Source organism: Cricetulus griseus, chromosome 8, assembly GCF_003668045.3.
Source record: "Cricetulus griseus strain 17A/GY chromosome 8, alternate assembly CriGri-PICRH-1.0, whole genome shotgun sequence".
Taxonomy (NCBI): Eukaryota; Metazoa; Chordata; class Mammalia; order Rodentia; family Cricetidae; genus Cricetulus; species Cricetulus griseus.
In genome coordinates, this window is record NC_048601.1 from 48,681,848 (window position 1) to 48,753,936 (window position 72,089).

Here is a 72,089-nt window from a genome sequence, read left to right on the forward strand (position 1 = left end):
AGTAAAAATCAAATGACTGACATGCATGCATGCATGCATACATACAAACATACATACATACATACATACATACATACATATGCATGAGAAATTCCACATACATTGTTTTTTAAAAAACAGATGAATGTTTTCAATGTATGGTTAGTTTTTGTTTGTTTTGCTCTTCAAAAACCGTGCTCAACATGCAGCAGTGAGAAACAATGCACAAAATTAAAGAGTAATATATATTGGGACAGATAAGATATGAAAAGCTAAGGGTGAGACCTGGGGGTAGCCCTCTCTAGAAGAGCACTTAGCATGTGCAAGGGCCTGGCTCTGGCACTGGCTTTAATCTCTAGCAGAGAAAGAAAGAAAGAAAGAAAGAAAGAAAGAAAGAAAGAAAGAAAGAAAGAAAGAAAGAAAGAAAGAAAGAAGAAAGGAAGGAAGGAAGAAAGAAAGAAAAAAAGAAAGAAAGAAAGAAAGAAAGAAAGAAAGAAAGAAAGAAAGAAAGGAAGAAAGAAAGAACTCACAGTTTTGGTGACATACACCCTTAACCCCAGCACCCAGAAGACAGTCTCCAAAGACCAGCCTGCTTTACCCAAGGAGCTTCAAACCAGCCAGGCCTACATAGTGAGACATCACAGCAGCAAAGCAATAACAAAATCAATAAGTAAATTCAGTATTATCTCCATTCCTTAAAATCCAGTGGCACTTTCAAGATATTATTACACTTTAAGTAGTGTACCATATTTTCTTCATTAAATTTGAAGAAAAATGAGTTTTACATGAAAGCCAATTTATTAACTTAACAGATAGAGATGTGTGATTTTATGAAACATGAAAGTACCACTTATAAGACATTTCAGTTTTTTTATATAAAATCGGATTGATAAAAATTAACTACTAATAAAAATAATTTAGAGTAAATATCTCAGAACCATTAAATCCAGGCTTCTATTTATAATGTGATTACTATGTGCTGAGCAATTTTAAAATCTTATACATATTAACTTATCCTTTCACAGCTCAGTAAGTTCAGTGCTTTTATTCCTTTATTACAAACAACATGGAGACACTGGCAATTCAGACGATTTGCCGAAGAGTACAAAAGTCAGTAAGTAGGAGAGTTAGACTCAAATTCAGGAAACTTTTGTGTTAGCTTTGTTTAGTTTATATGATTAATTCATACATTCTCTTAATGTTAAAAGGTCAATACAATAGCAGACATTAAAAATAAAAGTTACTGGAAAAAAATTACTCAGAAGTGTATCTGATGAAGGCTGGTGGAGAGCTCTGTGGGGCAGTGTTTGTCTGGCATAGGTGATGCTTTGCATTCAACCCTCCTGGAGGTGGGAGGTAGCAGTGGAGGGGACAGGGGAGGAGGCAGGGTGGTGATCAAAGGAAACAGCACCTTGAGCAATTCTCTGTGTTAGTCCCTAGAAGTAAATACCGTGACTGTTTAGCTTATAGGTAGACATACAGACAAGGTGTACATGTTCACATAGTGCAGTTTTACAAATCCTAATATACGCTAACGTAGTGCAAAGGTGCCAGTTGTCAGGCTTGGTGGCACATGATTGTCATCCCAGCACTCATGAGGCTGAGACAAAAATGTTTCTGTCTAAAAAAAGGGACACACACGGACACACACACTAGTTTTCTTTAATTTCTGAAATATATATTTCTGTATCTTTAAAACACACCCAGGGGCTGGAAAATGACTCAGCAGTTTAAGAAAACTGGCTGTTTGTGCTGAGGACCAGAGTTCAGTTCCCAGCACCCACATGGTGGCTCACAACCATCTCTAACTCCAGTTTCAGGGAATCAGGTGCCTTCTTCTGGCCTCCATAGACACTGCATGCACATGTTATACAGACATACATGCAGGTAAACACACACATACACATAAAATAAGATCATATCGTGCCCAACAGTGTTGGTGAATGCCTTTAATACCAGCACTTGGGAGGCAGAGGCAAGTGGATTCCCTGTTTGAGGGTATCTTGGTCTACACAGTGTTCTTGGACAGTTAGGACTAAATAGAGAAACCATGTCTCCGGGGAAAAGAAATGGAGGAGGAAGAGGAAGGAAGGAAGAAAGAAAGGAAGGAAGGAAGGAAGGAAGGAAGGAAGGGAGAAAGAAAGAAAAAGAAAGAAAGAAAGAAGGAAAGAAAGAAAGAAAGAAAGAAAGAAAAGAAAGAAGGAAAGAAAGAAAGAAAGAAGGAAGGAAGGAAGGAAGGAAAGAAAGAAAGAAAGAAAGAAAGAAAGAAAGAAAGAAAGAAAGAAAGAAAGAAAGAAAGAAAGAAAGACAGAAAGACTAGGGCTAGAGAGACAGCTCTGCCGTTAAAGAGCACTTGCTACCCTTGTGGGGGACCTGGTTACAGAACCCAGTTCCCACTTGTTGACTCACGACCATCTGTAATTCTAGTTCAAGGGTTACATTGCCTTCTTCTGTAAAACAAGTACACACAGTGTTCAGACCATGTAATCAAAACACCCATACACATAAAATGAATATTTTAAAAAAACCTTTTTACATACAAATAGCACAACAATCATTAATCTCTACATGCTCTCTAGCTAACTGCTGCTTAGCCTATGACTTTTTGATTTCTGACGGTCTGAGAGCCATGCAGCTCCAGTTTCTACTTAGTTGGAATTTTGAAACTTGAACTGTTCTGAGGCTCCCATTGTGCCCTTTAGCCAGTGATGCCATCTCCAGAGCAAACAAGCCCCTCTTTACCACAGGCTCTGCTGTGACATTCTGCAGGTCATTTGCTTCAGAAGCATTTCAACTTATGTTGTCTTCAACCAGCAGTAGGTTTGTTAGGTCTCTGCCCATGGTGAGTCTGGGAACAACCGAGCAGATTAATGTTTTTACATATGTTAATTTTCTCTAGAAGAAATAAAAACTTGTTTCCCTAAAGGATGCTTTAATTTATTAATTATCACTTTGAGTGTAACTTTAAAAGTAGGTTATTTAAAAGTCATCTCAAAAGTCTTGCTTGAACACTCCAGTGTCTGATCCTTCCGTTAACAATCTTCTGCCTCCTGCAGCCTCCTTGGTTCACTGAGCTGTGTTGATTACAGTTATCCTTTTCTGTTCAATTCCCTTAGACTTCTTAGGAGGCAGGACAATCATTTACAAACCATCTTATCTCATTTTCCTTTCCTAAACAATCTATTGTCATTTTTACCTTCTTGTCTGATTTTGCAATGGTTAGCAAGAACTGGGCACTGGGCCAGCCCTTCTTCTGATTTCCAAAGGAATACGTATGTATCATATGTATGGGCAGTTTTCACGAAAGCAAATTTATTTGTCTTCCTAATTTCCTATTTTTGCTTATTTTGCGGTTGAATTTTAGATAGTGAAGACAGCTTTCTTTTGTTCTGTGTGATTTTATAAGTCCTTTTCCATTTCTGTCCCCTCTTGCCAGCTGCATTTTCTCCTATATTTATTATCTGGTATTTTCTACAATGGTTCCAGTAGTTCCCTCATCCTCGGGGAAGCCCTACAGGCATGTCACCCACCTGCTTTCTTGTCTTCTTCCCACTTGTCAGATTTCTTCTTTCCTACATGGTATGTGCTTCAGCTAATGAGACTACAAATGAATAGATCCCTGGTTTTTTGTTTGCTGAAGTAGTTTTTCTATCACACTTTCATTATCTGAAAGTCACCCACCTCTTTCCCTACCTCCATCTTGTCTTCTCTCTGTCATCAGGGCACTGACCCCAAGGATCTTCTCCTCTGATTGTTACTCTGTCAACCTGGATGTATCCTGACCATTGATGTGAACAGCAGAATATGGATGGATGGGAGAGGTACTATCTTCCAGTAGCTATGACTTAAAAAATTTTGCTTTTAGTTTTTTTTTCTTTCTCATTAAATCATTTGCATCTTTTGACCTGAAGAGAACCTCATGCTTTGGCTTTTAGCACTCATCAGTGTGACATAAGCTTGAGATTAGAGTCATTTCCTATGTCACGAACCTTCCGTGACTCCATGTTTGCTGACTGCAAAGCTCATGGATGCTCTTTTCTCCCTCCTATTCTGGGGAACTCTTATGTGCCTGTCCTCCTAGAAAAAGCATCTAGTTTAGAGTAAATACAGCTGTGAGAACATTTACTCTCTTTTGTGTTCTCATTCCACTCTGCTCTGCAGTGGAACCCCAGGGTGGTATTCTTCTCATGGTCTACCATAGTCCCTGCATGTCATCATTCAAATTACTTCTATAGTTACCTTCAAGGTATATCCCCTTACTTTGGAAGGAAATGCAGACATTTGGAAGGAAATAGACCTAGCAGAGAGTCATCTCTCTCTGTGTTGTGTGTACCTGAATGTTTTCTTGGGTGCATCTATGTATGGGTGCATGTATACAGATATGCACACATGTGTGGAAGCCAGGTCAACCTCCAATATTGTCCCATTTACCTTGATTACTGGTTTTTATTTGAGATGGTGTTTTCATTGTCCTGGAGCTACCCGGGTGAGCTGAGCTACCGGGGTGAGCTAAGCTGGCTGGCCCGTGGGTGGGCCAGCCCCAGCTCCAGAGCTGGGAATACAAGCTTGCACCACCACTTGTGGATTTTCATGTGAGTTCTTGAGATTGACTCAGGTCCTCGGGTCCTTGTGTTTGTATAGTGAATGCTCCCCCAGAACTATCTCCCGAGTCCAGAGAGTCATTTCCTTAATTTCACTTTTTCACATTTATCTGGGAACCACAGGAAATGAGACAGGATATTAATAGTGCCTCCACCACATCAAGTCACTCTTACCACTATAGTAAAACACAGAAGAAAATTCATGTATAAAGAGAAACGGTTTCTCCTGGTGCACCATTGGCCCCAGTATTTGGGCCTGTGGTAAGGCCACATGCCAAAGTGTTAGTGCAGGACAGAGCAAGGCCTCTTCAGGTGTTACTAAAGAGAGAGTGGAAAGGGGTTGGCTGTAGTCCCACCCCACTCCCCAGTGACCTGAAGCTCTCTCATGAAGCCTCCATTCCTGAACACTCTGCATCTTTCCTGTGTACTATCCAGAGGATCCCCGGTTCTCAGGGGTCAGATCTTCCAGGCTCTTTAAATTCTTCTAGGGGAACTCCTCAAATTTCAGGCCACTTCGTTAAGACATTAGATTAATATGCAACTAGTAAGTCTTTAAGGTAGACTACAGCTTTTTTGTTTGTATCCAGTGTATTGCCCCAAACAGCTGAGCCCCACAGTAGAAAGACAGCCAGACCCCTAGATGACCCTCTGGAGCTTTGCTTTCCCTGCTGAGTCTCTAAGGAAAACACATACCTGTGGGTGGTGAAAGTATATTACGCTAGTCCTGCTATGATTTTTTGGTTCATGCTGAGGTCATGAGATCCTAGTACCCATCCTATCACCCCACCCCAAGGCTATCCTTGCTGTGTTTAATTTCTATAATAAAATTAAAATCTGTATATTTTAGAGGCAATAATTGCTCATTCACAAAGGAATAAGAATGAAATGGGCACCAGTCACACAGTAAATGATAGAAGATAATAGAGGAATATTCAAAGTTCTAAGAGTGAAGGACCACCAGGACCCTGACAACTGACAGTCAGGCAAAAGAATGAAATAAGTTTTAAACGAGGAGCTGGGGTGCGGCTCTGTGACAGAGTACTTGCTTACTAAGCCCAAGGCTCTAGGTTCTATTCCTAGCACATATACACAAAAGATTGGAATTGACAATGAAAATATTCCAGAAGGAGAGGTGAGAGGTGAGAGGGAGAGAGAAAACATGAGAGCGAGCCCTAGGAATAGATGAGTTTAAGAAACATAATATCTGACTAGTGGGAATTAGGAATTTCAGAAGAAAGCAAGCTAAAAACACAGAAAATTACCTAATAAATGACACAGAAAAACTCCCTAAACTGACAGTGTGTCGGATGAAAGCATAGCCATGCAATTAAGCATATGTTACGAGATTTCACAACCCATGGACAAGGAAAGGATTCCAAAAGCTTTCAGAAAAAGACAGAGAGGTCATCTGCAAAGCTTAGTAAGTGGGAATGACCTGCAGCTTATTAGTCATGGCTCGGGGTGGTAGGGAACAAGGGATGGGGAGCTGCAGAGTTGGTTCAGCAGTTAAGAGCACTGTAGCTTCTCAGCAGATGGAAATTCAGTTCCCAGCACTCACAGGGCGGGAGCTCACAACTGCCTGTAACTCCACACAAACAGGCACAGAAATAGAAGTCAAATAAACTATAATTTTTAAGGCATGAATTGGTGGCTTCAATATATAGTAACAAGATGAGAAAAGGGAAAGGGAAGAAATAAATATGTTTTAATCACTTGTGGGAGCCTGTCTGTGAGTCTACGTCACCCAAGTCTGGCACAAAGTGATTGCAAAATATTAATATTATAACTCAGGAATATAGGAAGAATATTCCCTGTCAAGGAAACCCCTGGTCTCCAGTTATTAATGAAATGCCCATTTCACCTAGTAGGTTTAACTCTCCTCACCTCCTCTCCCCTTTCTCCCATCTCTATTTTTTTTTATTATTCTTTGTCCTTTCCTTCCACCAATAAAACATGATAAAATAGAATCAGTGTAAATAGTCATTATTTGAGTGCAAGTGAAATCTAATTTTTCCAGAGATGTTTAATATGCCTTTAGGAAAAGTCCATGGAAACTCAACACCAACAAAATAATCCACATCTACCTGAAGGTTCAGTCAGGGGAAGGTAAATTCCACCCCAGTGCTCATGGTCTCTCAAACAAAAGACAAAACTCTTCCTAATACATGGTCAAACAACCCAGTGAAGTTCAGTCACCATGATCCCACCCTGGAAAGAGCGCATGTGGGGAAAGGAGCAGCCATCCCAGCCATCCATCTGTCCATCTTTATCTGCAGCTAATTGATTTCACAACCCTTCCGGATTTGAGATGCCAAACCCCCACAGAAGAATGCTTGCCAATTGCCCCTGAGCCTGAAAATGTATCTTTGAAACAATAGGGAACATGAAGTCAGGGTCCTAGGAAGGACAAGAACCCTGTGCTGTTTAGCAGAGGGACTTGCATGAAGCTGAGGGACTCCTGGGATTCCAGGAGCAGCCTGATCTGTGCTCAGCTCATACTTAGGCTCAAGGGATCATCAGGTCAGGCCCTCAGCGGGCCTTCAGGCCAAGCAGAGGAGGATCAGTGTGCTGTGTGAAGGTACAAACTCGAGGATGAGATGGTAAGTAACAGTTTCTCTGGCCAGAAAATGCCACACTCTGCACTGAAAATATGGCCATTCTATAAAGAAACAATTGTCAGACTTTAAGACCACCACTTAACAGCAAGGATTTCATGAACCAGGCTTAACAGGAGTCTCAGGATTCACTATTGTTAAATTACTCCTCTTCTTGACATGTAACCTTCATCCTCTCTGTGCTATGTTCTTGGTTGTCTCCCACCATGCCTGTTGGGACCTTTGAAAGGCTGTCTTCCTTTTCTGTGGCCTCTCCTGGGCCTCCCATTCTTGTCTTGTGCTGGGCCTTTTCTCTCTCCCTCTCTCTCTCCCTCTCCCCCCCTCTCTCCCTCTCTCTCTGGATTGCTGACCAGTGTTAAAGTGACTGCCAGATCCACACTGACCCCTGCCCTATATCACCTTTCTTTGGTGTCCTGTTTCCACCCTGGCTGCAGCACTGTATCTATACATAGTTATTTGTCCTGTCACTGGAAACTTAGCTCTTCCAAACTTGAGCTCACTCCCTTTACATCCCACACTGGCTTCCTGGCCAGTTGCCCAGGCCTCTGACACTTCCATCATCTGGTGTTGAATATGCCCATTCAGGCCCATCTTCCTGTGTCCCTACTCACTGCAAAGGAGCTAACAGGTCAGGTTTTGTTGACAGTTTGATCCTGTGAGTTTAGCGATTCTTCTCCCTTGTGTGTGTTTTCTCAAACACTGTGTGACAGATGGCTCCAGGACCATTAGCAGGGTCCAAGATGACAACACACACTGAAGAGTTCTTGCCAGAATAAGATGTTGACCAATGGCCCCTAATTGGTAAAACAGTTTTCACCTGGCAAGGTACTATCACACATGTGATTGATAAATACAGAATTTGTCGTGCTGAACAGCAAATCAGACTTGTATAATGAAGTGTAAATACTGTTTTATTCTTTGGAACTGTGAAATGTAGGGTTAAGGAAAAAATTGTAACTTATCTTTTAGAAACTGTCACGATCTTTTCATCTTGTGTGTGTGTACGCCCACTTGTGCCTGTGCACACGTGTATACGCAGGACAGAGGCTAATGACAGATGTCTTCCTTAATCACACTCCATCTTATTTTTTGAGGCAGAGTCTCTCACTGAATGCAGGCAGAGTTTTACCACGTAGGGTGGGCAGGCTGGCCAGCTGGAGAGTTCTAAGGATCCTCCTCTCTCTGCCTCCTCAGTGTTAAGATTACAAATGTGTGATGCCACACCAGGCTTTTTACATGGGTGCTGGGAATTTGAACTCAGGTCCTTATGCTTGCACACATTTTATTATATTTCACATTTATACATAAATATAAAATTCTAGCCAGGTGCTGGTGGTGCACGCCTTTAATCCCAACACTTGGGAGGCAGAGGCAGGCGGATCTCTGTGAATTCGAGGCCAGCCTGGTCTCCAGAGTGAGTGCCAGGATAGGCTCCAAAGCTACACAGAGAAACCCTGTCTCGAAAAACCAAATATATATATATATATATATATATATATTATATATAAATATAATATACATATATTATACAGGTATAAATATATATATGTATATTTCTTTTTGGTGTCTCACCTTTTACAGAGGAGAGTAAGATGCACTTTTATAAACTGTTGGCCAATCCTATGACATATACTGCATAACCTGAAATCCATGAAACTCCCTACTCTACGGAGCTGGCTTTTGGGTGATAGGTCCTGTCTCTCTGGCCTCTTTGCCACACAAATCCTCCAAGAAAGAACGCTGTGTTCTCCCTGAACTTCATGAGTGCATACTCTTATTAATCCATTTCTCTGCCTATAACTCCTGCCATCACTACACACAGTAAATGTTTTAGAAGACTGTGGATATTGGAAGACTTATCACAAACCAGATGTATCAGGTCAAGGGTGAGAACTGGATTTTGTTTGGAGCCAAATTAACAAAATGCTAAAAGTATTGCTACCATTTGCATTCTCACCCAGACATATCTCCTTGGGTCAGGATTTTCTCTTTTCTTACACTGCTGTTCCCAGGGGTCTATCTTTCATCAGTACTGTATTTACGTTTCCTACAGTTTTCACTTTGTAAGGAATCAGAGATACTAGAGAATCCCTGAACTGGGAATGTTGTAGAAATGAGATGGGCTAAAAAAAAAATTTGCATGAATACTTTCATTTTCCATCTTCATTGGAAAAGTATGAATGTTCTTTGTCATAGTTAGAGTTTCTATTGCTGTGAAGAGACACCATGACCATGGCAACTCTTATAAAGGAATAGTTTTAATTGGGGTGGCTGACAGTTTCAGAGGTTTAGTCCATTATCATGGTAGCAGGGAGCATGGCAGCTTGTAGGTAGACAAGCTGCTGGAGAAGGAACTGCCACATGTTGACTCAAAGACAACAGGAAGGAGTCTGAGTGTCACACTGAATGAAGCTTGAGCAAAAGAGACTTCAAAGCCCACCCCCACAGTGGCACACTTCCTCCAGAAACCTACTTCTACAAGGCCACACCTCCTAATAGTGCCCTCCCTTTGGGCCATTTTCTCTCAAACCACCATACTCTTATACTTCTATTTTTCCTTTTCAAATATTGTTTTATTTTTCTTGTGGTGCTAAGGACTGAATTTAGGATCTTGCACAAGCAAGGCAAAAGATCTCCCACTGAGCTGGATTCTCAGCCCCAATTCTTTTTTAACATAATTTTCCTTAATCTCCACATCTCAGTCTCTCTACCAGGTAGAGTACCTACACCCTAGCCCACTCTCACCTCACCTATGCCTCTATTCACTTTGATTTCTGCCCTTTCTCACTTCTGATCTTTAAGAGTTCAGTTCTTTAGTGTGCACTTTCTTTATTCTTTTTTAGATCCAGTTCTTAGAATTCTCTGGGTAAAACCCCTGCTTTGTGGGTCTCCTCCATTAAATCTTCAACTACTACCCTCCACACTTTTAACTGCATTTCTTAAGAAATCTTAGGAAGTCTGCTACTTTCTGATTACACTGTGTCTTTGAGGCAACTCATTCATTCAATCAAACGCAACTGAAACTGTCTCTATTAATGTTTGGTTGCTAACTTCGAGCATAGGAACAGTGAGATTTCTGCCACATCTGGTTCTCACTGATGACAGAAAACTACCACACTGGGCTGTGCAGCTTCTCTTGCACAGGCTCAACAATCTTTGGTTGTACTCTAAGCACAGTTGCAAGGAACTATGACATCTCTTTTCACTGTTAAGGACCTGTGGAGTCATGTTTCAAGAACTAAACAGTGACCTGAACATCATCAAGTAATGGTATGGACTAGGTGTTTACTTCCCTGTCCCCTACCCTAACTCTTATGTTGGAATCCTAACCCCAGTATAGTGGCATTATGAGGTGGAGCTAAATCAGGTCATGGCCAAGTCTACATGGTGGGATGTGTATTCTTAAAAAAAAGCACCAGAAAGAGCTGTGGTAGAGATGGGTGGTAGAATGCACTCCAAGCCTGTGCAAATTTGTTTTCCAGCATGGCAAAGCTGCAGAGCTTGCTTTCTGCCCCTATTTTCTACCCCAAGAAGATCTGATATGAAGGTGCCTACATACTTGGATAGAATAAGCCAGGAGGCAGGCCCTTTCAGTACCTAAAAATGGACAAGCAAAACTGTCTTATTTTTATTTTAGAGACAGCAGTTACAAACCTTGTATAAATGTGCTTTAAATACCATCTGTTTAATTTAAATCCTTTCAAAATGCACAGTCCAGAAATGATAGTGAGAACTGTGTGACTGTAGAGCTGTGAAAATTGTTTTCATGCCTGGCTTATGGGTGCAACCAGAGCCCAAACCGTTAAAGCTCTCGTCAGCATACACTTTGTATTTGCTATTACAGATAGACCCAGCTGTTAAGTGTATCTAAAAGAGAGCACCGTTATGAACAAGACAATGAAACATCTAAATACTCACTGTGGAGGAGTCGCTGTGAGAAATGTTTAAATGCCTATTTCCCACAAAAGCCTCCTAAGGTGGGATTATATTAGCCTACTTTACACATGGGGAAAAAGAATCTCAGAAAGGTGAGTGATTTGCCCATGATCACCAAAGACACTGCAATTTGTGTTCATAACAAAGCCCATAAAATAGTTAAACATTATAGAATTTCTATGTGTTAATATTTCTTGTGGTACTTTGAATGTCAAATCACAGCTATGTATTTTTGGAATAGAAAGAAAGAAAGGGGTGGGTTAAATCTCTTATTTTTCTAACACCCCAGCCAATAGAAAAATTATATTAATATAATTTCAATGCTGACACTGTAATTTTAATTTAAAGTCTTCATGACTGATGACTTTAATTAAATTGTATCATATGATTTCAGTTTGGTCCTAAAGAACTGAGTTATTGGTTGTAAGGGAGTCTACATTCATTGAGCTGTATCTGACTCTGGTCTATCTCGCCATCAAGTAGCTTGTAGCACACTGCCCATAACCTTTTTTGTCTGTATGAGTAAAAGCTAAATCTGCCATGTAGCATGCTGTGAGGCTTGGAGACAGCCTCTGTGTTACCATGGAAGAATCCGCCATGCTGTGCTCAAAATGTAGTTAAATGTATATTGAGCTGGGCAGTGGTGGTGCACACGTTTAATCTCAGCACTTGGGAGGCAGAGGCAGATGGATCTCTGAGTTTGAAGCCAGCCTGGTCTAAAGAGTGAGTTCCAGGACAGCTGGGGCTGTTACACAGAGAAACACACTCAAAAAAAAAAAAAAAAAAACAACCCAAATATATACTATACTACACCTAAAGTGTTGTGGTCCCATTTAAACAGGACCTGAGATTAGATTAAAAACCAAGAATGAAAATCTAAGGTAACACCCTGGGGGTGGGTAAAATACAATTGCTTGGCTAAAATGAGATATAGTAATATAAAATGCTCAGTTAAAACTAAAGGTGTGAAAGTAGTGAAAAATGAACCACAAGGAAAGCAGAAACAGTAACAAACATATCAATTACTACTTTAAATGTAAAATGTATAAAAACACCAATTTAAAAAAAGAAATTTCCATGATCCATATGAAAGTACCACCTGTAAGGGACCTTGAGGAAATTTTGCATATACTCAAAATTAAAAGAAAGATGAAAACAAACTACATTAAATCCACAAGCTTAACTTTAGCCAGGGAAGACTTCAGAACAAGAAAGATTATTTGAAAAAGGCAGATATGGTGGTACAAGACTGTGAACAAGTCCATGCCACACATTAATGATGTGAAATGGACGAATACAAGGAGAAATATATGAATGGAATAGTCTCATACATTAGAGAAATTTGGGCAACCTTCAAACAGAGCTTCAAGTCAGTGGTTTCACTTGTAAATTGTACACTGAAGGCAAAAAGTGTATCAGTCTCCCATAATCCCTTCCAGAAACTTGTATGAGGGGCAGAACTTATATAGAACAGAGAAGCAGAGAGGTTAACTGAGAGGTTCTGCTTTGATGCTATTTATAAGTTATATTAGGTATTTAACATAGTGTTGGGAATACAGAACCCATTAAAAGTAAAAATCCAGAGTATTTATATACTTACATGACCTTCCCCAGTTCAACTGGTCCTTGTGTTTCTGAAACAGCAGAGCTAGCACTTCTCAGTGGGTGTTAACGATGAATCGAACTCAAGTCTGTCTACATAATTGAATGCCAACTATGTGCCATCAATTAAAGCCCAGGAGTAGTAACTGGAGAAATCAATTGGTGGTTAAGAATGTTTGCTGCTCTTTCATTGGTTCCCAGCACCCATGTCAGGTGGCTCACAACCTCTTCTAACTCCAGCTCCCAATCTGATGTTCTTCTGGCCTCCATAGGCACCTCCACCCATGTGGCCTACTCAGATACACACATGCAAGTATGTAAATCATTTTTTAAAAACTTAAAAGAACTGCAGCAGTAAGACAAAATCCGTGACTTCATGACATTTAATAAGGGGAAAGAAGTGTGAAAAATAGAATAGGCAGAATGAGAGTGAAGGACCTAGAAAATAGAATGATGAAAAGTTTCTCTAGGAAGTTGATATTTCTAATTTATTTTTATTTTATGTGCACTGGTGTTTTGCCATGGGCGTTGGGTTCCCTGGAACTGGAATTACAGTTGTGAGCCACCATGTGGGTGCTGGGAATTGAACCCAGGTCCTCTGGAAGAGCAGTCAGTGCTCTTAACCACTGAGCCATCTCTCCAGTCCGGAAGTTGATTTTAAACTTAAAAAAAAAAAAATCTCGTTCTCCTGCATGTATATCTTTGCACTATGTGTGTTCAACACATGCACTTGGTGCCCCAGGAGGCCAGAACACCTAGAACTGTGGTTGCACAAGTTGTGAGCTGCCATGTGGGTGCTAGGAATTGAACCGAGATCCTTTTTAATAACTAAAGCTTTTTCCAGCCCAGGAAAGTGTTGTATTTAATACAGGCTGAAGTATAAGGCCTTCTCTGATTGGATGACATGGCAAGGGCAAAGGCCCTGATGTTGGAGATCTTTGCCATGTCTAAGAAAGAGCATGGTTAATGTGGCTGGAATCCAGTGAGCTCAAGAAATTACAATGTGGTTCGAGAGATAGTACTGGGTTGTAGATAATATTGGTAAAGACCTTAGTTCCTATAGGGAGTTGGGATGCCATTGGATCTGAGAAGATGGACACAACCCTGACTTCATAACTACTCAGACAACTGTCTGGAGAAAACAAAAGGAATCAGGGGTGTTAAGTAGAAAGAAATCCTTTGCAGTGGCAACTGCACACAGGCAGAAGGACAGGCTTAGACTAGGGCAATCTAGTCAAAGTGGTAAGAGTATGGGATGCTCCAGAGGAAGCAACAGAATCTCTGGATGGGATATTAAGTATATGAAATACACACTGAGGACATTTTAGGCTAGAACAATCAGACGAAGAGTTATTGGTAATAATAACCAGTGCATTTTATGCCACAAGACAAATATTTAACAGGTTAAAATATTTCATTCTCCCATGACATAAGTTTATGATTCTCACCAAATTTTAATATTTCAAAATTTTCTTCAGGTCAGTTTACAACACTGGCAGTTTTCAATCAGAAAAGGTTTTATTACAAGAAACAATGACATCAGGTAAAAATGCAAAAAATTGTGCAATTACGGCAAAATGTTTAAAAATATCTACACATTTGCCCCATGGGACTACAGTACTTACTTCATACCTGAGCACTGAATATTGAATGCCATTTTAAACTCCTTTACATGGGACTGTTTCCTTACAGATCACATCCACTTTTCCTCATGCACCAATGAAATCAACTTAACGCTTACACATCAACTTTGCAGGATAACAAGAAACACAGACGAACATAAATAATTTCTTCTTTCCTACAACATAGTTACACCTAGCCCAGTTTTCATTGTGTAAAAACTACATAGGAAAAGTGCTACGTACATTCTTCAAATGCAGAAACATAGTTAAAGTGGAATTGGCATTTGTTAGATCTTTTAATCCTGTAGTAGCCATTGTGCCTTTTAGTAATATTCTCATACTATGAAAATGTACCTTAAGTATCTACACATAAACCCACACATATCACTAATATGTTTCCTAGGACCTTTTCTGAAATCATTTTAAAAGTGGCAAAATATCCCAGCTATGTAATGTAAACAAATAGTTCTTCATACAAAATCCAATATATATTCTACTCCCATAGCAAATTCTAAACCTTGGCTTTGACTCACTAAGATGATACCCTCAATATACACTGGTAGATAACAAAAAGACCAACTGTTGTACAGATCAACAGAATAAACCTAGTGTAGTATTTGCCACAGTGTATTGTTCTTTTACATATCATATGAACACATACATTGTTAACTCAATGTTCTATGTCTTGTTTTCAAGTAATACATTTCCCTAAATACAGAGATTGTCAAAGTGGCAGGAAATCTTATACTCACCAAAGCTTTCAAAAATAAATTACATGGATATCTCTTGTAAAAATTATTTTTCCCTCTCATTAACAATGCAAAACTATAATATATAATTCAAAAAATTCACAGAAATAAGCCTAAAACAGCATGAAGCAAAAGAAAACACAAAACAAACTAGAGAGGTAAAAAAAATATTGGTTGACAAAGTTTAGGAAGAGATTAGGAGAAAACACATCTCTCTGCGGAGGACACAAACATGGTCATTCTACAAATGCTGTGCACTTGGGTTCCTGCTTCAGAGAACCATCTCTACATGTAGGGCCTTTGAAAAGCAATCTACAAAGTTTTTGGAAAAGGAGGTATGTGATGCAAGAGGCAATGTTTACAATTTGTTTCACAGTATCACCTTACAATTTGTGCAAGACTTTTTTTTTCCCCCCAATACAATCTATGCCAGTTTTCTTCAAGAGAATCAAACTGTTCTGAGGACAGACTCTGGCCTTATGTGTATATTATTTATCAATAATAGTAAGTATAATAATCAATCTAAATGCCTGCTGCAGGCACAAAAGGACGGTTTGTTCTTCATGTTACTATTCCTAACTATTTGAGAAACTTACCAGTTAAATATGAACTGCTCCTACAGTACAAAGTTATGATTCTGTTCACTCACTCATCCTTCCTTCTACATTACCTTCAGCTAGAACAAGTGTTACAACAGAAAGATATTCACCACCACTGAATGCAAGAAATAGAGGTTGTAACTGTAATATGAATCTTAAAAGCCACTGAATTATTAGATCGTTGCAAGACTCTTGTTTCTAGAAAACAGAATTTTAAAAGTAGGTGTAAAACTTCACATTGTAAGTTAACTTTCACCGTACCAACAACAACTGGACAGATAGAGGATGGAAAAGAGGTTGGGCAAAAAAACAGCCCATGTTAGTGCAAACTTGGAATTGTAAAACTGAATCCAGTTAGACCATTGGCCATATCCTATCACACAAAAAGCAGACCTCGTGGAGTCACAAGAAAAAGTGCCATGGTCATGGAACTAGCATGTTAATCTGATAAACATAGACTCAAACCATTTAAATCGATCTAGCTAGACGTGAATTAACTTATACACATGAATTAACTTATTATACGAGCACCAGTCACCTGCAAATCTGAGCCCTTTCTGAGATTTTAAGAAATGAGACAGTGTTAGCACTTGAAAAAGTTACAGACAGAAAACTGCCACTTCAAAGTTTGAACTTAAAAGTTACATGAGAATATGAAACAATCTGACTAAAAGTTCTTTCTGAGACTGAGTTTTCCTTCAGTTTGACAGAGCACATTAAATTTCGTACACTTGAAAACAGTACACAAAAATAGATATGTAAATACATATAAATAGTAAGAATGAGGATCTAAGTTAGTGCTTCTCTGTGTTAGAGAGATCACAGCTAAATAAATGATATTGCCTCATATTGTTACCCGTATTTAAAATAAAAAGTCACATGAACTAGTTTGGATGTCTCTACCCAGGAATACTCAAACTGCTTTAAGAGTGCATAGTTGTCTTGATTCACCTGGTTTCTCAGGGACTATTTATCAAAGTTCTAGAATGATACTTTTATGCCAGGGGTGGAAAAATGCTGATAATTGCACTTTGTTACCTTTCCTTACTGAAATGAAAATATGAAGGTAAAAGCAAATCCCTCCCCACACCACAACCTTTACAAGCACCCATTTCTGTATACAAAACTCTCAGCTTTCTTCAATGTTGACAGCATTTCCCAAACAAGGTTCCTTAGTATGAGATGCCAATGATGTTCTGAGGCCTGCTACTTGTTAGAGCACTTTCTGAAGACACTGAGGATACAGTTTAGCCACAGCACACTCAAAATGGCGGCCAAGGTCCCACAGCCGATCTGGGGTCTCGTACACTTTCATCCACTGGTCAGCAACGTCATCATATTGGTAAAGAGAATTTTTCCTGCTGGTTCTGAAAATATGTTCTTCAACAGTCACTTGAGTTGCTCGGACAAATAAATGGAGTTTATTCTGGAAAAGTACTAGCTTAAGGTATGGATTTATAGACTGATCACATGGAAAGTCCTTCTTCCGAGTCCATTTATTCAGCTCTATATCATAGGCTTCTACAGTAAACACACGCTGATGATTTCCACAGGTTCCAGCTATGTAGTAGATGGAGTCCTTGTACACAGCTGCCAAGCCCTGGATTCTAGGCACAGTCATGGGGGTTAAAAATCCCCAATAGTCTCTTTGAGGCTCATAGAAGAGGAAAAATTCTCCTAAAAAAAAGAAAAAAATACATAAATTTTCATGTTTGGTTGCATCTTTAATTCCAACCTCTGAAGATTAAAGCACATATGTTTTCCAAATATTTGCCTCCTAAAATATACAGTAATATATATTAATACTTAACAGTAATATTATAGTCAACCTACGTTGGTATGTAAGACCTGGGAGGAATAAGGCAGGCAACATGCACACATACAACTTAACCATAAAAACCCATGACATATGTGTGTGCTATTTGGTTAGAAAATAGTACATGGAATTGTTTAGATTTGTGCTTGTCAGTCACTGATGTGTTTACATGAATGTTGTTATAAAGTAAAGATAAATTTTAAAACAATTTATAGAACTGACATTGAGTCAGTTACTATTCCAAACTGGTAATAAAAAGGTGGGGTGAGTCAGACTGCCAATAGGAACATTTAAGAATTAAAATGAGTATTTACAAGATCTTGCTAATGATACATTGCTTGTTTGGTTTTTTGTTGTTGTTGGTTTTGAGATAAAGTCTCCATCCGGGGCTGGAGAGATGGCTCAGAGGTTAAGAACACTGACTGCTCTGTCCTGAGTTCAATTCCCAGCAACCACATGGTGGCTCACAACCATCCGTTATGAAATCTGGTGCCCTCTTCTGGTGTGCAGATATACATGGAAATAGAATGTTATATACATAATAAATAAATAAAATCTTAAAAAAAGTCTCCATCCTGAGCTCAGGCTGGCCTTAAGATACCTTGCTCAACCTTGATATGGGGGAGGGGCTTGGTTCTGCTTCAACTTGGTATGCCAGACTTTGTTGACTCCCCAAGGAAGGCCTTACCCTCCCCCTAAGGAGTAGATGGGGGGGTGTGAATCGGGGAAGGAGAAAGGGACGGAGGGGGAACTGGGGTTGGTATGTAAAATGAAAAAAATTTATATAAAAAAAAGGGGGAAAAGAATATGTTATATGAAAAAAATCTATATTTAATAAAATGCATTTTTAAAAAAGAAAAAAGAATCCTCTTAATCTCACCCTTCAGAGCCGGGATTATAGGCATGTGCATCTATGCCCAGCTTAATGGGACCATTATATAATGTCTTCATAATAACAATATCAACTCTATAGGAAGATGAAATTTAAACTTCAGCAGTTATATGTAGAACAGGTTGAGCATATTTTATCTGAAGTGCTTGATTCTATAAGTATTTTAGATTTTACAGTATCTGCATACACATAATACGTTATTTTGGGGATTACTCCAAGTCAAAACACAATTATTACAGTATCTTCATTGCCTGTGTTTAGACTGTAATCTGTTATGTAAGGTCAGGTATGGAATTTTCCATGTGTACAACCACAACAGTGCTCAAAAAGTCTCAGATTTCAAAATATTTTGACTTTTTACATTTGGGATGCTCAACCTGTAAGACATAACCTTCAACAGATTTTGTCAGGTTATGTATGTAAGGAGGCTTTGTTTGGATTAGTAATGAATACTAGATTTTTAAGTACAGCTTCCTTTTTAAAACTATTCTAAATTAGGGATACTCTCATCTATAAATTAAAATTGCCAACTTAATAACAGTGACATTTCAACTCCAACCTTATTTAAGTCCCAACTTTTGCTTACACATTACTTCTCCTTATTGGCTAACATATAACAGTATTCTTGACACAGAAAATGGAAGTTAAGACCTTTTACATGTTCCAATTCTCTATAAATTTCTTATAAAGAAAAGCCGATTTAAAAAAATCTCAACTCCTCTTTAATTAACTAAAACCAATGATAAGCAGTTAAAAAGACTCAGAGCCTCAGATTCTTTTAATATAAAATACAACCTCTGGTTAAAAGCTATTTGTTTTGGTCCTGATAGTCTATTTAGTCACTGCTGTTTTACTACAGTATTTGCATTAATATAAAGCCCACACATTCCAGTGAGGAGCCTTCAAATTATCTCTATAAACTATTTTGCCAGTAACATACAGAAAAAGAGAAAGGGAAAGGGATAGAGATATATAGAGGATCATACTTCATCACAATGGATGATATAACCATCTTGAGTGAATTATACACCCATTCTTGTATTTTGTAAAGATAAGTCTAATCATGCCATATTTTAACTAAAATACAGCACCAGACAGTACTACTCCTTAGTTAATTCTGCAGAATTAATAAGCAAGGCAAAGCAAACATGTCCAGGCATCTCTCAAACATTTTAAATCAAAAGATTGGAGCAAAAAACATTTTTTAAAATGGGATAGGGTTTAAAAAGAATCATATATATCTTCATGAAAACCTACATTGTTCCTGTTTTACTCAAGTAGTCATATAAGGAAATCATTTAACTACAACCCATTAAGAAACATGGAAAATGAATAAGGATTTAGAATTATCTACACTTTACTCAAAATTCTAGCAACTAAAACTATATATATGGTGCTAGGGAGATAGCTCAGTGTGAGAAGTGCTGGCAAACAAGCATGAGGATCTAAGTTCAGATTCCCAGGCTCCACAACGAAGAGGAGCATGGTGGCATACGCATGTAACCCCAGCAGTGAGGGAACAAAGTCAGGTTCTTGGGGTGCTTAATGGCCAGAAGTTGAGAAAAACTGGTAAAGAAAAACTGGTAAGCTCCAGTTTCAATGAGATCCTGTCTCAAAATCAAGGTGGACAGCAACAGAGAAAGACATCCAATGTTAATGTCTGGCCTTCACACCTGCATATTCATATGCATACCAGAACAAAAAAGGTAAGATCTAAAGAATTTCAAGCCTTTGTATGTAATTAAGTTTCATAACTACTGAAACCCTTTGTCGGGGCTGGAAACTGGTTCAGTGGCTAAGAGCACTAACTGCTCTTTTAGAGGACTCAAGTTCGATTCCCAGCATCCACAAAGCAGCATGACCATTTTAACTCTAGATCCAGGGTATCCCTTTATTGCCTCTGCAGTTACCAAGCAGTATGTAGTACATAGACATACACTCAAGCAAAATATCCATATACATAAAAACCAGAAAAACAAAAATGCCCAAGGATGATTAACCTGTGTTTATTGTTTAGACTTTAAAAGATGTTATGAAATAGTAATAGCTAGGCTATTACTATGTTTTTAAAAATATCTTATAGGACATCCAAACATAACACAAAAAACAGCAGACCATTTCAGCAACTTAAATTTTAAATTTTTTAAACTTTACCTTTTCTCAGAAAGAATGTTCTAGCATAGTTTAGGGTTAGAAAACCAGATATATGAACTACTAGGAAATGTTTCCTGCTTTACTATTATTAAGTACCCCACCCTTCTGTGAAGAATCACTGCCACCTACCCTGTAAGACATAGATCTTCTCTTTGTGCTCCACAGCATTATGGAACTCCATTGCAACTGGCATGGCACAAACAGTCATCCAACAGTTCTCTCTGCTGTCATAGCACTCCACAGACTTCAGGGAGTTTCTTCCATCACCTTCATATACACGCCCTCCAATTGCATACATTTTACCACAGCAATACACTAGTTTGCAGCCTATTCTGGCTCGAAGCAAGGATGGCTTGGATAGCCATCTATTGGTGGAATGGTCATACATCCAAAAATCATTTTCTGCCTTATGATCAATAGAGACCTCACTGCTGCTTGGCCTGTACCCTCCTGCAATGTAAATGTCATTATCTGGTGATACAAGAATCCCAACTTCTCTTAGGTCATTTGGTGGTTTGCATAGTTTAAACACTCTTCCTGTGACTATATCTAGACAAGGCACTGTTTGCTTCTTTCCTGAGTGTTTGTGTGCAGCATCAAAACATATGATCATTTCAGAAGCAGTCATTCCAAGCCTCTGCGTACAGCCATTGGTGTTTGATAGTCCCTTTTCCCCATAGCTTTTGGCTATGGCCTGTGCAAACTGAGGTGGAATTTTCTCGATAAATGTATCTTCCATCAAAGGAAAACGTATACATTTGGCAAAAATTTCCGGAAGGTGTACTTCTCTTTCATTCTGTTCATGTTCAAACCACCTTATAATGCTTTCATAAACATGTTCTTCCCGGTCTACGTTTAAATCATCACTATCTAGTATGCTTATGAGTTGGTCTTTCGTCAGCTGGAGAAACTCTTGTTCTTTGGTGACACACAGAAACTTTTTACGGATATATTCTTTTGATCGATCTCCGAGTTCCTGATGACCATAATGATCAGCAAAGATAAAGACCCCAATAGAATTTTGTGGATCCAAATGACTAATCATATACTTAGCACACTGGTCTTGTATGGAAGGAATTTGGAAGATGCTAGCTGTAGTGAACAAGGCTTGAACATTGGCCTCTGTCAGAATAACTCTAGAGGTATAGGCATAATTCAATACTAAATCCATTGATTCAGCTTCAACACCGATGATTCGAACTTCTTTCTGAGTACTTTCTGTAAGGCCACTAGTGAACATGGATCTAAGACAGAAAAAGCAGTCAATATTTTATATGTACCACAAATGACAAGTTTTTAGAAGTATAAAGTTATCACACAGATAAACCCTTCTAAAAGCAAAATGAATACATTCCTCATGTTCTTCTGAACAGGGATGAACTAGCAAAAAGGACTTAAATCTAGTTAATCCCAAAAGTTCTGTTCTCAGGACCATTCCATCTTGTGCCAAAGGAATTAAAAACATACAATCTAAAAATATGGTGCACTGGTAGATTGCTTCAAGCTGAAATCACATGGGGAACTAAAGCTAATGGAAGGGCCATGTGGCCTCCTGTCTCTATGTAGCAAGCCATGGAGATTCTTTCAGGATGGTGGTCCTTCACAGACCACGGCTGAACAATAGTCACCATCACCAGAGTAATAGGGGAATTGTGGCTGGAGTGAGCCCCAACGAAATAAACTCCGAAGTCACTCATTTTTCAAGTGCTTTTACAACTCCCTCACTCCCATATATCCCTAAATAACATTCCCAGAATTGACTGCCCTAATCCAGATAGCCTCTTACCCTGACATTCCTTGACAAATGTACTGTTCTTTGTCTAACAGATATATATGCATCATGCTTCAATTATTTGTGTGGACTTCACTTTCTTGTAAAAATCCCTCTGTGCACATAAAATTAATAAGACTCTTATGGGCATCTCTTTTTAATCAGATCTTGGGCTAACTGGGTTTCTCAGTCTCACCAGAGTCCACATAAGACCTGGGAAAGGGAGAGGGGCAGGATTCTGGTCTTACATGCTAAGTATGGAAAAAGGAGAATATTGGTAAGAAAGCAAACCATAGTGACATATTTCAGATCTGATTGTCCTTGGAGCACATATCAAGCTTCTTTCTAGTCAAATTGCCTTACAGATAATGAACCTTAAAAACTGTCATGTCCCAGAAAAAGTTCAAGATATCATCAGGATAGCAAAATTAGCCCTAAGCACAATAAGCCAAATAAAATAATTGATGGTCCAGTGAAAATTACAAGGAACTTGTATGCACAAAGCAAATTTTCATCTCAGGAAGAGAACAGCATTCTTCAAAAGTACTTGTGTTTCACCTATGACTTTTAAAACTGGAATCTTTTTAAAGACTACTTTACTTATTCTTGGACACTTTGAAAACTATTCCTTAAAATAAATACATTTCATTTTAAAGTTCCTGTATTTTACCTATTTATAGCCATACAAAAAATTATGATAGGGTTAACAGAGTGCCTTTTTCTAAATAGAATTTAATATTTAACACATAGTCTAGTTTTTGTTTTTTTTTTAACTGAGTGTATTTATGAAACATTCTTTTCCAAAACAGTAAGCAGATAAAAAAATACTTGTACTTCTAAGTGTGACTCATTTGTAAACATCATTTCTTTTCTGTAAGGTTTCATTCTGTTGTTGTTGTTGAGACAAGGTTCTTTTTACATAGCCCTGGTTGTTCTGGAACTCACTTTGTAGACTAAGCTGGCCTTGAACTCAGCGATCCTCTCTGACTCACCAAGTGCTGGAATTAAAGGCGTGCACTTCCACAACCAACCATTCTAGGGGGAAAAAAAAAATCCTCCAAAAGCCCAATGTGTGTGCTTTCATTCTTTTTGAAAAGCATGTGGGGTGCTTAATAGAATTTGTTGAAAAAATCGGTATGGTATCCGGGATAAAAGTAACTTATATTTTGTGAAAGTGTCCCAAGTGGGATAATGGGCAGACACCTTTGCTGTCTCTATCAAATAGATAGGGCTTCATTTAAGATTTCATTCTTTTGCTTATGTGTATGTATATGCAGGGTTGTACACATGGGAGTGCAGATGTCTACAAAGTTTACAAGAGGGCTGAAGCTACAGGTGGTGGTGAGTGCCTTGATATGGGTGTTGCTAACTAAATGTGGATCCTCTGTAAGAGCAATTAGTGCTCTTAACCATTGAGTCATCTCTCCAGCTTTCAATACATGAGATTTTAAAATGGAGTATAAGAAACCTGGAGGGTGTACAAGGGCTCAACTTGGTATACTGATTACTTATCTTTTCACTTCAATAAAGTTTTAAGTTTAATATTACCACAGGCTTTGATGACTAACTACAAATCAGATGTTTCTATATTTGAGCTGGTTTCAGTTCAGGTGATAAGTGATTCACCTATATAGCTACCAATTAAGTCCAGCCCTTCATTAGGTAGAAGAATAACTTCACATATCCCATCTTCATGGGAGCCCCTCTTGCCTTCAACAGACTAGGCTAATGCAGAGAACTGGCCTGACACCTTGGTGAGTTCCCTAAAAGGGTCTTCATGTACTCTAAATACATTGGGAGTGCTTCCTCCCACAAAATCCCAAGTAGAGCATTTTCCATAATCATTAATTTTGACAAATCACTGGATCAGGAAGCAGCCATGTCACATTTCCAGCTGTTCTAATTCTTTCACCTGAGATGCAAGGCTAACGGTTAAGTATGATTTCTGAGATTCCCATATCAGGAGCCAAGAAACTTGTGTGCAGAAAAGAATTTAGGTTTTTAGTTTTCTAGCAACATCTTTATGTGAATGGTATGTTCAGAAATATTTCCAAGCATTTTTTTTTTAACTTCCTAGACACTAAAACCTATGGTAACCATACTTCTTTTGTTCAGCATCCTGAGAAAGAGGAACAAGAAACTAATGAACCCAACATTATAGTGGGATGTGCCCTATAAGCACCTCAAAAGATAAAGCAGGAGTGAGGCTGACAAGATGCTTTTCCTGTCTTTCATGAGCCACTGCTGAATACCGAAGGGCTTTTAGAAGCAATACTTGAAACAAAACATTTATGCACTGACAGAAAGTACCTTTTCCCATCACCTGATTCTAAGATTCACCTGATCTTAGAATAAGAACTTAGTTTTCAGACCCACGCTTACAGTGTTCACTTTTCAGTATTTTATGATAAAAATAAATAGAAAGTGAAAAAAGTAATACTCTTGGGAATCTTGGAAACGAAGACATAAACACACACTTTCATTTCATTTATTCCACTACTTTTTACAAAACTCCATGGCATTAAAACAATCTCCTAAGTCCTAATTTACTGGTAAAGGAACAAGTTCCTATGTTTTAAACTAAAAAAAATGTTATACATGCTAAAAAATGAATTTTTAAAAATAATTGATTATTCTCTAATAAAACTTTCAATGATTGAAACACTGTATATCTACGCTGCCCAATATAGCAGCCACATGTAGCTGCCTGTGCCCTTGACATGTATTAGTGTAGCTGAGTTACTGAATGTTTTAATTTTAAAGCATTATAATGTTCACGTGCGGCAGGCGTCTTCCATATTGGGGAACACATCACAGAGGTTCACTAACTTAAAATCCATCTATCTGAATTCTAAAACCCCACAGTTCAAATCAAGGGCTCATTAATAAGACAAGGCCTGTTAACCTACTCTGAGAAAACAAACGCATTGTTTGCCTTTATTTATTTGTCCCAGCTCAGTGTCACAACCAAGTGGGCAATACTGGGAAGGGTAGTAATACAACTTTCTACCGTCGTCATACCTGAAATAGGGGCTGATTGCAGCAAGAACGTTCCTATGGCAGGAAAATGTTTTCCCGTGATCCACTTCCACTACAATGTCTGTCAACTGTCCTTCATCGTACATTGTTTTGAGTTGCTTAAGAATACTGCAAGCATGGAAGGGGTCCATGGCTTCGTTGGCTGTGTCTGAAGATGGAATTCCATTCGTTGTTGGGGAAGACTTACTTAAATCTAGGAGGAAAAAATCGCACAGACACAAGAAGTTCGAAGCCAGTTAAGGCGTCCGTGGGTTTTCAGCCCTCACCCTTTACACAAAATCCTGTGTCTAGGCACAGGACCGCCCATGTAGGCTCTGGGAGACGAGAGCCCAGCGAGGGCGAACAAGTTCCCAGGCCGGTGCGCTCCTTGGGAGCCCGGCGAGCCCGGACCGCCGCGCTCGTGGAGGGAGGGAGGGTGTGAGGCGAGCTAGCCGAACCGGCGGCGGCGGCGGCGACTCGGCTCGGGGCCGAGCGCGGAGCTAGAGCCTCCCGAGGGCAGCGCGACCGAGGGCGAACGCCAGGGCGCCCCTCAACCGCCTCGCGGGCGGCCGGTACCCAGACGCCGCGTCTCTGCGGGCGCGCCGCCCACCGCCCTCCTCCCCATTCATCTTCGCCCCCGCGCCCGCCGCCTCTCCATCCTTCCCTCCCGCCTTACGGCCGCCTCTCAGGTCGGGGCCGGCAACCGCGCTCCTGCTCCCCTCCTCCAGCACCGTGGCGGCCGCACCACGCCACCCACCTGCCGACGCGGCCATTTCTCCAAGGGGCCCCGGCTCCGGTTATTTAAAGAGGAAATGTCATTGCGCTTCGCTCGCTCCCGGGTTCCGGCTCTACTAAGCGTCGCCTAGCCAATGGGGGTGGCTGACCAGGCCGGCTCCTCCCCCGGCCTCGAAATGCATAGCGCTGATTGGTCAGTATTCGAGCACTTGCGCATCGGGAAATGTAGTTTTAGTGTCGCGGTTCCCGCGTGCTCCTTGTCGGGCAGAGGCTCAAGCCGGGCGTTCCTATTGGCTAGCTGGGAGGAGGTGGAGAGCCCTGAACCCGCCAGCTTGTGCCTGTGAGATAAGCAGCGCCCGCCGGGAAATGTAGTCCTCTGGCTGAGGAGCGCTGTCACTCTGAGGCGTGAGGTAGGAAAAGCTCTTGTAGCTCACATTTCCCTGGCTAAGGCCTCTCTCCGTTTTAAAAATCAATTTTTTCATTCCCCAAACTCCCTTCCCGTGACTAGATTCCCCGTATGAAAAAGCGCTCTACATGACGGCTTTGAAACTCTGAAAAGTTGGAAATGGTCACCAGGGCTGTTATCCAAAAAATGCAGAGGAAATAAGACACCCCGCCCAGAAGAAAAATATCAGTAGGCCCCAAAGCAAACCTCTGATGAGTCACCTGTGACGTCCATTTGAAATTGCATCACCTTAGTCACATGCCCTGCTTTTCACAGATCTGGATCTGGTTACAAGGCCACTCAGGACCAGAATCCACTTGGCTTACCTTTCTAGCTCACCCAGGAAACACCGGTGCCACTGAAGAGTACAGGAGCATTAGGGCGGGGGTGGGGGTGGGGGAGGGGCTGGAGCGGGGCGGGGGCGGATGATTGATTTCCCCTGGGCCCCTTGACAGTGAATAAGTCCTCTGGGCTGGAGAGAGGCTGAACCTGGGACAGTGCTGGAGAGAGGAGCTTGCCAGGACAGTGCTGAAGTCCTCCTGACTCCTACACAAGCTCTTCCAGCTCTTGAACATACATCCCTTACCCTAACATCTAATCACCATTAGCACTGGCATTCTGTCTACCTCATAGTCTTCCCCAAGAAAGCAGGAATTTTATCCATCCCTGTCCATCCATCAGATCCGTTGAAATGCTTATAGAAGCCTCATGCAAGCACACCATCAGCCCCAGGTGAACGTACTAAAGGGTCTTGAAATTTTCATCTATGATTGAAAAAGACTGGGTATCATTTAAAATAGTTGAGTTCTATTCCCTAAGTGTTCTAGAAACTCAAAGTCCTGTCAGGGCCGAGAGAGATGGTTCTGCTTCATCTTGGCTTAAGGTCAGAGTTCAAAACTGAATCCTTACTCTTCCAAGGTTAAAGTCTTTGGACCTAAAGGTCTAAGGTGTGGCTACTGTAGGATGTTTGGTATTGGTCATGGACATCTTATCTAAATAAAAAGCAACTTGCTCTGAGGCTGTGGTTACTCTGGACCCTCAAGATAACAAGAAATTTAGTCTAAGTCATGGTTACCAAATGTTTGGAGAATGAAGGAAGAAAGTCTATTTCTTCCTTGTATCCAGTATTCACTGGATTGCCCTTCTGACCCTCTTCTGTGTCTTTCTCTTCCTGAGTATCTTTACCTGCCATTTCTCAATCCACACTCCCCCTCTCAGGTACAAACCAGGCAAGTCAGCTGGATCTGACTGAAGCCCCACAAAGACTGGTTACAACAAAGTTCCGAGTACTATACTGCTATGTGAATGAATGAGATGTGCTTCCTGGGAATCGGGGCTTATGGACATCATTCACAGTCCTTATGAAACATGAAAGGCTTGCTTATCAGCATAGTCTGTCTATACACGATGGATTTGATTTCACTTTTTGTTAATTCTAATTTGAATTTGCATTTTTCATGCATTCAATTTAGTAAAATGATTTTGATCACAATACTGAGGACACTAAGAAATAATGGCATTAATGCTCAGGATAGATTTAGCAAATAAAGCATAGAGCATGCATTTTGGGGGAGCATACAACTGACTGTTTAACTGAAGTTCAAATTTAATCAGCAAATTTTCAATCCTGTTAAAATAAGGGAAATTCTACTTACTCTTGAAGAGACACTTGCCCAATTTTCTATTTTTTGTTTGTTTGTTTTAAATTTTTGAAATGACAAGGGTCTAGCTACATACAGTCTGGCCTGGAACTTGATCTTCCTGACTCAGCCTTCTGAGTGCTGGGATTACATGGCCATTTCTCCATGTCTAACTCAATTTTCTATTTAATTCTGTAATAATTAAATAATGCACTTTTCCATATTGCTAAATTAACTAAAAGAAAGCTTCCTTATTCTTTAACAGACAAAGATTTGCCAACTTGGGAATGGGTCAGATTACAAACGACAGAAAGTAAATCTAAATTTGAGAACTAAAAAATTGTAATTACAAGCTTTCCAGTTATCTGACACCCTATAAATAGACTTCACTACTTATCAGGTGATATTGCTTAGTGGAGATTTCATTATTTTGATGCACTTTTTAAACAGAATAAGTAGAAGGATCTCAAAGTTGAAGGACTAGTTCTACGAATTCTCAGTGTTTTTTTTTTAAATACAAAGATGATTCTGTTTCAGAGTAGATAACAAATGGTCCTAAGCTATAGTTTTATTTTTAAATAAGGTAGCTCTAAGTTCACACTTGCCAAGAACCTACAAAACCTATGCCTAACTTGGAAAGACAGCAGTAAAAGTAACCCAGTTTCCTTAATGTATTCAGTACTGTGTTGACCCTTGAAGCAATTCTCCCATATAGTTAATGTTTAGAGTAAAATATATAAATTGTATATTGCAACCCCAGAATATTCTAATTGTAAAAGCAACCCCAGAATATGCTAAGACCTGCATTTAAGTTAGACACTGGAGCTTTCTTATTGTATATATTACCTGGGAACCAAAAGCAAAGAGGACCACTGTGATAGCAGCTTGAGAAAAGTCTTGACCTTTAAGTTATAGAGAAGATAAAGGATCATGAAAGCAACAAATTTGAAAAATGAGGAGGGGAGATGCAGTCGCCTTTTTGTGTGTGCCTTCACATTTGGAGAATGACTTTTAGCAATTATCAGTTGTGCACAGGTGACTGTCAATAATGATCCCACACAACACAGCAGTGATAGCAGCTCTGATGGAGGAGGAGGAAGAGAAATAGAAGCTCACTTCTGCAAATCGATTCTGCAGCTTTCCAATTTCCTTGTTCAGTGCTGTGCAGGCTGTGAGATTAACCAGTGCTATATAAGATGAAAGAAAGTGAGAAGGGACACTGATGACTCTTACCTCTCAGCAAATGGCATCCTTACACATTTATCTTTCTCAGCTGCAATCTACTTAATGTGTCCAATGTGACATTTTCCTTGGTTTTTGTATTAACTGGATTAATGCCTGGAATGAAGCAACAGAGTCGAGTTTCTTTTAACAATATAAATTTAATATAATTGCAGGTACTATTTTTTAATTCTGGGACCTATATGTTGCATGTGGTTTACTTTATTTTAAATACACAATCTATAGTGGATATTAGCATTAAGTCTACCTATTGGATGTTTCTCTATTGTATCTCTTATGTAATGGTAATAACTAGAAGACTATATTTTTCAAACACTCAATTTTATTATACTAGGGGATACTAAAATGCATTAATTTTCCCTTTTAGTACCTGGAATTTAGCCTACACAAGAAGGAAAAAGTAAATGGATGAAAATAATGGCATGAATATTTGATTTCTCAAAAAAGACATTTTTTTGTTTGTTTTGTTATTTCAGACAGAGCCTCGCTATTTGCTCTTGTTGTCCTGGAACTTACAATGCAGACAAGGCTGGCCTTAAACCCACAGAGATTTGCCTGCCTCTGCCTCCTGAATGCTTGGATTAAAGGTGTGTACCTGAATTCTGGGAAGACACGGTGTGCTTTGGGGATGATGGCAAAAGGAAGAAAGGAGTAAAAATGAGGGGGGGAGGAAGTCCTAATTTGGGACATTGTTGTTTATGGAGGTAAAAATATTCAAATGAAAGTCAACTAAATCATGAGGGCTGAAGGCACCCTCTAGTTAGATAAGATAGACATTCCAGACAATGTGTTATGGATTCCAGAACACTAAGAGATCATGTTCACTTGTAGGAGTTAAGCAGGGTATTAAAGCAGGGTGAGTTACAGAAATGCTTGCCAAAGCAGTAGACACTTTCTTATTTCTCTTAGCTTGACCTTGAAGGGAAAACATTAACTATGTGTACCTTCCTATTGGTAAGACTTAATTAAGAACTGAACAAAGAATGAGAATTAATAGCTATAAGTCACCTACTTTATTTCACTTCAACTAAGGGCTTTAGTTAAATTTGATATGACTTGCTATAAATGAAAAGACTACAGCTCACAGTATTTCAGTAGTTGTGTAAGGGTCTTTGAAGGAAAAAGCTTGTAGATTCAAGATACCTTTATTCAGATAAATAGCAGCCAAACGAAAGCCAGAGAGTACCCAGGGGCAGCAAGGCAGGGAGGCCAGAGAGAAGGGGCAGCCAAAGGGGAAGAGAGTGTCCATGTGCTCATCGCTTAAGAGCCCATGGTGCGTCATTTTGACCTCACCTTGACCACGCCTTGACAGGCATGGTCAGGCACACCTGCAGCCAGCCCTTAGGAGGCATGGTTATGGTGTCTTCCTACAGGTCTTTGGCTCCAGATCTTTAGATTACACTAAGAGGTCCCATTGGCTAGTGGTGTTGAGGATGACATTTTAACATTTCTCCTCATTAAACATGCCTACTTGTGGGGCAAACACAAGGTAATCCAGAATCTGCCATGAATGATGAGCGCATAGGTTTGAGAAACCTTCATTAAAAGAATAACTAAAACCAAAATAAGAAGGTAAAGCCACACTGCTAAACTATTTTGCCTTTGTCGGGCAACACTGATCATTTTAGAGATGTGATGATTTACTATTTCTTGGTGGTAGATATGATTTGCCATGAATGGTTATTAAGTTGACTATGCCCCACAAATCTACTGTAAAATTGAATTACTGTACTGGTCCCTTAATTAATTCAGTCACACTCAAACTGATTTTAAGAGCCAAAGTCACTGTCCACATGTGAGGAAGATACCAATACTCTCCTTTGCTTGAAGATTAGCTTATAACCTGAATGAAGCTGGAGGAGTTGAACAGTAATTCTTGTTTCTTTCTAACCCTAATTATGTTCTGATATATTTCAAGCTCATGGATTAACAAAAACTCACAAATAGGAACATGTAAGCAAGCAGCAATCTTCAGACTGCAGAGGCAAGGTCAGAAATTCATAGAGAATAGGCACCAGGCATTTTGAAAAATACACTTTAAACACAGCAGAGAGAGCATAATTAAATATTTATAAGACAAAGCTATTGATGTGTCCATAATACTTTCAGGAATAATTAACCTTTATGTCTGGTTGTTGTACCACGATGTTTCCAGCCAGAAGCTTCTTTGCTGTGACAGGCTGCCCCCCCCCCCCAGGTGTTGTTGGATGGTGCAGAACAGCATCTCTGGCCCATCCATCAGAGGCCAAGAGCACACCCCTCCTCCAAATGTGAAACCAAAAATGTCTCTAGACATTGTGAAATATCCCTTAAGGAGAAAGCTCCCTCCAGCTACAAGCCAGTGTTTTAAGGGTATCCCTGCTTCTGTTCCTCTGGTCCATGGGTGCTTTCACTTTGTTAACAGCTCTGTTTCACTTTCCGTAACTACAGCACTGTGTTTAAACTATCTCATTTATTTTCTTAGAAATGTTTATAGATTTCTTAGCTTTGTCTTGCGTGTGTGTGAGTTTTTGCCTGCTTATATGTCTGTGCAACACATGCATGCCTGGTGGCCAGCCAGGCCAGAAGAGGATGTCAGATTCCCTAGAACTGGAGTTGTGGGTGGTTGTGAGCCACCATATGACAGCTGGACCCAAAACTCACATCCTCTACAAAAGTAGGAAGTGCTCTTAGCCACTGAGCTGTCTCTCTAGCCCTCTTATCTTTTTTTTTTAACATATATTGTATAGTTAATAAATGCCTTAGTTCATAACACATATAACCCCCTAAGTCCTACCTCCTGCTTTATGTATTCTATTTACTCCTGATTATCTACTGTTACTTCTCCCTACATTAAATACTGTTGTTATGGCTTTGAAATCCTTCTTTGCACAAGTATATATTCTTGAAATGGAAAAGCAGCTTTCTGAGTGTTATGTACCCAGGGAATTCACCTGATAGATAGTGTTGGCTTCTGAATATTATCTTTTTTAAACTTTTAAAATCGGTGCAGTGTTTTTAAGGTTCATCTATATTCTTTGTTCTTTTCCCACTTTACCTTCTCAAAAGCCAGCTCACTGTCTGTCTAATATCTCTCTCTCAAAAATGGCAAGCATTCAGTTGCATAGATGAGTATATTGAATGGCAAATGGGTATGTATAATAGACAAAACCAAGACTGTCCAAAGACTTCTGGCTCTTAGTTCCCAAGGACTTTGAACATGACAAGTAGGACTTCACAGATATGATGAATTGAGGATTTTATGACAAGGAGATCATGCTGGATAAGCCATGTGGGCCCAGAGTAATGACAAGAGGTTGTGAAGAGCAAACAAAACACTGAAGTATTAAGACGGAGATGTGATCATAGAAGCACAGGTTGAGCAACATACTCTGAGGATGGCATTTAAGGACAGGAGCCAAGGAATGCGGCAGTCTCTGCAAGCTAGACTGCAAGCTAGCTGTAGCTTCTCTTCTAGAACCAATGGAAAAGGACAGTCCTGTCATCGTGAAGGTTTCGGGACATTAGACATCAAGTCTGTAGGATAATTTGTGTTGCTTTAAGCTCCTACACCAGTAGTAATTTGTTGCAGCCGCAATGGGAAAGATTACAGTGGGTGGGTTTAGATGTAAAGCATTTGCCAATTTTTACAGCAGCTGAATAATGAATTTCAAAGCTTCACTTTTGCTTTCCTCTTTTCTCTTTCACCAAGTGTTTACTACTAATCAAAATTGGGGGCGGGGGACCAACGTTGAAAGAACTGAAACTAATAATAATTTGAAGAACAACTAATGAAAGAGACAGTTGCATGGTAAATAAGCATCCAAATCTGTCTGTAAACTCTGCAGGTATCTTGACTGCCGGGTCCTCCTGCAAGGAGAATGAGATGGAACTTGAGGGAGAACGGCCAAGAGTCTGAACTCCAGGAGGTATGTGTATTTAGGCTCCATCTTTGACTACTTTCTGGGTTTTCTCTAAAGATAGTGGGTTCATATGATAGATGCCTCAAACCTCTCTCCTACTTGTGGCTGAATGCTAGCTGTTTCTGGAACCACAATTATGCTCATTAGATGAGAGGCACTACAAGGCCAAGGAAGCATCTTAAGCAACAGATGTTTCCTACGTCACTCTCTTGCAAACTCAGCTCCTGAGGAGGAACTATCACTGCAACCACTCAGCTTCCAAAATACATGGCTATGCACTTGATTTTCACTCATCTTGCACCCTATCAAATATAAAGCCATTTCTTTCCAGTCATTCTCAACGCTGCCGTGCTAGATGACACAGAACTCAGCTTGTGTGTCTGTGTGTACAAAACATTCTCACCTGAGTGTGAATCACTTTTTAGGACATAGAGTACCATCACTATAAAGAGATACATTTTCTAGAGTTAGGTTAGACTGCCCAGGTCTACGTGCTCCTTGAACCACTTTATTTTTTATTTTTATTTTTTTTTTATTTTTGACCTATGAATTAGAGCAAACAGGATTTTTCGAGACAGGGTTTCTCTGTGTAGCTTTGTAAACCAGTCTGGCCTCGAACTCAGAGATTTGCCTGCCCCTGACTCCCAAGTGCTGAGATTAAAGGCATGTACCACCACCGTCCAGCTATCTTGTAAACATATTTTAACTGAAATAGAATCACCTCACTTTCCCTTCTCCCTTTCCACCTAAGCCCCTTCCAAACTACCCTCCCTCAAAACCCCATGCCCCCACTCTCAAGTTTATCACCTTTTTCTTTGATTTATTATTGCTTTTGTTATTGGTGCGGGGGTTTCCAAAGCCAGCCCTCCAAATGACAGTACTGGTGACAATGTTCTAAAATGAAGGACTTTGACTGGATAAAGGATTGTTGTTGACTGAACAGAATCCTAAACTCAGCATTCTGTTTACAGGGAAAATTGCTAGCTTCCTTATCTGCCCCAACTGGTCAGCTACCTCTGGCAATGGCATATAGTTCCTGATTTATTGGAACAGCTTGTGTCAGCTCAAAGATTCCACCCCTACTGACAATCATAAAATTCACTTGCTTTCCTGCTTTGTTTCTCTCTATTCTCAAGGCAGTATGGCTGTTTATTCTAATAAACTTTTCTTTCTACACACAAAGTGGTCCAGTTCAGTGATTTCACTGAGCCCTGGCTTACAGTACGTATGTATGTTTATGAATATATATAAATACAACTTGTTGAGTCCATCTGTGGTGTTTGTGTGTATATGGTTTCAGAGCTGACTGCTCTGCATTGGACAAACAATAGGGGGCTCATCCCTTGGAGTGGGTAATTTTTCTCCCAGCAAACTAATACTGTCTCAGTGCCTGTTTCTTTAGCTCTAAAGCAAGGCTAATAAGAGAACTATTAAGAAGATTAAAGAGGTGAATTTACATTTATTTAATGTATTTAGTTTCACGAAAGCCACAGAGAAAGAAATATTAGTTAGCAGCAGTAGTAATGAGATGATAGTAAAACCAAAATTCTGTGTGGCTTACCAAATTATTAGAACAAGTAATTTGTCATTCTTCCTGGCTAAATAGCCCAGCTGGAGCAGGGGCCTAAGAAGCTGCTGTCTTTCCACCCTGGTATCTTGGCAACGGCTCAGCACCAGTAGTAGCATCTAGTTTTATATAGGATAGGAGCAGAAGAGCCCAACACTCGAGGTGCTCTGAACCTTAACATTCAAAGCCCTTGCTTTGAATCAGCTTATACACATAGGTTAAGATAAACTCTAGTAAGCACTTTCATGCTTCCCATGATTTAAATCATAAAATTTTATTTTTCACTCCTGCTTATATCCAACCAGAGTCAGCAGGAGTAGCAGGAGTGTGTGTGTGTGTGTGGGGGGGAGGAGCTCGTTCATTGTAATTACTCAGAGTTCTAACCTGATAGAGCAGAAAGCATCCCAAATGCTTTGGTCACAAGAGAGAGAAAGCAGCGTGTGGTGAGTTGCTCAATGGCCTCTTCAGGTTTTTTTACCTGGAGTCATAGGCCTCACCTCCAATCCCATTTCATTGGCCAAAACAAACCCTATGTCCAATTTTACTAAAAATAGGATGAGAAGTTCACATGTAGCAGTCTCAGAATGAAGAAAACCAGGAACTTAGAAATCAGTACCAGTGGTAAATGTGCTATACCAGGACTATGCTAGACACTGGCAGTAGTGCAGGAAGAAATAAAAGCTTGCAGGAAAGTGGGTAATCTATGGCATATGCACACACAGCTTTAAAAGAAACCAACTGTTGACCTGATTGATTTTCTCTAATAACATGGGGTAACTGCACATACAACTCTGCCATCAGGCACTCCATAGCAGCACATATCCTAGCCTTTAGGATGAGTATAAACTTGCTTGGGCCCGAGTCTATTGTTACTTAGATAGAGCCATTCACCACTGAGGCCAGGACATCCTGCAGCCATTAAGCTAATATCTTAAAGAGAGCAGGAGTGACTTGAGCTCTCTGAACTCATGGCAGGATGGAATAGATTTCCAATATACTGGCACCAACAATTCCCCCTTCTTAAATTAATAAAATAATACCTGTGCTTCTGCAACAGGACAAATGGCTGTGCCTGTCTTAGGTCACCTCCTTCAACCTACCAGTGTGGTCATTGGACCACACATTCCGTCATGTGTGACCTTTCTTAGGTTGCTTGGAAGCAAGAAGATCTTACCTGTCCTTGGTTATCAGCCTCTGTAACAAAGAACATTAGGGGGTGGAGCATGGCTCTATGCCATGCACCTCTAAGCCAACTTTTCAAGGAGGGCTCACAAGCAAGCTTGATAGTGCTAAGCAACATTTGCATTTTTTACAGCCACAATGATCTCCTGCAAAAGAAAAGGATGAATCAAGTTAAAATGCCCTTTTGAAATTGATGTGGGAAGTCTCAAGTACCCTTGGCTATAACATTCAGCTTGTTTTGAGTATATGGAAATCAACTGGCTAAAGGATAAATATGGAGAAAAATAATGCCCTGAGCATAGGGAAAGCACTTCAGTCCATTGAGGTTGAAGACCTCTGAAGCCATATAAGGCTAAGTTTATTGTTATTGTTATTATTATTGTTATTGTTATTATTTTATTATTGGTTTTTCGAGACTGGGTTTCTCTGTGGCTTTGGAGGTTGTCCTGGAACTAGCTCTTGTAGACCAGGGTGGTCTTGAACTCACAGAGATCCGCCTGTCTCTGCCTCCCAAATTCTGGGATTAAAGGCATATGCCACCACTGCCCATCCAGCTAAGTTCATTCTTAAAAGTATCCCTGAGTCTTCTTTCCATGGACCCATGTGAACCCACATCCACTCTGAGACATGCACGACAATGTCCAGCTGGGATAATAGTTTTAGTCCAAAACTTGTTTCTTTTCACCTTTCTTCCAATGTAAAGCGTATGTGCAGGGATTTATGAAATGGCTGAGTTCTCTAATAATCACCATATGCATTTCTTGTAATCAGTATTTAATGGGAGGTGATTGTAATACAAATATAGAATCTAGGATCTAAGAACTTACTTAAGTCCTGATTCAACCTCTTCTTGGCTTATTACCTGAAGAAAAATTACCCAGTGTGTCTCAACTTTGGTCTTTTTACTTGGAAAAAATGGGCTTAGAAATATTAATAATCAAGGCTCTTTCAAAGTTAATGTTTATTAAAAACACTAATAAAAGCATTCTAAGTGCTAAGCGGTTCATTTTGTTCTTCACTAATTTTCAGCTTCTGTCTGGGACATCATGAGTTGTCTTTGCCTTGAGGATTAAGCCCAGTACTTAGGTTGTGGGGGGAAGGACAGCTCAGATGGTGGGGGGCTTTCTGATGATGTAAATGTACAGGTGTATTTAATCGACTTATCCAGATGTGTTTCTGGAGTCCTACTTCAGCATGATCATTTGTGTGGAAAAAAGAAGAAGCACTCAGTCCAATTTCTGTGTGTTCTGAGTGGCAAACCCAGCCATGGAATGCTCTTTGATTAGAGGCCCCTATCTAAATCTAAGTCATGTTGGCTTTTGATAATATAATTTAAAGTTAGAGAAAGTTTCAAACTCATAATGTCATCTCCTCAAGTCTCACCAGAAATGCACCTGGAAAAAGTGTAGACTACTTATCCAAACGGTCTCCTTACTGCCTCACTTCCTTCCCTTTCAGTGGCAGAGATAAAAGCTAGGAGCCTCAAAAGCCAGATAAGGGCTGAACCATTGTTAGTACAGAACCCCAAACTTTATTTTTATTACTCTTTCATTGGAGAACTGTCACAGACCAGGAACAGAATTCAGGAATTCAGCCCTATAGTTTAACTGGCAGTGCTAATGCATAGCTGTCTAAGTAACAACTTTTGGACACATTAGAGTTCCCAGGCACCCTTCATAAACTGGCTGGAAAGGGTGGACCTACCTACTCAGAACAAATCCTTCTTTTCACACTGTTTGGCCTCTGCTGGCTACTTGGCAATACTGACTACAGGAAATTCGAACTTCTGTTTCCTCAATAAATTTAATTAAACTGAATTTTATCCCCTATGGCAGGAATTTGGCAACCTGTGCTTGAAGAGCCATAAAAATGCCATTTTCTTTGATGCAGTAATTCCACTCTGGGAATTTATACTAAGGAAATAGCCCAAAATATGGATAAAATTGTGTGATTACACGTGCTCATCCTTGCTTGATTTAAAGTAATAAATGAGTGGGGAATGTGTTTCCATCCACCCCTGGGGGCTTAATTAAGTCAACTGTAGTGTATGTATCCAGTGGAATATTGTATGAACAATGAATATGTATAGTTACAGAGGCTGTGCTAAAACATGGAAATCTTCTTACATAGTGAAAAAGAAATTGAAGAGGTGTTCCTTGTTCACATCTATAGAAAATTTGACTAGGAATAAAAGAGTAGGGCCAGGTGTGAAGCTGACTCAGGAGGACTGCAAGTTCTAGGCCAGTCTGGGTTACAAAGGGAGATCCTACACACACACACACACACACACACACACACACACAGAGAGAGAGAGAGAGAGAGAGAGAGAGAGAGAGAGAGAGAGAGAGAGAGAGAGAGAAAGAAAGAGAGAGAAAGAGAGACAGAGACAGAGAGAGAGACAGAGACAGAGAGAGAACAGACAGAACAGACTAAAAAAATTAATCAGAATGTTACAATGAAATGATGCTGTTATTGTTATGTTGGGATCATGAAATCATAGATGATCTTCAAAAATATTTTCTATTTCAATTGAACATTTGTATATATACATATATTTAATTTTTGCAACATATATTTGTTTGTTCTCTGTGTGCATGCATGCTCCTACATGAGTGCCACAATGCTCAGATGGAAGTCAGGGGACAATTCCTTTCAGCTTGTGAGTTTTGTGGGTTAAACTCAGGTTGTTAGACTTGGTGACAGGCACTTTACTGACTGTGGTGGTTTGAATAGGTCTGGTTTCCACAGACCCATGTGTGTGAATGCTTGGCTCATAGTGTGTGGTACTATTAGCAGGTGTAGCCTTGTTGGAGTGGGTGTAGACTTGTTGGAGGGCATGTGTCGCTGTGAAGATAGGCTTTGAGGTTTTATAAGCTCTTGTCTGGCCAGTGTGGTTCAATTTTTGCTTCTTCTGCTGACAGATCGAGATGTAGGACTCTCAGCTCCTTCTCCAGCATCATGTCTGCCTGCACACCTCTAAACCTCTGAAACTGTAAGCCATCGACAATTAAATGCCTTGCCCTGAATATATTTTATAAATTAAAATGATGTAAAATACTGACATTAATCAAGGCTGTTCTTGTGCCCCCCCTTTTTTTTTGTCTAAAGTGTGGTTAAATTCTACTTTCTACAAATTGATGATATTACTAAATGAGAGGAACTAAAAATAAAACTTCCATATGACACAGCTGTACCACTTCTATTTCTGAGTATGTACCTGAAGAAATCTACACTAGCTTCCCTTGCAGATTCCTGTATATCCATGTTTACACTGCAGCCAACAAATGGAGCCAGCCAAGATATTCATCAACAGATGAATGGATCTCTCTCTCTCTCTCTCTCTCTCTCTCTCTCTCTCTCTCTCTCCTTCCCCCTTTTCCTCACTCCCTCCCCACTCCCTCCCTCCCTCCCTCCTTCCTTCCATCCCCTCCTAAACACACACACACACACACACACACACACACACACACACACACACACACACACACACGCAGAGGCACAATGGAATTTTGTTCAGCTATAAATAACAATGGAATTATGTCATTTGCAGGAAAATGAGTGGAACTGGGAATTATGCTATTAAGCAAAATAAGACTATGAAAAACAAATGTCACATTTTTGCTCATATGTGGACTCTAGATTCCTAAAGATCACAGGAAAGCAGAAGTGGAACTATTTGAGAGGAAGCTGGGAACCAGCAGGAGGGAGTTGACTAAATAAAGTGAATATGAATGAGCAAAGTACACTGAGCACAATGATAAACATGTGTAAAAATGTAATTAGTCCATTATTTTGTATACTTATCAAAATTAATTTTGACTTAAAAATTATTTGGTAATAATAATGGAACCTCTAAACTTACAAGGAATTAGTAAAAAAAGGTCTCTTATCTATCATATGAATAAGAGTTTGGGAAAGATACAATGAGAAAAGGTATTGAAGGCTAAGAGGTTACATTAATATTATTTCATAGTCTAATGTTCTACCTCACTTCTAGCTTTAAAGAAACGAATGTGTCTTTAAAAGTGAACGTCTTCATTTGGAGTGAGGTACAATCAATGCTGAGAACATACTTGGGTCTTTCAAGTACAAAAGGCAAATATGTGCTGTGGTACAAAGAGTGTTGGCCACAGGTTTCTGAACACTACATCCTTGAATCAACCCATACAGCTATGGGCCCTTGTGCATATGCCTCAATCTCCTAGAAAATCATTCTAAAATGAGGACTATATTATCCCTAATGTTTCTTCCATTCCATCCATTCATTCAACAAATTTTATTGAGTTCCCATTGCGTTCAGACACAGTGGTAGGCACTTGTGGAATAAAAACAAAAGCAAAATATCAGGACATATTTCCCAATCTCAAAATACAATTTGAATTTTGTTTTAGGAATGGAGTGGTAGGAGCCAGGAAAGGAGATAAAAAGCCTTTAGTATGAGTCTTTCAAAACTAGGTGTGTGTGTGTGTGTGTGTGTGTGTGTGTGTGTGTGTGTGTGTGTTCCTTTAAATTCATAAGATAGCCAAAAAGGGTCATTATCACGCTGATCATTAATGCTGTTTGTTTGTTCAGTAAATTTAAGAAGAGGTAGAGAAATTTAGTATGTACCTTTGAGAGCATACATTCTAAGGATCTGAGTGAGATGACCAAAATTTCAAAACTGGGAGGGATGAGGATGTAGCTGGAGGGGAAAATGAAGTTTTTCAAATTGTGGTCCTTTGTTGCATGTTGTTTTCTGTTCATTTTCTGGTACCATTTACGTTTCTACACCCCAGGTGGAGAGAGTGTAGTTTCAAGTTTCCTGCTCATGGGAAAGAAAGAAGAATGCCCGAAGTCAAGCTAAGGCTGCCACCAGGAGCCAGAGCCCACACCTTCATTTAGTGCTGACATAAAACTTGACTGAGACATTCACTAGTCAAATACCCATAATGTAAATGCTCCCAGTGGCAAGTAATGCATTTCCCTGAATTTAAGCATGAACAGAACTTCCTGTTCTCCATTCATCACTGAGTCACCCTGTATTCCCAGGCCTTCCTGTAATAAAATAGCCAGCATATTGCATTTGCCGGGAATTTGCAAAGCACTGTCCATACATTATATGATTTTTTTAAGTTTGGGAAAAAAGAATATGATCAAAATATATTTATATTTAAATTTTCTTTTCAATAATAAAAATATAAGAAAAAAGAAAAATGTTTTTATAGTTGATATGGCCCCTCCTTAGAAATTTGCACCATCACTGGAGATCAAGTCACTACAGACTCTTTACTCCTTTTGCTTTTTGCCAGTGCCCACATTGGTCTTCATGTTCCCCCAGCCCCCAGCCTCCATCTGTTCTTGAGTTCCTTTCTGTGTTTTCCTGCCATCTTTCTTGTCTTCTGATCCCATACAAGTCTCTGTTTGGGTTCATTTTTCTTTGTATAATCTAAGGAATCACAAGTCATTCAGAAGCCAGTTGACTAGCCACCATCAAAATTGGCTCAGAATTCAAATACAAAGATGACATCTAGTGTGGTTTCACACATGTTGGTCCAACATCTTTGGTACTATTGCTTTCCTAGTAAGAAGGACATTCATTACCATTTGCTTCCTCTGAAATCAGTAGTTCGTCATGAACTTTCTGGTCTGGATAGTTACTGTATCATTTATGATAGTGGTGATCCTGGAATAGCCAACGAGGAAAAGCCACTATGAATTTTCATTTTCACCATGAGATGGTGTTCTGGGACATGGATACCATTAAATAGTTGAGAAATTAAAAATGCTCTAAAGGTAACAGAAAGCAACAGTATATCTACAGAAAGGTAGCAAAGTGTTTTATTTGAAATTACATCACTTCAAAATATAGCTTCAGTTGATATATATGTGAAGCATGGCACAGATCACGTCCATGTATATCTTCACACTGCTACAGTGCCTTCCTTTGGGATTTTTTTTTACTTAGTTGTTGGGAGAAAAGTAGAATGACAAGTCTTAGGTTGGTGTCTCTTGTTAGATTACCTCAACTGAAGAGAGCTGTCCTACTAGGGACCCTATCTGCTGCCCTTCAGGGGGAACTAGTGAGTCAGGACTATGAAAAATCCAACATCTCTGCCCTGACACAAGGCGTCCTATAAGAGCCACCTCAGCTCCGGAGAACCCTGGGGAAATGACTGGGGTGGGGGGTACCACTGCACATCCTCCTGTTCTCCTGTAGACTCTGATTCTAACACTGTTCTAGAATCAGTTATTTGAGGGTTCATCTCCAAGCGCCTTCTAGGAATGCAACCGCAAAACTCAACATTTCTTAAGAGTCACAGCTTCAAAACTTGGTCATCCAAGTGATTATAAACTGTGTGGATAATGAATGGATAAGCTGTCTACAATAAGTGAAGTACATTCCATATCTCATATCTGAGGTCTTCTGAAAGATATTGCTTGCATAAAATTCCTTCACAGTGTTTTTCCTTAGTTTTGCTTGTTTGTTGAGATGTGCGTCTCATAGAGTCTAGGCTGGCCTTGAACTCCTTTTGTAACCATGGATGACCTCAAACTCCTGATCCTCCTGCCTCCAGTTCCCAAGTGCTGGCATTAGAGATGTGTAGCACTGTGCCTGGCCCTTCATTTTTAATCTTACAATAATAATATGGGGTGTATATTATTTTTCCCATTTTGCCATAAAGCAAGGGTCAGAGAGGTTAATATCTTATCAAAGGTAAACAAATCAAATGCCGGGCAAGGATTTGAACCAATGCCATTTTTACCCTGGAACTCATGCTTTAAAACCTGCATGTGAGGGACTGAAGAGCTGGCAAAGTGCTTGTGGTGCAAGATGAGGACTTGAGTTTGAGTCCTAGTGCCCACTTATAAGGCCAAATATGGTGTGCTATGCTTACAATCCCAACTTTGGGGAGGCAGATACAGGGAGGTTCCTGAGACTCACTGGCTGGCCAGTCTAGTCAATCTTTAAAAGCCCTGCCTCAAAAAACAGAGTGGATAAAAGATGGCTGAGGTTGACTTCTGGCCTCCATGTGCACATATACAGGTATAAAAACATGTATGTATGTACCCATCCCCACACAAAAACTTCATACCATATTATCTCACTGACCATAGTTTCTTATACCATTCCTCACACAGGCATAAATCCTTTTAAGCTATGTGTGGTGGTTCACACCTGCTAAAGCAGTGGGTTTCCATGAGTTTGAGGATAGCCTGGACTCTAAAGAGAACACCTACTCCAGAAAAAGAGTGGGAGGGGGCAAAAAGAGAAATGCTTTTGGCTTCCCTATTCATTTTATAGGGCTAAAACAAACTTTCCCACAGGGTAGTTAGTAAGGATAAGGCTCACCCACCGCCACGTTAAGGTCCCAAATAACACACAGAGACTTATATAGGTACAATACTGCTGGCCAATAACTAGGATTTCTTAAATGTTAACTCAGTCTTATTTATCAACCATAACTACTAATCTTTATATTTTATAAGACTTATCTTATGGAGGATGCTGGTGGAAAGCGTCCTGCCTTCCTGGGATCACATGGCAGCTCCACAGAGAGGAGGAGGAAGAGGAAGAGATCAACTTTCTGATTGTCCCTGCTTATATTCTGAGTCTGCCTGTTATGTTACTTCCTGCCTGGATCACAAGACTTCTCTTTCCTACATTTCCCAGAATTCTCCTCGACTCCTAGTCCCAGCTATTTTCCTCCCCTATTGGCCAACAGTGCTTTATTCAACAACCAATAAGATAAACATACACAGAAGGACCTCCCCAATCAGTAGTTAAGCATTTGAAAATAACTTTAAGCCCATTTGAAGGTTGTGTAGTCTTTCTACCCATTACTCTGCTTCATGGGGATTGGACTGTGTCCTTTAACAAAGTGGAGAACATCAGCTCTTTGTCTCTGTCCCAGGGACCACCACATTACTAAGCACTTGCTAGCTGAAGGAACCAAGAAGAAAACTTTCTTCACTAACAGAGAGGAGCATGTGCAGACTTTCCAATCAATGTTTTAATGGATTGACTTTATATGTCACCAGAAGAAAAATCACTCGGCACACAGAAACCTGATGTTCAATTTTTGAGCAAAGAGGAACAGCAAATATTGCATAGAATCATAGGTTTTCGATTCAATACAAAACATATTGAGGTTACATTACACAAGACAACATGGAGATAAGATGGTAAAGATGCCATATTTGCATCAAGGACATTCGATTGCAGGCTTTCGAGGACACACTAATATTTAACACAGCTGTAACATTAGAGGAAGGATACAAACAAAGGACTATGGGAACAGCAATGAGGAAGGGAGAATGCTCTCATCTTAATCTCTGATTTCCTGAAACTCTCTTTTAAGCAGTTACCCCCCAGTTCAAACAGTCTCCTTTAAATGTTCACTGTTTCATTATCACTGTGTGTGCGGAGGGCAGAGGACAACACTGTGGAATCGGTTCTTCCTTTCCACCTCTGTATGAGTTCTAGGCATTGAGCTCAGGGCGGCAGGTCGTATGCTCCGTGTTTCTACCCACTGAGTCTTCAGTCTTGCTGGTTTCTCCCTGTCCTTTTCAGTTATTCTCATGAACTTTAGGGTATCTGTGTGTTTGGAGCACAAATTCTCTAATGAATGAATGAACAAGGTTCTTATTTCCTGACTTCCCTAGTTTCCCCATGAATAGTCCATCTTCCCAGGAAAAACTGCAGCCCCAAATAATTGAGAAAGATGACATCCTAAACACACCCTGAAGTGTTCAGTGAGTCCAAACTCAGCTACTCGGTGGCTGCTGCTGACTTTCCCCCTTTCTTGTGGTTTGTTCTTCTTGCCAGCAGATTTCCTTGGCTTTATCCAAATCCTAGTCATAATGCAAGAGCTACATTCAGAATGCTCTCCCTATCTCCAAGGCTTGATGGCAATATTAGATGTATTAATACCAGCATGACTAATAAAGCAAACCTTTACTGGAACTTGTCTAGCATTTCAAGTGGATTTCTGCATGTAATCTTCATTCTTGATTATGCAGGGTTTACAATGATCCCTATTTTTATAAATGTAGAAAGCGAAGTTCAGAGAGAATATTGTAACTTTGACAAAGTTATCTGGGGACTAAGTAGTAAAGCTGAGATTTAGCTTCACGTATCTGCAGCACAATACCCCTTGTTTCAAACTGTAATGGTACAGGGGCATTTTCTCCGTCCTAGATTCTCCCCCAGGTTAAACTAACATCATTAAACTATGTGTTGCCTTTGCATCAAGAGCTTGAAGCACCAGGAAGTATGATTCCAGAAGCCAGGTCCAATTCGTTCCTTAGTCACCATAAGAAGCCCACCTTAGCCCCACAAGCTCTGAGAGTGGACGTGTGGGCATAATAAATCTAACCCTGCCGGCACCTAACATCTGCTGACTTCTCACGTCATCTGTGACAGTTAGCCGTCTCAGTCTCATAAATGACCTATCGAGAAAAGTCCTCATGCTGTCCTCCATTTTCAGATGGTGAAACGCAGCTCGGGAGGATGAAGCCAGCTGCCCTGGATTTCATAGCTCTAAGTGATGGAGACACATGTCAAAAGCACAGGATCTGCTTCCTGTAGCAGGAGCCGGGAAGATTATGCCATAGATACTGTAGAAGCAAGACATTTCATCACATCCAGGTGAAAACACCAAATTCACCCCATCTAACAAAAGCCTGGAGTGGGGGTGGGGGCATAACGAGAGTGGTAATAGTGAGGTCAATGAGGACTGGACCTTGCTTCAGAAAACCTTCCTGCTTCCTGTCTCATTTGGGAGATGATAACCATAGCTACATTTACTGAGTAGTGTGACCAATTGTCACACAAAACACTCATCGATGGATCCCATACCTTCTTTAGTCCTTACAACCCTTTAAGAAAGCCCTGGTACCCTTTTGAAGCTAAGGAAAGGGTTTGGAAGATTTGGACGCCACTGAAACCACTCAAATACCCGCTGCCTAAGAAACCAAATAGTTGAGGTTTGCACATCTGGAAGGCCTAGCATTCCTCCTCGTGAGGACCTCATTCAAGCCTTAGGGCGGCTTCAGCTGATGTCTGGTCCAGTGGGGGCTGCCTCCGGAGCAGAGGTTCCATCCTGAAGCTCAGTGCATCTTGGGGAGGCGACATTTGTAAGTAATTCAGCCTCTAGATGACCCTAAACCTCGAAACTCACCTAGATGTGCTTGTGTTGCTGAGGGAAGGGGTGCCGGGTGGGGCCAGGGTTTTGAACTGGTTTGCTAAACAGCGTTGTACAGCAAAGGAGCCTGGAATATGGGCATAATCTCTTCAAATAGGATGCAATTGAGCGGCTGAAAAAGCCATGTTTATCTCGTAGCAGTGTACCCCTTAATGAAGAACCTGTTGTTAGAATTCGGCTGAGCCTTTGAGGCCTGAGCCAGGGTAAAGTGGGAAGGAACTAGAAGAGATGCTCAGCGGCTGCTGCAGTCGGCCTAGCGCGTCTCCGGCTCTCTTCTGCCACCTAGCGCCGTGCCCCTCGGACGTGAGCTCGCTGCGTTTGAGCGTGCTTGTGATGTGGGAAGGTTTCTTGACCCGGTTGTTTTTCTCTTCTTTTGGAATCTGGCATTGCCTTGCTCTTTGGGGAAATGAATTTTGATGCCGTGGTGCGCGGAGAAGTAAAAGTTAAACCTAGCTGGATCTTAGGTCTGTATGCGTGAGTCAAGGTTCTTGGAAAGGATTTCAATTTTCATCGTGGGTTGTGGACAATTCAGGCAGGTTGCCTGAGGTTACTCATATGTAGTCTCTCATCTGGCTTCTTAGAAGTTGATGCGTTTGTTACACTATTGGCACTGTGTTGGACGCAGATGAAATTTTCTAGGAAAAAGGACAGAAATTCCATGGCAAGTTTGAACTTCAGTTTTAAACAGTATATTTAAAGAATAGGCTAATGGGTCTTCTAATGCAAAATAATGCTGGAGAGCTCATCCTGGTGATGAGGACTGGGGACAGCTGCCAGGCTGATAAACCCTGCAACTACTCAGGCCCAGAACCAGGTCTATGTTTGCCTCACCCCAAAATTTACCCCAACTATGATCTACTGGAGTACATGAAGGGGCTGGTCCTGCAGATCCAAAGCTGCAGGATCTCTATGGCATAGGGCAACAGGATATCGAAGAGGAGTCCCAGTGAGGGCCCAGTATTGATATTGTAGCAGAAACTAGAGGCCTTAAGTCAGATCAATGAACTTGCTATGAACACTTGCAAGTAAAGATATATGGACAAAAGAATAGAATCACTGTGTCATGGTACAGCTTCTATGATGAGAGTTTTCTTTTTTTCTTTATTTTGTTTCTATCTTTTCTCTTATTTTATTGGGGAATAGAAGGTGGATACAAAGGTACAGGGAGATGAATGGGATCTAGATGGGTGATGTGAAAGCCACAAAGAATAAATAAAAAGTTAAAAAAACCCCTTTGATCCTGAAGGAAAAGTTAAAATTGCATATAAATGGCTCTAGAAATTTAGTCTGAGATGATCCTGTTACAGTTTAACAGTGTGGGCAGGTGTCACAGTTTCAAGAACAATTGAAGGAGGCTCCACTAACCGATAAATGGTTAAAACTAGAAATGATACTTTACTTTTCATGACAGGAGAAATACCATGTGGTGTTTTTTCTGTGGATACAATGTTACTGCCTAAAATTATTATTATTAAAACTCTATTTGTAAAAACAATCATTTTTAGCTTCTAAGAACATTTAGGGATTTAATTTTTTTAAAAGCAAAATAAATAAATAAAACCCCCAAAACCCCACTCAGTCTGGGTATGTTGATACCAGAAACAGGAGGAGACCTGGAGCTCACTGACAAGACAGTCTAGCCAAATCAGTGAGCCTTGGGTTCAGTGAAAGGCCTGGTCTTGAAAAATGAGGTAGAAAGCAACTGAGGAAGACACTGACCCAACATTCAGCCTCCACTTGCATGCATGTGTGTGTGAATGTGTGTGCTCACACACATTCTATCCTATGAGGTGGTGCTGAAAGATCATTTGTTCTTTGTTCAAAACACAGTCCAAGGGCTTTCTGCCTTGTTAAACTGGGCCACTCTACCTTCTCAGGACTCGTGTGTGTGTGTGTGTGTGTGTGTGTGTGTGTGTGTGTGTGTGTTGCTGTACATTTGTGTGGGTACCTGTGCCTGTGGAGGTCAGAGAACAATGTTAGACATTACTCATGAATAATCCACTTTTTTTTTGAAACAGTCTCTCTGTAGGACCTGGGCTTGTAGATTCAGCTAGACTGGCTGGCAACCCTCTAAAACCAACCAATAAGCCCCAGGACTCCTCCTGTCTCTACTTGGTAATGCTGGGATTACAAGTGTACCCTACCACTTCTGCCTTCTTATTTGGGCACTACGGATCAAACTTAGGTCTGTGTGTTTACAAAACAGTTAACTGACTGAGCCATTTCCTCACCCCACCCCTTTTTACCTTTTGGTTAGTAATTAAACTACTAAATCATTAATTAAAGTGGGTGATAATGGAGCCAGTCATTGGTTTTATCATTAACTGTCATTTTCTGTTTCCTGACCATAGCCATAATCTATACTAACTCAGTAAAAGCAATAATGGTCACAAAGGATTACAGTCAACTGCTGACTAGAAATGATTATGAAAATTAAGATGCTGATGGAGAAATTTGGTTGTTACTGCCTACCTACTGTCAGTAATGTGTCAGACCATGGTTGTCTCTCCTCATGGGATGGTCTCAGAAGGACTCCCTGTCAAAATGCCAAACCTCTGCCCAAGATGTACCTAAGTCTAATCAGGAGGAAACAATAGACAAACATGAATAAAGGAATCATTTGCAAAAATAACTGGCCCAGAGTCCTTCAAATGTGTCAATTTCAGAAAAGACGAATATTAGAGAGGGAAGAGCAGTCTAGCCTGGGAAGAATCCTGAAGGCATAACGGCAAAAGTGCAAATGGACACAGAACATTGAATTGTGACAATCAGTAGTGGAGGAACACAAAGTTATAAAGGATTGCTGAAAGAGTAGCAACAGAAAAGACTACAGCAGGTCCAGTTACTCTTAGAATTTTAACAGGCCAGCTCCACTCCAGAATAGTCTTAATTAAGCTTTTTTAGGTCAGTATAGCTAAGGAAGAAAATGAAACAGTGGATACATGTTGCTATCATGGGCATCAACCAAGGTTCTGCCCCACAACTGTAACCCCAACAATGGGAGGTCACTTCAGGAGGCTTCCAAGTTTGAGGACACCTGAGCTATGTAGTAGTCCCAGACTATTGAGACCATGTCTCAAAGCAAACAAACAAAATATAGCAAATTATAGCACAAGGAATGAACCTTAGTGTGTGTGTGTGTGTGTGTGTGGTTTGAATGACAATGTATCCCCATTGGCTCATGTATTTGAACTCTAGTTCCTCAGTTGATAAAGCTGTTTGAGGAAGGTTAGGAGATGTGGTCTTGTGGAGTAAGTGTGTCACTAGAGGTGGGCTTTAAGATGAGAGTTTAAAGACAACACTGATCCTAGCTTACCTTCTCTGATTCATGCTTGTGATTCAAGATGTGAACTCTCAGCTTGCTACTCCAGCATGCTGCTTGTTCACACACACACACACACACACACACACACACACACACACACCTGCCATTATGGAATCTTATTATTCCAGAACCATAAGCCTAAATAAACTTTTTCTTCTATTATTTGCCTTAGTCATTGTGTTCTATCAGAGCAATAGCAAAGAAACCAACACAATATATGTGTCTATAATGTTGTTTTATTTTTAAGAAATGGGGTGTGGTTACCTTATCCAGGCTGTCCTTGACCTTCTGGACTCAAGAGATCTTCCCACCTTAGCCTTCCAAGCAGATGGGACTACATATATGCAACATAACACCTAAACCTAATGCATATAAAAATTAAAAAACAACCATTTAGAAATCTACTTTTATTTGAATTTCTTCCTTTCACCATGTGCCCTGGAAAAAAAGGTCAGTAGAACTGGTGACAATGAAGATAGCCATAGACTGGATCCTTAACTGAGTTTTGTTTGTTTATTTTCATAATTTTATAATGATAAAGAAATCTTTTGGGGACAAGAGCTCCTGAACAAATTGGGAGCACAGGGGTGGGGTGGGGAAGAGGGTGGGAGGTAGGAGAAGGAGGAGGGGAGAAGAGAAGGGGGGAAGCATGAGAGATCAGGAAGATTGAGTTGGGAGATGAATAGAGGAGAGCAAGAAAAGAGATACCTTAATAGAGGGAGCCATTATAGGTTTAAAGAGAAATCTGGCACTAGGGAAATGTCCAGAGATCCACAAGAATGACACCAACTAAGAATCTAAGCAATAGTGGAGAGGGTACCTTAAATGCCCTTCCCCTATAATGAGATTGATGACTATCTTATGTGCCATCCTAGAGCCTTCATCCAGTAGCTGATGGAAGCAGAAGCAGACACCCACAACTAAGCACTGAGTCAAATTCCTGGAATCCAGTTGTAGAGAGGGAGGAGTGATGAGCAAAGGGGTCAAGACCAGGCTGGGAAAACCCACAGAAACAGCTGACATGAGCAAGTGGGAGCTCATGGACTCCAGCCAGATAGCTGGAGAACCAGCATAGGACCAAACCAGGCCCCCTGAAGGAACGTGGGTGACAGTTAGGAGGCCTCGGCAGTCTATGGGGCCTCTTGCAGTGGAACCAGTATTCATTCCTAGTGCACAGATGGACTTTGGGAGCCCATTCCCCCATGGAGGGATACTCTTTCAGTCTAGATACAAGGGGAGGACCTAGGCCCTGCCCCAAATGATGTGGCAGACTTTGATGATTCCCCATGGAAGTCCTCACTTTTCCTGGGGAGTGGATGGTAGGGTGGGATGGAGGAGGGCATGGGAGAGATGGAAGGGGGAGGGAACTGGGATTGATATGTAAAATAAGATTGTTTCTAATTTAAATAAAAATATATATAAAAGAAATCTTTTCTTCACTTGAAGGCACTAAAACCTGTTACGTATTGCTACACTGGCCCTCATATTTCCCCAGGCAAAAATCTGCTGCTTAGATTATATGGACTGGCCGGTCCAGTTCATGGAAGTCCTCACTGCTTTCAGTCTCCACAGTCCCCACGGCTCCACCACTCCTGCTGTTGTCTAATGCCTGTAGAAAAGCAGGTTCACTTAGCCCTGGAGACATACATCTGTGAAAGAACTCTCCAACGTCTCCAAACTCAGTGCATGATACACTTGGTTGCTGAGTGATTTATGCTCTTAACTGATGTTTCAGAACTAAGCTAAAGGATAAAGAATAAGAAATCGTTAAGTTCTCATTGAGTATTGAAACACTTTTATGAGCCCTTAAATGTAGATTCAAAACCACTTGGAGATGTCCTATCCACTCTGCAGCAAAACTTCTCAAGCAGTTCATTTGCTTCCAATAACCAGAGGAATGAAGGACACATGACTGCATGCATGTGCACTAACACCTCCCCTTCCTCAACTCCCCATCCATAGGCTCGCCCTCAGAGCCACTCTCACGTATGCTCTGCAGATTCTGATGCAGACTTGCAATAGTCCCTTAAACCTCTCAAGTCTCCTCATCATGAATTTGTTTAACTGTTTCATTTTAAGATATGCCCTCTGTTATGTTTCCTCTCTCCCTGCTTCCTTCCCTCTCCTCTTCCTTCCTTCCCTCTTTCTCTTTTATTTTTGTTGCTGTTGCTGAGGTTACAGGTTGTGCTACCACACGTGGCAGTTTTCTTTCTTAATATCACAAGAGACCATAGGTAGATTCTCTTCCTCATTGGTATTTTAGGCTATACACGACATCCTGAAACCTTCTCCCAAGGAAGGTTGTATTAAAGGAAATTGCAGTCCACCAAAATGCTCAGAATCAAGTGTCTAGGGTTTAAATGAGCATCATCAGTGGCTGTGGCTATGCAAGGTGTGTGACTGTCATTGTTCATAATATCACGTATAAATCAAACCATCTATTAAATATCTTTAGGGTACAGTTAAACCTTAAAGAAAATCCAATATGTGTAAAGCACTGTAATGAAGATTAACACCTTTGCTTTACCCCACAATCCTAGTGAACAAGGATTTGTTCTTATAAACTATTGATGATTGCCTTAACTGTATTACCCTTGTTCAAATTTATATCGATTGTTTTTACCTAAATAATTTTAATTCTATAAACTTGTTTTCTAATACTTAGGAGCAAGTAACTCCATGTGTATATTTTGAGTTTTGCCTTCTGTGGGCTTTGTTGGTTTGAATATAACAGCTAGTTGTCCCTAAGGCAATGAAAACATTATTTAATGTTTTTCTCCTCTGCGGAAATTGGATGAACCATGAGAATAGACCAGGAACTTGATAACAAAATCCAATATACATGTATTCTCAATAAGATAACTTTTTCATTAACTAAGTAAATTATTTTAGCTTTTGCTTTCAAGTAATTTTACTATTGAGTATCTTTTAAACTCAATAGAGGAAAAGTTTCTCACTGCCAAATTTTGTTAGTCAGTTTTTTGTGTTCTATTTGAATACTTCCTGTAGTCAGTTTTGTGTGGTCGATTTGATTACTTCCTGCCAAGCCTTTCCCAAACTTTATTCCCATTAATCCTCAGACAAGTTCTTTCCACAGAGGCATGGAAGGCTCTTGTTGAATTGAGGAGGAAGTAGGATGAGCTAGCCAACGTCTAGGTAGGATTTGATTTCAAGTCTGCCAGGCTCCAACACTTGAATGCTTTCTGTTCTCCATCTTGCAGATGGCAACTAGGCTTTTGTGTAAATGCCGTTTTCTTTCTGTGTTTGCCATTGGACCAGAGACTCATTGAGAAAAGAGGTTGAACAGGCTTCTCTGGTTGCACTATTCTGCCCTAGTACATTGACTCCTGAGCAAGTAGGATGTGGAAATTAAGTGAACAGACTGATGAAACTATGACCTAAAGTGTAAATTATCAACAAAGCATATTTAACTTCTTGTGTGGTGAAACACTTCCTTTGAGGCTTTAGAAGTTTGGTGATTTTAGTGATTGTTGGGATGTGTGACTACCATTTACGCATTATCTTCATTGAAGAGCATTTATTTTTAAAAGCTAGCATCACAAAGTGTGTTTGAAAGTCTCCCTTTCTGATTATTCCCAAAGAAGACATTTTGAACATCATTACATGAATTCCTAGTAAAACTTTGCAATAGAATGCCTTCTCAAATGACAACCTCAAAAACATGGTGGGATTTTAGTTTCATTTTCATGATCCCCAAAAGAAGCAAGTCCTGGCTTCAGCCTTGAAATGAAGTCAGCAGCAGCAGCAGCAGCAGGTTTTACTCATTGCCTCAATAGATGTACTTGAAAGTCAGTGCACATAGCTCAGTGCCTTAGAGTCAGAACTGTGCTTCTGATACAAAGGCTCCGGAACTCTTTGTGTTAAGCACGCTCACACCTTCTTTCATATATCCAAAGCTCATTCATTCTATGCTAATGAGCTTGGGGATTTAGGGGCTCACTGAAAATATTCTTGTTTGGCACAAGGTTACTTCTAAGAAGAAAAGTCTTAAACTGACTAGATAAATATTTGCAAGATTAAAGTGATCCTCCTGGACTTTATTGCTTAATTAAGAACAAAGTAGGTTTCCTAGCAAATCACTGTGAAGTTCTTTCATAAACAGATCACATATTTAAAGTCTTTTTTCTACCTATTGTTTAGTACCCATAAGCTTCTAGAACTATCAAATCTCTTTTTTTAAAAAAATTAATGATTTCTGTTTCATGTTGATCAACAGGAAAGTGAAGTGCTAATTTTTCAACATTATGTCTGTAATTATTATTATTTTAGTGTTGATTTCATCTGAATTAACTTCTGGGGGATATAGCATTTTATACAAATGTACACAGAGAAATACAAAATTTTGAATTATATTATGCCAAGGAGAATAAAGGGATTTTACTCTGCTTCTCAGAAAGAGGTCATTGGATTCTACATCTCTCAAGTGAGAGTTCACTGACACTGTGTACTTTGTATTACCGATACAAAGACATTTAATTGTTACTCCTTCACTTTTAATACTACAGAACTGTACTGTAGTATTACAATATTATACAGTATACCCTATTATATTATAATGTTATATACAGTATTATAACAGTAGAATATTGAACTTTAGACTTTTATTGTCCTTTCTGCTAACTTTTATTAATCTTAACCACCATTAACATTAATGTCTGTTCTAAGAATTTCTGAAATCCAACTGACAAGCTACAGTTGCATCTGTGTTCCTACAGATGACATAGGTTTGTTCTCCTTTGTGATTAGATAAAAGTCCTGTGTGGATATATAGTACATTTTCTATATTTGCTTCTCTGATGGTGGACTCTTATGGGGCCTTTGTAACAGCTACTGTGAATAGTGCTACAGTAAACACTGGTGGGTGAGCACCTCTGTGATATGTTGACTTAGAATATTTCTGGTAAACACTCAGGAGTGGTATATCTGGGTCTTATGGGGGATCAGTTTTCTCTATTTGACATGGAAGTAGAATTACAGTTGTCTAAGGGAGTTAAGGGTGCTACCAGGAGGGAGCAGAAGAAAGGAGTAGTTAGGGAACATGGCCAAAATACACTCTACAGGTATATAAAAATGTCTTCATGAGATCCATGAGTGTGTGCAATAAATACATGCCAATAAAATAATGATGATGTTAAGGAATTTCTAGATCAGTAGAGTATCTGAGATACTGCCTTTGATTTTAAATGATAATATTCCTTTTGGTATTTTTTTCTCACAAATTTCTCATGATTACCATGTTATTTTCCTTGTAAAGCAAAAAATAAACCATCACTGCTGCTAAGCCCCTTTTTATCTTGATTCAGGGAATCCTGTCATCTGATTTAATTTTGGTAAGCTTAATTTCTGTCTCATGGAGAACAATATGACACGACATACTTTCTAAACATAATGTTATCATTAAGTATTGTTTTTCTCTAGCATTTTAGCAAATATTTCATTCCCAGAATCAAATGCATATGATATTCTATTACCTGTCACATTTAGAACTATGATTAGAAAGTTTCCTGTGAAATAAAGTATATTTTTCTCATTCCAAGTATACTCAAAGACGGAAGTTGGATAATTGCTAGATCAAGATTTCATAGTTTAATTCCCTCCTTGTTTTATTTTTTTACCCAATATTGGTAGAATATCTTATATTTACCAGGCTTTATGTAAGTGTTAATGATCGAAAATGAATAATTTATCTTTGCTTCTGTCTGACAAGCAAACAAACAAAAATCCTGCAATTGGTAATTATGAATTGGCTCTTGGAGGTATTGAGAAAGCCATGTGGCAGAATTTCTACACAAGTGTCAAAAATTCTGTGGAATCCAAGAAAAAGAAAAGACCAAGCCTTTTTGCATTATGCATAAACAGCTTCAGGGAGAGTGGGAATCCAGTCTTTTCTTTAAAGAAATGGGGTCCTGGAACAAGCATTCAACTTGGGAGATCATCAGCAGTGCCCCCTAGCTGTGGAGGTATAGGCGGAGGTTCTTTACTGCCAGGTCCTGCCACCGTTTAACCCCAAATAAACACACTGGTGCTAGATTAATTATTAAACCGTTTGACCCATGGCCCCAGCTTCTTATTGGCTAGCTCTCTCTTATTTATTAACCCATTTCTATTAATCTAAGTCTTTTCACATGGTCTTATCTTGCTCTCTCAGCAGTTGCATGATGTCTGCTCTGGCAGCATCTCTCTGCCCTCTCCCCAGAATTCTCCTCATCTCGTAACCCTGCTTATACTTCCTGCCTGGGTACTGGCCAATCAGTGTTTTATTCATCAACCAATAAAAGAAACATATATACAGAAGGACATCCCCCATCATGGAGGTCTGACCTCATTAGAAAGTCTAGTTCTGTTCCATCTCCAATACTTAGAGGCTCTTTTACCTCTAACGCTCAATGCATTCCCAGTCCCAGGCCGATCCTAGGCTGTGCAGGTTCACTGAGAAATATGCCAAACTCTGGGCACAGTGATATACATATCCTAGATGTGTACTGATATAGTTTCTCCTGTTATTTGGGTGTTCAAGGGTATTACTCTGGGAGCCATGTTTGCATATAGTGGTAGCCAGCGTGTCATTATTTTGTCTCCTCTACTTAAATATATTACCATGCTTCCCTTTTTAGCCATGTTCACTAAAAGAGCACTACATGTTTACTATTTTTCTTAATTGTTTTGAAGGGAACTCTTACAGCTGATAAACACCTTCAGCAAAGTGGCAGGATACAAGATTAACTAAAAAAAATCAGTAGCCCTACAATATATAGATGATAAATGGGCTGAGAAAGAAATCAGAGAAACATCACCCTTTACCATAGCCACAAACAACATAAAATATACTGGGGTAACGCTAACCAAACAATTGAAAGACCTGTATAGTAAGAATTTTGAGTCTTTAAAGAAAGAAACTAAAGAAGATACCAGAAAATTGAAAGATCTCCCATCCTTTTGGATAGGTAGGATCAACATAGTAAAAATGGCAATCTTGCCAAAATCAATCTACGGATTCAATGCAATCCCCATCAAAATTCCAATACAGTTCTTCACAGACCTTGAAAGAACAATGCTCAACTTTATATGGAAAACCAAAAAACAGCAGGATATCAAAAAACAACCCTGTACAATAAAGCAACTTCTGGAGGCCTCACCATCCCTGACTTCAAGCTCTATTATAGAGCCATAGTCCTGAAAACAGCTTAGTATTGGCACAAAAGTAGACAGATAGACCAATGGAATCAATTGAATACCCTGATATTAGCCCACACACCTACGGACACCTAATTCTTGACAAAGAAGCTAAAGTTATACAATGGAAAAAATAAAGCATCTTCAACAAATGGTGCTGGCATAACTGGATGCAGACATGTAGAAGACTGCAGACAGATCCATATCTAACCCCTTGCACAAAACTTAAGTCCAAATTGATCAAAGGCCTCAACATAAATCCAGCCACACTGAACCTCTTAGAAGAGAAAATGGGAGGTACCCTTGAACGAATTGGTACAGGAGACCGCTTCCTGAACATAACACCAGTAGCACAGACATTGAGATCAACAATTAATAAATGGAACATCCTGAAACTGAGAAGCTTCTGTAAGGCAAAGGACACATTTAACAAGACAAAATGGCAACCCACAGAATGGGAAAAGATCTTCACCAACCCTACATCTGACAGAGGGCTGATTTCTAAAATTTACAATGAATTCAAGAAGCTAGCCACCAAAACACCAAACACTCCAATTAAAAAGTAGGGTATAGAACTAAATAGAGAATTCTCAATAGAGGAATCTAAAATGGCTGAAAGATACTTAAGAAAGTGCTCAACATCCTTAGCCATCAGGGAAATGCAAATCAAAACAACTCTGAGATACCATCTTACACCTGTCAGAATGGCTAAAATCAAAAACGCCAATGACAGTCTATCCTGGAGAGGATGTGGAGAAAGAGGAACACTCTTCCATTGCTGGTGGGAGTGCAAACTTGTACAGCCACTTTGGAAATCAGTATGACGGTTTCTCAGGAAAATGGGAATCAGTCTGCCTCAAGATCCAGCAGCTCCACTCTTTGGCATATACCTAAAGGATGCAAATTCATACAACAAGGACATATAACCAACTATGTTCATAGCAGCGTTGTTTGTAATAGCCACAACCTGGAAGCAACCTAGATGCCCCTCAACAGAAGAATGGATGGAGATAATGTGGTACATTTACACAATGGAATACTACTCAGTGGAAAAAAAAAACAATGAAATCTTGAAATTCACAGGCAAATGGATGGAAGAGGAAGAAAACTTCCTAAGTGAGGTAACCCAGTCACAGAAAAACAAGCAGGGTATGTACTCACTCATATATGGATATTAGACATAGAGCAAAGGACTATTCGCCTACAGTCCACACCACCAGAGAAACTAGGAAACAAGAAGGACCCCAAGAGAAGAAAATGTGGTTCCCAAGAGAAGGGGAGGGGGATAAGAACCCCTGAGCAAATTGGGAGCACAAGGGGAAAGAGGAAGGAGGTGGGAAGGGGAGAGGGGGAAGTGGAGGGGGAGGAGAACAGGGGCGAACAGGAGGACTGAGACAGGGGAGGAATAGAGGGCAAGAAAGGAGATGCCTTGATAGAGGGAGCCAGTACAGGTTTGGAAAGAGATCTGGAACAGGGGAAAAGTTAGGGGATCCACAGGGATGACCCCAACTAAGAATCTAGGCAGTGGTGGAGAGGCTGCCTTTGATGCCATTCCCCTATAATGAGATTGATGACTACCTTGGTTGCCATTCCTAGAGCCTTCATTCAGTAGCTGATCGAAGCAGAAACAGGCACCCACAGCTAAGCACTGAACCATACTACTGGAATCCCGTTGCAGAAAGGGAGGAGGGTGAACAAAGGAGCCAAGATGGTGCTGCAGAAACCCACAGAAACAGTTGACCTGACTTAGTGAGAGCATGGAGACCCTAGTCATAAAGCAGGGGATACAGCATTAGACTGAACCAAGCCTTCTGAATGTGGGTGTCAGCTAGGAGGCCAAGACAGTCTATGGGACCTCTAACAGTGGAGCCAGTGTTTATCCCTAGAGCACAAATGGACTTCAGGAGCCCATTCCCCATTGAGGGATACTATTGCAGCCCAAATACAACAAGGAGGGCCTGGGCCCTCCCCCAAATGCTGTGACAGACTTTGAAGGTCCTCTGTGGAAGGCCTCACTATCCCTGGGGACGAGGTGGGAGATGTGTTGGGGGGTGTTGGTGGGGAACATGGGAGGATGGGAGGGCGAGGAAATGGGGGTGGATATGCAAATAGGAGTAGTAATTGAAGAATTTAAATAAAAAATGCTCTGAGTGTTCTTTTTATGGCCTCATATCGGGTCACATGTACTGTCATCTTTTAAAATTGCCTCATCTCCTCTCCATTTGATTGTGATAAGGGTATTTTATTCAGGTGGCTGTGCCTTGTGTTTCCTTCCTACATTAGTTTTCACTCTGCATTTAGTTGAGACAAGCATGTGATGAATAATAGTTTAAATAATGGCTAATTAATACCCTCTAAGTATCACTGCTCAGTCCGTGATTTAAGAAGGTAGAGTGTGAATAACTTGGCACTTCAATGAAATATTTAAGGTAGGAGAAGAGAATAAGTCAGTGACTGCTTTTTCCTTTTTTCTGATGTTTCCATGGTTTTCTTATGCCAAGTCTTCTTGGGGGGGTGTCTCCATTTACCTCTTGCAGTTTCTGAACCATGGTAACACCTCTCTCAGCTCCTACAAGGCAGTTAGCCCTTTGAACTGCCTTTACCTTGTTTTATTTTCTTTCTCTTCCCTGGATGACTTAATTTTTAAGGTCTTATTTTCAGTTTTATCTTTATTGATCTTCTTCTTTATTGATCTTGTCTTTCATTAAATGTAATGGATTTGGGGATGATAAAGATAATTAAGTGTTGAAAACACAGTCATTGATTTAGTGCTGGAAGACAAATAGAACAGGAGCTGAAAGTTTGGCTGGATTTCAACCCCACATCTCCACTCATGCCACTGAGTAAACTGCTTGTGATGGAATTTAAATACCTCTGTGAATGAAAATACAATCCCAAGTAGAAATGGAAATAACATTAAATTGACCATGAGTAGATGCCCTCCCACAGGATAGAATTACTTCTGTGATATTCACACCTGTGTGGGCCCTGTCTACACCCATGAGTACAAGTCAAAAATTGGTGGTGGTGGTGGTGGTGGTGGTGGTGGTGTGTGTGTGTTTAGACCTGAGACAGAGATGGAGAATTGTCCTCAATCCCTTTCTACCTTATTCACTGAGCAGAGTCTCTTACTTGTAGCATGGCTACTGTTTGGCTAGCCTGACTGGATAGCTTGCTCTGGGTGCTTCCTGTCTCTAGCTCTAATGAGCTGGAATTATAAACAAGTTACCATGTTCACTGGGTTTTTTTTGTGTGTGTGTGTGTTTTGGGGGGATTTGGACTCTGGTTCTTGTGCTTTACCTGGTGAGCCATCTCTCTTGCCATCAAATACTGGTTATGATAGAAAAATTCTTGAGCTTTAAGCTCCTCAAATGAGATCAGGAGGAATTTATATATAATCAGATATTTGGGGAGGAAATATCTAATAATGGTATCTTTAAAGATTTAGTGCTTTTAAAGCAAACCTGTATTTCAAATTCTTGTTTTTAAGATCTACTTGGTTGTTTAAGCTGAAGACATGAAAATACATTCAAAGATATTTCTATTGCAGGATATTTGATCATACCGTGACCCACTGAGATTTCATTATTTACTGGAAAAACCTGTTCCTAGTTGTGGTGTGACTCAGCCCTAGCATACACCTTTAATCCAAGAGTTTTCTGTTTGAATATTGTAAGCAGGATAATAAAGTCAACCACAGGTCAAAATGTGAAGCAACCAACCAGTTAACAGGGAAAAAAAAAAAAAACAGAGAGTAAGAATGAGTCAGAAGGATGGATAGAGAGATGCACCGGTAGTGAAGGGAGGGACATTGAACTTGAGGAGTTTTGTTTCAGATGACATAGGACAAAGGCCTGCTATCTGGGGTGTCAGTGGATGAGGAAGGTCAGCTGGGATCTTTCTCTGCCTCTCTGAGCTGGAAGGTTTTCACCCTAGCATCTGGCTCCCGAGTCTTTAATGGTAAGACTGAATGTTTGAGATTTAGATTAAAGACAGCATATTTCTGCAAGGATGTATGCAGTAACATTCTATCTAAGAAGGGTCAGAAATAGCCTAGATGGCCAATGGTAGAAGACTGGTAATCAGACACAATTTCAAATAAAAATGCTATTAAATGTTTTGTGATGCCATATAAAGACCACTAAGATGCATTTAATGGAAAAAAGATAAAAGAATGGATGACCCGTTGTGTTATAGGAAAGGAGGTGTGTGTGCTTACATAGACTTCTGTGTGCAGCCAGGTTGCTAGGTGGGATAACTGAGCCCTTGGAAACTGTTGGTATCACCACTACTTGAAGGCATTACTTTGTTACTAAGCAGAGTATCAAGAAGGCTTCCTGGGTATTTCTAAAATTGTGCATTTATTCTTTACATTAGATAGTTGTTCCCTTTCTCCTCCTCATTTTGAACAGCCTAGGGTTGCAGGATCCCGAGAGGTGTTCTTTGTGGGTGGGGAAAAGTAGGTGAGACACCACCAACAAAGTCATCGGGAGCAAGTTAAAACAAGAAGCTCAGTTTATTCCAGGGAGGGGTTAGCCTTATATAGTCTGAACCTGCCCTGGGGAGGGGCTGGCATCTGCTGAGGTGATGTGGTCACTATCTGTAGGTCCGCATCATCCCTCATCTGCTGTTGTCAAGGCCCTCTGACAGACCCAGGCTGGCTGTCAGGAAATATCTACTGCACATGCTCTTACTATCAGCCTAGGCCAGCTGTCAGGCCCATTGAGGCTTAGTTTTTCCCACCATCTAGAATAAGCAATTAGGTGGGACTGGGCAAGCTAGGTATTGCACAATAGTGTGGCCTGATGGAGTGTGTGAGACCAAGAAGGGGGAGAGCCCACCAAATGGGTGAAAGGAGGCTGAGGATGCAGCAGTTTATGGAGGAAATCCTTGCATAGACACCACCATCAGAGCCCATGCAGAAGAAAAATGTTACATGCTTACTCTCAGGTGTATGTTTACTCTCCTATTTGAAGCCTGGCTTCCAATTTTTCTTCCTTTCTTTCTTTCCTTCCTTCTTTCTTTTTTGGTGTTTTGTTTAGAGCACAAGTGAAAGGCAAGAAAATTGAAAGGGTATTTTTAGGGTGAAGAGATGACAGATAAAATGAATATAGAGACATAGAATACTGTGGGCAGAAAGGCTTATATAGGGAAGGGCGTGGAGTGTGGGGGAGAACCAGGAGGGCGAAGGGAGGGCTAATCCAAAGGAAAAGTATATGAAATACAATTGGAAGGCTACTATTTCACAGCCCAAATTTACAAACAGTTGGAGAGATTATTAGAATACACGTGAAAGGATTAAGTCAGGATGGGAGTGAAGGAGGTATAGAGGAGGAAATAATGGGTGGGTTAACCGAAAGTATGGATGTATGAAACAGCCTTATGGAAACCCACAAATTAGTAAACTAATTGCAAAAATAAAACTTAAAGAGTTCAAACAGAATTACCCTACATGAATGGACAGTGTCACTCACAGACTATATGTGTTATTAAATGAAAATGACAGTCCAAAGCACGGAATCTCTCCCTGTGAGTTATTGGTTGGAGATCCCAGAGATCTTCCAAAACAATTCCGACTACTTCTGTTATCCTTGGTTACCCTCCATCACTACATAATAAGATCCTTCTGTTGAAGACACCACACACTTTTGTTGCATGGCATAGAGAAGCCATTCTCAAATTGACCAGGATTCTTCTTAGCTGGTCGATTTTTATAGTACCAGAAGGTGCCATGTAGGCTGCTCAGGGTGGGGGGGGGAAAGAACACATCTACAGTTTTAACCAGCTCTGGACCTTGCATACTGCAATAATAATTTGCCAAGTAAAATATGCCAATCAGTGCAAGGATAACAAAACTGTTATGCGGGGGTAACTTTTCTGATTGAATTTGAGGCCTAATCAAAGAAGGGAATTTCATGCCTGATACCCCAATCATGGAAATCATAGGCCCTTGAATGGAACCTGAAATTTTTATTTTAATGAATAATCGTGCTGTCAAAGTGCTTTTTTAAATATTTACATTTATTCCCATTGACCTGGTCTGCTCCAGAGAAGCTTCTTTTTGGAGTGGGTAGCAATCAGTGCAGAGACTCATAATTGAGAGGCTGAATGTTCAACTCTAAGTAGGACATCTATGTCAACAGCCCTCCTCCTCCCACTAGGCTCAGGGAACATTGTGGAAGAGGAGATTGAAGAGAGTTAGATGGGGAGGAGTGTTGTGAAGGGCTGCCTCTGGACATAACATAGCTATTACACTCAGGAAGTCACAATAGCTACAGTTACCTACGCAAGACCTATGCAAGAACAGGCCATCCAAGATTCCTGCATACATGGGTAGATGTTCTCCAAGCCCCACCCCTTACTCAGGGGCTCCTGGCGTTGATAGCTGCTGGTAGAAGGAGAATCATTCTTCTTTGAGGATGCAGCCAGGATCCTCATGCTTCAGTGGCAGGGCCCACACCCATGCAAATATGAATACCACTAATTGAACTTATCAGATTAGTTAAATAAATGAAAAAAAAAAAGGCAAGAAGTCTGGATGGGGCCTGACGGGGAGAATGTGAAGGGAAGAGATGTAGGTGGTGAATGTGATATTATTGTAGACATGTATGAAATTCATAAGAATAAAAAATGAAAAGTTATTTATATTGTGCTTAAACCTTGTTTGAGATCATTCCCAAATAAAAATAAAAACACAAGTGTTTATAGTAACCAGTCAAAATATATCATTTTTTTAGGTTTTGTTATTTTTTTAATATTTTATTATTTATTTATTATGTATACAACATTCTGCTTCCATGTATATCTGCACACCAGAAGAGGGCACCAGATCTCATAACGGATGGTTGTGAGCCACCATGTGGTTGCTGGGAATTGAACTCAAGACCTCTGGAAGAGCAGTCAGTGCTCTTAACCTCTGAGCCATCTCTCCAGCCCCTAAGTTTTGTTATTTTGTTAAATTCATTTTGTATAACCTAGACAAGTTAAAAAGCAGATAAGATTATGTTGCCTTAGTTATATGAATTAAATCTAAATAAAATAAATACTGGATTCTGATTTCACATATAAAGTAATTAATTACTACAAATAATGTATCATTATTTGGCTTTAAAATAAGATAATATATAATATTTTAGTCACTTTGGGGAAATGTTCCATATGTGCAGGTTTTTTTTTTACAATCAAACAATTTTAATTGAGTGAGTTCTAATATGAATTGTGTCAGCATTAACTACATCTACAGATATAATGCTGTATCTCTGTAAGATTACATAATAACTTCTCGCCCAACCAGATCTGCAAAGGCTCCTATTTGGTCTTTCTTAATTTATGCATGTGTCTAGTATACCCCACCTGTGTCCCAACTGTTACCTTTCTATTGCTGTGAATTAAATAGACCCAGAAAATGATCCCTTGCCTCAGCTATATGTGGGGCTATATAGAATATTTCCCCCTAACTACATTACTGGGAAGCTTGAGGATAGAACTGGCTGAGATACATCCTCTGTCCTAGAAGTATACATAGTCACTGTCAATGATGTCAGCTAAAGTATTGCCTTGATGTGAAATAAACAAAAATAGCTTCCATTTTCCAGCATCAGATGAAAAATCACTCCACACTTTCAATTACTAAAGACCCATATTCAATTTTAGTGTCTTCAAATTGGTGGCTGGAAATCCCAGAGTGAGTACCAAGCAGAACAATAATACACTGTGTTGCAAAGTGTTCTTCCCTGCTTGCCTCTGAACAACTTTTCCTTCATCATTAGTGCATTGTTTTGGAACTCCTGTTAGGGTGGTTTTGGTGTAACTGGAATCAGAGCTTGTAAAACTCATCTTTATATAGTCGTGACTTAAATTATTTGCAATTAGCATACAATTTGCCAATTTCATCACGATGATTAATCTTAAAAAGTATCTGTGTGAAACTGAGAGGTAGATCTGAAGGAACAGTAATCACTATTGGTCTTAAGTCTTAAAATAGGATTATATAACGTGGTGGTTTGAATGAGAATGGCCTCATAGGCTCACATATTTTAATACTTGTTCCCCAATTAATAGAACTCTTTGGGAAAGATTGGAAGGTGTGCAAGCTTGCCAGAGGAGACTTGTCACTGGAGACAGGCTTTGAGGTTTCAAAAGACTCAATGGCATCCCAAGCCTCATTCTCTGCCTCCTATATACTGATCAAGATGTGAGCTCTCAGCTGTTCCTGCCTTGGCTCTGTCATCCTGGACTCTACCCCTCTGAAACCATAAGCCTCAAATGAAATGTTTTCTTTTATAAGTTGCCTTGGTCATGGTGTTTTACCACAGCAATAGAAAGGTAACTAAGACAGATAATATTTACATTTTGTATTATCCGTATTAGTTTACATCAACCCATTGTGCTCTCTAGAAGAAAACAGGGCTATATATTGATCAGAGCAGAGCTAAAGTAACTTAGCATGCTAGAGTACACCTCTTTACCAAAGAGCCATACCTCAGACATGCATGAGGGCAGGGAACCTCCCTTCAAGCTCCAGGTACTGATATATAGAACACAGAATGGAAGTCCCTTCAGGCTCCAGGTACTGGTAAATGTACTGGTACATGGTGGTACAGGGTGGGGAAGCTCCCTTCAGGTATCAAGTGCTGATCTGTGACTGGTTCAATGCTAATTTCAACAGTAAGAAAAAAAAAAAAGAGCCAGCTTCAATTGGAAGTATGAGTGCCCCATAGGATTATCTGCAACACCAGTGAAGAAGAGGTTTATTTTAAAGTGAAACGCATAAAATAATAAAAACCAGACTGAAAATGTAGTGTTTAAAATGTCTAAAAGGAGGCAGAGGCAGTCAGACTTCTGTGAGTTTAAGGCCAGCCTGGTCTACAAAGTGAGTTCCAGGATAGCTAAGGCTGTTACATAAAGAAATCCTGTCTCAAAATCAAAGCAAACAAAAATCTTAAAACAAAATGTCTAATAGGATCTGGAAATGTGACTCAGTGGTGTGTGTGTGTGTGTGTGTGTGTGTGTGTGTGTGTGTGTGTGTGTGTGTGTGTGTGAAGCTTGTGTGAAACCCTGGGTTCAGTCCCCAGTAGTGAAAATGTTTAAGCACACAGTTTATACTACTTGGCTTAACACTGTGGTTGGAAAGTAAAATTTTATTTATATTAAATATGTGCATGTATTTATGCACATATGCAATTAGAGAGTAATTTCACAAGCTCGCTCATCAACAGGATGATTCTTAAACAAACCAAACCAGGATCATTTCATTATTCTTAATTTGCTTAAGATGTTCTTACAGCTTGACACCCTGTAGTTTTAGAGTCTTAGTTGCTTAAAGTTTTTACTCTCATAGCATCTCTCATCAGACATTTGTACACATTTGAATTTTTAAAAGCATAGTAAAGTGCCAAGGGTGATGATTCACACTGTCAATCCCAGCACTCAGGAGACAGAAGCAAGTAGACCTCTGGATCCAGGGCCACCCGTGTTCAAATAGTGGATTCTAGACCAGCTAGGACTACATAGAGAGACCTTGTCTCAAAAAAGAATGATGTTATTCTTACTAACTTTTATCTGTGTTTACTTCTATAAGGGAAGGTGATTTGATGACACAGGAATGTCACCCTTTTCTGGGGCAGTCTTTAAAATGTTGATTTCCTGGAAGCAATTGAAATTGGAGATTCTCTCTGGCAAAATATTTGTCTGCAGGCTCTCCCGTTAGCAGTGTTTATCGGCTGCATGGTAATGAGTCAATTTCTATGTAAATATAATCAGGATTTGATGGTGGTGAGGAAAACTCTGAGATTAAATGATTTCTGTGGTCCCTTGATTAACATGCTTTATGAAACCATTACCATATGTACCTACTGTTGTGCGTTTGAAAGCAGCTCGGATTTAAGTCTAAGTGTGTGTGTGTGTGTGTGTGTGTGTGTGTGTGTGTGTGTGTGTGTATGCACATCTCTGTGCACATGGAGGTCAATGTTGAATGTCTTCTTCAATTGATTTCCCCCCATATTTTTGGGACAGTGTGTGTCTCTGAACCCGGTGTAGACTGAATCTGCTGGGCTGGCTAGCCAGTGAGCCCAAGGATCCTCCTGTCTCCACTTTTGACTTGGATCAGGGCATGCTGCTGCTAGGTCCTTGAAATCCCTGGGTCGCCAAGGATGACCTGGAATTCTGGATTCTTCTGCCTCTACTCCCTGGGCATTGGGATTACAGGTGTGCACCACCACACCAGGCTTATGCAGTGCTAAGAATCAAACTTGTGACCTCATGCATGCTAGGCAAGCACTCTACCAACTGAGCGACATCTCCAGCACATCCAGATGTGTATGTGGGTGCTGAGGATCCACACCCAGGAACCAATGCTTTTACAACAAGACCCTTACTAAGGAAGCCAACTCCCTAGCTCCTAAAGTCTTCTTAAAGAAAGGTGGCCCCTTCCTTTTTCTATAGAAAAAAAAGCATATACATATTCTCCCATGTCAGGAAACTTCCGATACTGTGTTTTTTAAAAGTTTTAAAGAATTTATTTGTATTTAATGCATATGAGCATTTTGCCAGCATATATGTACCACATGCTTACAGTACTTGCAGAGAATAAAAGACAGTGCCATATCCCACAGAACTGGAGTTAGAAACTGTTGTGAGCCTAAGACATGTTTATTTCAGATATTTTACTTAAGATATCAGGTTTCGGATAAACAACTAAAAATGTTACTATAAGTATGTCTCATGCAATATTTGGCATTTTCCATCTTATCTGGGAACTTCTTGCTGTCGTTTGAACTGACAATATATTTTATTAAATAGGATGTATCTTACTACTCATCTATGACAGCAGCTAAAATCTGAACTGGGAGGGAGGAGCTAAAGGGAGGGCTCAGCAATTAAGAACACTAACTGCTCTTCCAGAATTTAATTCCCAGCACCCATATGGCAGCTCACAACCTTCTGTAACTCCATTCCAGAGGGAGATCTGCCTCTCTCTTCTGGCCTCCTCAGGTACTGCATGCATGTGATACACTGGCAAAATACCCCACATAAAATAATAAATAATGAAACTGATTTGATTCGGAAAAATGAGGTCATGTAGTCCATTTATAGTTTGGATTTTCTCTTCAAATTCCTGCAGTACAGCATTAGAGAGTTTTAATTTAATAGTGATATGCTTTAATCTTCTGTATCTTTTATATGAACACCATACCCTACATAGAGAGCAACCAGAGTCATTCATTGTGAGATAAGAGTGAGTGATTATTTTTTGATAATTTCATGCATGTGAATCATATTTACGTATTTCTACTCCACCCTCTTCTGCTCTCCTTTTAACTTCTCCTTTGTCTCCTCCAGTTCTCTCTTTCTCAAATTTTGTTATTGTTTTACACACACACACACACACACACACACACACACACACACACACACACACACAACCTTTGAGTCCATTTAGTGTTCCTCACATGTGTATGTGTTTTGGACTGGCAAGTTAGGGTTGGATAACTTTTCAGAGGGGTCCCCCCAGGGAAGGCTGCTTCTTTTTCTCTTAGTAGCCATTAATTATCTCTAGCTCTCCATTTAGGAGAGATTTTCCCAATCCATTTTGGGATGTCAACTGATGTTGTCATTGTTAAGGTAATCATATTATTGAGATTTCATGGGTGCTGCTCCCTGTCATTTATAAATGACACTTTCTGATAACAGATGTGTTGGTCTCTGGCTCTTCCAATCTCTTGTTTTAATTGCTTTTAGATTTAAGTATTTTATGTGTACAAGTATTTTGACTGTATCTACGTCTGTGCACCACATGCATGGAGTGTCTATGGAGACCAGAATAAGGCATCAGATCCACTGCACCTGAAGTTACAAATGCTTGTGAACCATCATACATTAGCTGGAAACCAAACCAAGGTCTTCTGCAAGAGCAACAAGTTTTCTTAACCACTGAGCCATATCTTCAGTCTCTGGCTCTTACAGTCTTCCTGCCTCCTCTTCTGTGGTGATGTTCCCTATGCCTTATGTGTAGGGTTGTGTTGTAAAATCTGTAACTGGTCAAATACATAAGACAACTGTCTGAATAGTATGTTGTTTTAGTTTGGCTTAAAACAAGTAACTTGATTGGCTAATGCAGGAAGTTTGGGGGTTGGAGCTCAGTAGAGTGCCTTCCTAGAATTCATAAATGCCTTAGTAAGATCCAAGCACTACATAAAACTAATCATAGTGGTGTGTGCCTATAAGCACAATATTCAGGGAATAGAGACAGGAGGACCAAAGTTCAAGATCACTCTTTCTGAGACCAGCCTGGACTACATGAGACCCTGTTTCAAAACAAGGAGGGGGATCATGAGGAGGAGGAAAGAGGGAAGACCAAATAAAACCAGACCTTGGTCAAATGTTCACTAATTGCTCTCCTGAGATCTTCTCTCTGTGTGTGATTTACTAATGTTTCCTCTTTCAGAGCCCAAACCATGATGGGGACTCTTGAAGTATTTATAGGACTTCAACAATGGACCTGTAGTACTCTTTGTTGGCATTTTAGTAGGCCGAATGCTTCCTCGTCCCATGCTCTCACTCACCATTTTACCAACATGTCTCCACATTATTAAGTCAGTTAGTACAGTGTGTGACCTTAGTGCTTTTTTTGTTGTCCTCACTTAGCAGCATTTTGTGCACTATGAGACATTTCACAATTCCTAAAATGTGAATGAGTATTTTACATCTATAAGTATATGTACATATATGTTTATTTTTTATTTGAATTAGAAACAAGATTGTTTTACATGACAATCCCAGTACCCTTCTCCCTCCCGTCCTCCCCTACCACCCCCCAACTAAAACCCTATCTATCACATATCCTTTCTGCTTCCCCTGGAGGGTGAGGCCTTCCATAGGGTGTCATCAGAGTCTATCATATCCTTTGGGATAGGGCCTAGGCCCACCCCTGTGTGTCTTGTCTCAGGGAGTATTCCTCTATGTGGAATGGGCTCCCAAAGTCCACACTGTGCTATGGATAAGTAATGAACAACTACAGGAGGTCCTGTAGATTTCTGAAGTTTCCTCACTGAACCCATGTTCCTGAGGTCTGGATCAGTCCCATGCTGGTATTCCAGCTATCATTCTGGGGAGCAAGAGTTCCCTGATGTTCAGGTCAGCTGTTTCTGTGTGTTTCACCAGCCTGGTCTGGACCTCTTTGCTCTTTACTCGTCCTCCTCTGCAACTGGATTCCAGTTCAGTTCAGTGGTTAGTTGTGGGTGTCTGCTTCTACTTCCATCAGCTGCTGGGTGAAGGCTATCGGGTGGCATATAAGTCAGTCATCAATCTCATTATCAGGGGAGGGCATTTAAGGTAGCCTCTCCTCTGTTGCTTAGATTGTTAGCTGGTGTCATCTTTGTAGATCTCCAGACATTTCCCTAGTGCCTGATTTCTCTGTAAACCTAAAATGTCTCCCTCTATTATAGTATCTCCATTCTTGTTATCTTCTATTCTTCCCCCAACTCAACCTTTCTGCTCCCTCATGTCCTCTGCATCCCTCCTTCCCTTCTCATTCTCCTAGCTCCCTCCCCCTTCTCCCAGTGCTCCCAATTTTCTCAGGAGATCTTGACCCTTTCCCTTTCTCCAGGGGACCATGTATGTCTCTCAGGGTCCTCGTTGTTTACTAGCTTCTCTGTCAGTGTGGATTGTAGGCTGGTAATCCTTTACTCTATGTCTAAAATCCACATATGAGTGAGTACAGACCATGCTTGTCTTTTTTGTGATTGGGTTACTTCGCTCAGAATAGTTTCTTCTAGTTCCATCCATTTTCCTGCAAATTTCAAGATTCCATTGTTTTTTCCACTGAGTAGTACTCCATTGTGTAAATGTACCCCATTTTCTCTATCTATTCTTCAGTTGACAGGCATCTAGGCTGCTTCCAGTTTCTGGCTATGTACATATCCGTTTATATGTGTTATATATTCGTTCTGATCTCTTTTTTTCTCCTTTAAACATACATTTGTGTGACTTGGATGCAAGGTTAATGGTATTCTTTAAATAATATCAGCATGTTTTGTTTACGAAACATGTTCATAGTTTCTAATTTTATCTTAGAAACTAGGCGTCGTTGTAGCATTAGATCAGGGGTAAGGTGATGTTTCATGTATGTGAGGGTTTGTGTTTGGATCTCCAAAACCCATGTAAAAATCCAGGTAGACATGGCATCCGGCTCTGGAATCCCAGTGTGAGAGAGACGGAGATAGGGGATCTCCATAGCAAAATGGATACCTTGACCAGCTAAAACGGCCTGCTCTGGGTTCAGGGAGACAGAGACCTTACCTCAGTATATAAGGTAGAAAGTGATGAAGTCAACTTCAGTCCTCCACACACACGCACACACATGAACCTGAACCCACACATGCACCCGCACATGTATGAGCTCAGGTAAATACATGCACACTCCTTGTACATATGGTTTTTTGTTTTGTTTTGTTTGCGGGGGAGTTTAGGTAGGTCTTGTGCCTCTGAAACCATCAGGTTGGCCCCAGGTCAGCTGGGAAGAAATTTTAATCAGCCTTCCAGCAGCTTTCACACAGTAAAAGATTTTTTCTTACTCATGTTACATGTTCAGTGTAGATGGATGAAGTGGCTCTGTGCATCACAGGATACACAGAGTCAGGCTGGTGGAAACTCTACTGTCTTTTCTGAAGTTGCAGCATCCTAACACCGTGGTGGATAATACTGTAGAGATGACATGAAAATGTCTTGAGTGCTTTGGTCCCGAAATCCTCTATCCATCAGTTCTGCTTACAGCAGACCCTAGTGACTAGACCCACTCATATGGCCTCAACCATTGCAAAGCAGAATGGAAAACACTTTTTTTTTTTTTGCCAACATCAACTATCTGGATTTCAGTTGTGTTGGCACTGTGGTGAATATCTAAAATAGTACTGAGATATGGTCTTGGTGTTCATTTATTCATTTATGATATAGACAAAGTGTAGACATCACTCTGTTTCAGGTGTGAGAAATTCAAGATGGGCAGCAGGGGTATAAACAAATGTTAGGAGTTCTGGGGGAGTCAAGGGGGACAGTGGTACAGAGATGTCAGCCCACAGCTTTGAGGCAGGTGGCTCTATGTGTTCATCTACAGCATTGGTTCTCAACCTTCCTAATGCAGTGACCGTCCAATACACTTTTTCATGTGGTGGTAACCCCCAACCATAAAATTATTTTCCTTTCTACTTCATAACTGTAATTTTCCCACTGCTGTGAATTGTAATGTAAGTATCTGATATGTAACCACAAAGAGGGTCATGACCCTCAGGCTGAGAAACACTGATCTAGAGCCTTCTACAAT

At 40.2% G+C, this 72,089-nt stretch overlaps 1 protein-coding gene and 1 long non-coding RNA gene across 2 annotated transcripts; one reads left to right on the forward strand and one right to left on the reverse strand.

Moving 5' to 3' along the window:
* Nucleotides 1-14,163: 14,163 nt before the first annotated feature.
* Kbtbd8 (kelch repeat and BTB domain containing 8) lies at nt 14,164-26,210 on the reverse strand. Its single transcript, XM_027428933.2, has 4 exons — nt 26,112-26,210; nt 25,358-25,568; nt 20,695-21,809; nt 14,164-17,380 (listed from the first exon to the last, which is right to left on the reverse strand). The coding sequence occupies exons 1-4, from the start codon at nt 26,125-26,127 to the stop codon at nt 16,917-16,919; spliced, it is 1,806 nt and encodes a 601-aa protein (XP_027284734.1). The 5' UTR covers nt 26,128-26,210; the 3' UTR covers nt 14,164-16,916.
* Nucleotides 26,211-26,359: 149 nt separating this feature from the next.
* LOC103160183 lies at nt 26,360-39,254 on the forward strand. The gene is made up of 4 exons (XR_003487582.2): nt 26,360-26,499; nt 29,893-30,003; nt 33,244-33,324; nt 38,989-39,254. It is a non-coding gene; the product is annotated as an uncharacterized LOC103160183 (long non-coding RNA).
* Nucleotides 39,255-72,089: the final 32,835 nt, after the last annotated feature.

Excerpts from the sequence above, each read along its gene's own strand:
- Kbtbd8 (XM_027428933.2), bottom strand. Across the intron at positions 21,810-25,357 it reads GCAATCAGCCCCTATTTCAG|ATCCATGTTCACTAGTGGCC; the intron begins GTATGACGACGG and ends TTTCTGTCTTAG. Across the intron at positions 17,381-20,694 it reads GAAGATCTATGTCTTACAGG|GAGAATTTTTCCTCTTCTAT; the intron begins GTAGGTGGCAGT and ends TCTTTTTTTTAG.